The 72,089-nt window shown below is 32.2% G+C and overlaps 4 protein-coding genes and 2 long non-coding RNA genes across 9 annotated transcripts in view; 5 read left to right on the forward strand and 1 right to left on the reverse strand.

Annotated features, from left to right (window-relative positions):
• The first annotated feature begins 11,195 nt into the window (after positions 1 to 11,195).
• LOC115955516 (disease resistance protein RPM1-like) lies at positions 11,196 to 12,348 on the forward strand. The gene is made up of 2 exons (XM_031073647.1): positions 11,196 to 12,256; positions 12,312 to 12,348. Exons 1-2 carry the CDS (start codon positions 11,196 to 11,198, stop codon positions 12,346 to 12,348), a joined length of 1,098 nt encoding a protein of 365 aa, XP_030929507.1.
• Positions 12,349 to 12,447: 99 nt separating this feature from the next.
• On the forward strand, positions 12,448 to 18,771 carry LOC115958207 (disease resistance protein RPM1-like). Of its 3 annotated transcripts, none has more exons than XM_031076608.1 (3): positions 12,448 to 14,260; positions 15,056 to 15,181; positions 18,451 to 18,771. In XM_031076608.1, exon 1 carries the CDS (start codon positions 12,459 to 12,461, stop codon positions 13,473 to 13,475), a length of 1,017 nt encoding a protein of 338 aa, XP_030932468.1. In that variant the 5' UTR covers positions 12,448 to 12,458; the 3' UTR covers positions 13,476 to 14,260; positions 15,056 to 15,181; positions 18,451 to 18,771. The 3 variants fall into 3 exon arrangements, with proteins under 3 accessions (XP_030932468.1, XP_030932467.1, XP_030932466.1); XM_031076607.1 differs by having other exon boundaries at positions 12,448 to 14,240; XM_031076606.1 differs by having other exon boundaries at positions 12,448 to 15,181.
• An 8,147-nt stretch (positions 18,772 to 26,918) lies between these two features.
• LOC115958206 (disease resistance protein RPM1-like) lies at positions 26,919 to 53,418 on the forward strand. Of its 2 annotated transcripts, XM_031076604.1 has the most exons (7): positions 26,919 to 27,051; positions 30,382 to 30,458; positions 31,121 to 31,338; positions 41,429 to 41,506; positions 49,915 to 52,814; positions 52,925 to 52,972; positions 53,075 to 53,418. In XM_031076604.1, exon 5 carries the CDS (start codon positions 49,944 to 49,946, stop codon positions 52,767 to 52,769), a length of 2,826 nt encoding a protein of 941 aa, XP_030932464.1. In that variant the 5' UTR covers positions 26,919 to 27,051; positions 30,382 to 30,458; positions 31,121 to 31,338; positions 41,429 to 41,506; positions 49,915 to 49,943; the 3' UTR covers positions 52,770 to 52,814; positions 52,925 to 52,972; positions 53,075 to 53,418. The 2 variants fall into 2 exon arrangements, with proteins under 2 accessions (XP_030932464.1, XP_030932465.1); XM_031076605.1 differs by lacking the exons at positions 26,919 to 27,051; positions 30,382 to 30,458; positions 31,121 to 31,338; positions 41,429 to 41,506 and adding an exon at positions 35,063 to 35,079.
• On the reverse strand, positions 39,128 to 45,762 carry LOC115958210. The gene is made up of 3 exons (XR_004084479.1): positions 45,627 to 45,762; positions 44,566 to 44,680; positions 39,128 to 39,768 (listed from the first exon to the last, which is right to left on the reverse strand). It is a non-coding gene; the product is annotated as an uncharacterized LOC115958210 (long non-coding RNA).
• Positions 53,419 to 65,974: 12,556 nt separating the features above from the next.
• On the forward strand, positions 65,975 to 67,174 carry LOC115958208 (disease resistance protein RPM1-like). The gene is made up of 2 exons (XM_031076609.1): positions 65,975 to 66,058; positions 66,177 to 67,174. The coding sequence occupies exon 2, from the start codon at positions 66,569 to 66,571 to the stop codon at positions 67,136 to 67,138; it is 570 nt and encodes a 189-aa protein (XP_030932469.1). The 5' UTR covers positions 65,975 to 66,058; positions 66,177 to 66,568; the 3' UTR covers positions 67,139 to 67,174.
• A 2,948-nt stretch (positions 67,175 to 70,122) lies between these two features.
• LOC115958211 overlaps positions 70,123 to 72,089 on the forward strand; it is a 2,668-nt gene continuing 701 nt past the window's right edge. Inside the window, exon 1 of the long non-coding RNA XR_004084480.1 lies at positions 70,123 to 71,634. This is a non-coding gene — a long non-coding RNA (uncharacterized LOC115958211). The remainder of the gene's footprint in view (positions 71,635 to 72,089) is intronic.

A 72,089-nucleotide genomic window follows, 5' to 3' on the forward strand; every position in this document is an offset into this window, starting at 1 on the left:
TAACATGACAACAAATGCCATAGATGTGAACTTGGAAAAACACATTACAATAATAATTAACAAAGGAAGAATAAAGATTTCAACCACATGAATCCCCTTCCCCTTCTTTGCCAAAAACAAAAAAACAAAAAAACAAAAAACAAAAAAAGCTGAGCATTAACTGACAGAAGTTTTCACTCTAAAAGAGAAAAGATAAAATGAGTGTATATGTTAAATTGCTCTGCCTACTACTCTTAACCCGAGACATCGGAAAAATCCAGAAACATAGTATAAAGACAGAACACAAACAAAAAGAGAGAAGAAATATTAATTAAAAATATTTAAGTGACTAAAAATAATAAGCACATAAATCATTAACAGAACAGAGAATTACCTTGTGAAAATGGTGGCTTTTGTTTGCCTCAGCCTTGGCTGTATGTACAAAGAGCCGTCAGAAAGCCGAATTCCCAAACAAGACCGAAAATTGGGAGGTGGATTTCCTTTGTAAGATGAGAGATATCTAGGACACGCGATATTCTGGGTTTTTTTTCCCTCTCTCTGAGATTTCTCGCTAACCAAACAGAAATGAGAGAGACTGGAATGTATATATATATGATTTACAAGGGCGGTGATGACTGATGGCTATTATTTTATTTTTATTTTTTTAAGTGCTATTATTTTTAGTATTTTATCTTATAGAGCTCAGGACGAACTAGTAAATATGCTGAATTTCAAGTTGGGTTAGGCTATGGAGTGAAAATAAGGAGTAGAGCCTATCAAAAAAAAAGAAAAAAGAAAATAAGGAGTAGAGATTATTGAAAAAACTTTCTACAAGTTTGAAGATGAAAAAAATAATAATAATTTAGGAGTGAAAAATAATCTATTAGTCAAGTTTTAGAGACCAAAAAAAATAGTTACATATATAATAATTACAATAGAAAGGAGAAATTACAATCCTGAATATTTTCAACAAGACTATTAACTACCTATACTCTTTTTTAGCCAAATCAGTGTTATTATCCTGAGGTTGCAAAGGCTAAATTTTTACTTTTGTTTAGGGCAGTAAATGAGTTGAGTTTTGTCGAGTAGTGCATGTTCAAGATAGATTATTAGGAAAAGTCAAAAGCTTAAGTTTGACTCGAACTCGTGACAAGCCTAAAAATAGTATTAAAACTTGAGCTCATTGGAAAATCAAAAAACTTGAGCTTGGCTTGGCTTAGCTTGATTAATTAATCAAGTCAAGCTCAAGCTTAATATCAAATTCAAACTTGAGCTCAGGTCAAGCTTTTAAGCTTTAGATCTAAAAAAATTACATTATCAAATGCTTAAATCTCTAAAATTAAGAAAAAATAAATAAAATAATATATTCATTTTATCATATACCTAGTCCTACTTATGACTAGCCATTATTCAAATAAAAATTTTACATAATTAAATTCATTCATTCATCATTCATTGTCTACAGCTTCAACAATTGTTTAAAATATATTTTTACATTCACGTTAGATGGTGAAGAATTATAAAAATTCTTGTTTGTAACTATTATGGATAAGAAAATATTAACATGTTTCATAACTTTATTTTAGATGATTGATAGGAAAATATCATATGTGGCCCACTTAATTAATTAATTTATTTTCAAATGTAACTATAGTCTAAAGTAGTTATTGGTCTATTTAGAAGGATGAAAAAAATTAAGGTAATACGTAGTGTTCCCATATTGGCCATGTCATTATTAAATTATGTGTAATGAGTATATTTAACTAATACATATAAACTTATCAATGAGTCTATGCTTGAATTATTTTGTATCAAGCCTAATAGCTCAAGGGCTTGTTCGTGAACAAATTTTTTTGCTTGGGCTCGACTTGTTTATTAAATTAGCCTAAAACTAAGGCTCAAGCTTCGTTTATTTATAAACAAACAAACATGAACGAGCTTTTTATTGAGCCGAGTTCGAGTTATTCATGATCGGTTTGGTACATTTACAGACATTTATTTTCTCTTGACCAACTAAGGCAAATTACAACTTACCCACCTGTGGTTTGGCCAAAATTTAAGTTGTTTACTTGTGGTTAGAAATTTGACACTTCACTCACCTATGGTTTGAAATCTCATACAAAAGCTTTCCGCTGGATCATTTTTGATCTTATATTTTTATGTTTTTGTGTTTTTGAAGGAGAGAGACACAAAAGTGGAGCAAAATTACATATTTAGTCATGTTTTTAACAAAGATATGTTACGGAATTTTAATTGAACTAACCTCAGGTAGATATGGGGTTCGCACGTAAAAAGGCCCAAACAACATCATTTGTAGAGCGTGGGTTTGAAAGGCTAGGCCTTGGTCACCGGACGGTGGTTAGTCGTGGTGTTCATACAGAATTAAACCGTGTTCGCTCGAGGAGTCTTTCTCCTTGAGGTGGTCTGGGAGGCTCTAGTTCTTGGCCTTTTTTTCCCAGCCCCTTCTCCGGATTGCTTACTTCTCCTTTTATATTAGCCTGTATCCCTTATCCTACGTCCACGTGTAGGATCGACTTTCCAAGACTGATACTTGTCCCATCAGCTCATACCCAAAGTGGTTGGGGGTGGTTGTAAAAGCTGAAGAGCATGGCTCTGTCAGGTGCAGAGTATTAAATGGTAGTAATGGCAGCTTTCCCTTTGTCCTTGATCGTTAGACCATCCAGCGTCCCCTTCTCTACTGACATAGATATTTTAGATTTTTTTGTTGGATATGCCGAGGACAAAATTATCCTCGACTATGTCTCAAGACTACTTGGACTTTTATTACACATCCTCAGCTATACCCCTCCTCGGCTCGGGCCTTGGGCCCCAATGTAAAAATGGGCCAGGATCACAAAAATTCTTGGGCCCCACAATAGCCCCTCAAAATCCTGCTATCCGACCTCTTAGTTGGAGAGGAGGGTTTTGGCGATGCCTAGCCTTTATTACAGTTCGTTCAGCTCTAACCTTCATTAGTGTTGGTGTCCCTTCATCTATTTAGTAAGTGCGCTGGGTTACGAGACATTCGTCTAGATTTTCACACTAGGCGCTCCTGCCATTTCAGTGTATGAGGCGCATCTTTAATAGATTTACACTACGAGGCCGATCAAATCTGACGGTTATAGATGACATGGGGGAGCTGAACAGACGCTACCTCATTTGCAGATCTTCTTGGAAATCTGTACGGATTAAATACCACTGAATTTACCTTCCATATAAGAAGCTAGACGAGAGGGTATTCCTTTCGTGTAAAGACTCTTTAACCTTCTTAAAGCCTTAAACCTCAAGCTGTGCTCAAAGTCTTCCTTATCAGCATAACCAAAACTTATAGTGTGACACGTTTGAAGTAAAAGTGGGGATGAAAAGATCACATCCTTCTCAGAAGCGTTATGTCCCTCCGAAGCTTAAGATGGCTCGGTCAGGGCAGGGTTGGCAGAGACTCAAGATGCTTCCCATCCTCCTTCAGCCAAAATCCGAAGCAAGTGCTAGTCGCATCAAGCTTTTGGTGCGATTGAGCTGGGGTTATCCATTATCAGTATCAGCCGCTCTCTTACGAGCATAGCTAATATGGCACCAGCGTGTTAGGAGTCAGGGCTGACGCAGGGACTAAGTATCCCTGCTTCTTCCTCTGTTCCTTCATTGATGCCTCCTTTTGCCTCCCCTTCTTCTTCTTTCCCATCACCAGATCCATCCTGGTGCTTTTCCTTCTTCCTCTTCTTCTCCTCATCCATCCAAAGAGGTCCTCCTCTCAATATGGTAGCTACTAGAGCAGAATTTAGCAAGACTTCTTATTTTTGTTGCTCTTTTTTTTTTTTATTCTATTTCTTGTAATTTGTTTCCTATATAGGCTTGTTTAAGCCCTTCATTGTACGCTGTACTACTTCTTTACATTAATAAAAGTTGCCATTGTTTTATTCTATGTATTCTTTCTTTCCTGCAATGGTTATGTCGTGAATGGACGTACTACCGTATGACTTCTTTTCATTTTTATACTCTGAATGATACTTAGGGCCGAAATCCCTGTTAATAAAAAGACCTTACTCTGCGCTTATTGAAACTATCCAGCATAATAATGCCGATTTGAACAAATGATACTTAGGGCAGAAACCCTTACTAAGAAAAAAGAAAAAGATGTTATTATGAGCTTATTAGAGCTGTCTGGCATAATAATGCCGACCTGAGAAAACGACGTTTAGGGCCGAAACCCTTACTAAGAAAAAAGATGTTATTATAAACTTATTGAAGCTATCTTGCACAATAAGACCGACCTGAAAAAGGAGTGTATACCCCAAACTGAACGAGATGATGGCTGAATGCTCGGTGCTGTGTAGAAAGTATTTATCCGAGGATATGTAGCCCAAAATGAACAGCCCCTGCGGGTCACTGGGTAATAAGGCGTTTCGCCATCTTCCTAATGACCTTCATAGCCTTAGTCTTTTCTGGTATTTGGTCCGAGGACTAAGCGACTTAGAATTCTCCTTAAGTAGCTGATTTTTCCATAGGTTTGAGTCGAAGGACCATGCAATACCTTGGTTCTGTCCAAAACTTAGCTTTTTTAAGTATTTAGTTTCCCCATAGGTTTAGGTCTGAGGACCATGCAATACCTTAGTTCTGTCCAAAACTTGGTTTTTAAGCAGTTGGTTTCCCCATAGGTTTGAGTCCGAGGACCATGCAATACCTTGGTTCTGTCCAAAACTTGGTTTTTAAGCAGTTGGTTTCCCCATAGGTTTGAGTCCGAGGACCATGCAATACCTTGGGTCTGTCCAAAACTTGATTTTTTAAGTAGTTGGTTTCCCCATAAGTTTGAGTCCGAGGATCATGCAATACCTTGGTTCTGTCCAAAAGTTAATTTTTTAAGTAGTTGGTTTCCCCATAGGTTTGAGTCCGAGGACCATGCAATACCTTGGTTCTGTTCAAAACTTGAGTTTTTAAGTAGTTAGTTTCCCCATAGGTTTGAGTCTGAGGACCATGCAATACATTGGTTCTGTCCAAAACTTAATTTTTTAAGTAGTTGGTTTCTCCATAGGTTTGAGTCCGAGGACCATGCAATACCTTGGTTCTGTCCAAAACTTGATTTTTTTTAAGTAGTTGGTTTCCCCATAAGTTTGAGTCCGAGGACCATGCAATACCTTGGTTTTGTCCAAAACTTAATTTTTTTAAGTAGTTGGTTTCTCTATAGGTTTGAGTCCGAGGACCATGCAATACCTTGGTTCTGTCCAAAACTTGATTTTTTTAAATAGTTGGTTTCCCCATAAGTTTGAGTTCGAAGACCATGCAATACCTTGGTTCTGTCCAAAACTTAATTTTTTAAGTAATTGGTTTCCCCATAGATTTGAGTCTGAGGACCATGCAATACCTTGGTTCTGTCCAAAACTTGATTTTTTTAAGTAGTTGGTTTCCCCATAGGTTTGAGTCCGAGGACCATGCAATACCTTGGTTCTGTCCAAAACTTGATTTTTTTAAGTAGTTGGTTTCCCCATAGGTTTGAGTCTGAGGATCATGCAATACCTTGGTTCTGTCCAAAACTTACTTTTTTAAGTAGTTGGTTTCCCCATAGGTTTGAGTCCGAGAACCATGCAATACCTTGGTTCTGTCCAAAACTTAATTGTTTTTAAGTAGTTGGGGGAATTAACCCCTCGGCTATGGCGTGGGACATTGGTTTAGGGGGACTAGCTCCTTGGCCAAGCCTTTAGAACCATCCGCGCTACTGACGCTTCGAAGCGTAGCCCCTAGTGAAGAAACGTAGCCCCTAGTAGAACTTTATGCTAGAACACTACAACCAGCTGTTGGAAATGACGGGGGGACTGTCTCAACCCACCGCCTGTGCCAACACACAATCCTTTCCCACAGACGGTGCCAATTGTAAGGACTCAATTTGTAACGACCCAAAATGATATGAGGTTCGCACGTAAAAAGGCCCAAACAACATCATTTGTAGAGCGTGGGTTTGAAAGGCTAGGCCTTGATCACCGAACGGTGGTTAGTCGTGGTGTTCATACAGAATTAAACCGTATTCGCTCGAGGAGTCTTTCTTCTTGAGGTGGTCTGGGAGGCTCTGGTTCTTGGCCTTTTTTTCCCAGCCACTTCTCCGGATTGCTTGCTTCTCCTTTTATATTAGCCTGTATCCCTTATCCTACGTCCACGTATAGGATCGACTTTCCAAGACTGATATTTGTCCCATCAGCCCATACCCAAAGTGGTTGGGGGTGGTTGTAAAAGCTGAAGAGCATGACTCTGTCAGGTGCAGAGTATTAAATGGTAATAATGGTAGCTTTCCCTTTGTCCTTGGTCGTTATACCATCTAGCGTCACCTTCTCTACTGACATAGATATTTTAGATTTTTTTGTCGAATATGCCGAGGACAGAATTATCCTCGGCTATGTCTCAAGACTACTTGGACTTTTATTACACGTCCTCGGCTATACCCCTTCTCGGTTCGGGCCTTGGGCCCCAATGTAAAAATGGGCCAAGACCACAAATTCTTGGGCCCCACATATATATATATATATATATATATATATCATATCATATCATATCATATATTATATAAAAGTTAAGTTTAGAAGCTGTGGTTGCACTAGATGGCTTCACCAAATTGTATAAATTTTTTAGATTTTTTTAAAAAAATAGATACAATTTTTGTTCTTATCTTCTTCTCGTATAATTTTTAAGTTGATAGAAATCTTAATTTGATTACAATTCAAATTCTTCATCTAATCCTTTTATTATTAATTTATTTCATACTATTTATTTTTTCTTAAATTATATTACTACATAGTCATAAGAGAAAAAAAAAAAAAAAAAAAAAACGTTATTTGTTCATATTGCGTACCGATTTACCAATTTTTTTTTTTTTTTTGGATAAACTAACAAAAAAATATTGTAAATAACATAATACTCCTAAGTATTTGAGTTTAAAGTAAACACCTTCTCCTTAAAATTCTATATATAATGAAGGAGTTTACATATATACTTATATGTATATGACCTTTTTTTATTCCTCTTTTTTTATGGGATAGCAACAAACATATTGATTAAATTAAAAATCTTAATTTCAATGGGATTTAAGTTCTATATCAAATGGAACTCTACGTCTATATATAAGCTTACTCTAATATGTGAATGCTTAAATCCTAGGCAGCTGTATGCATTCTTTTTTTTTTTTTTTTTTTTTTTTTTCATTTTATTTAAGCTATTTTTCTTTAACTTCAAAAAATAAAAACTTCTCACACAAGTATATAAATTCATGAATTTTGCATTAGAAATTGATAATATAGATTAACCCAATTCATAATATTAAACTTTTATACTCATTTGTTATCTTCATGAATTCATTTAGAAATTAATAGATAGATTAACCCAATTCATAATATTAAACTTTTGTACTCATTTGTTATCTTCTACAACAATTGGTACAGGTTTTCGTTACATTCTCATACTTACTCACACTTTCATCTCTCAAAGTGATAGAGGAAACAAATTGGTATATTCTTTGTTCTTTTTCTACATTTATATCTTAATTTATGATTTTTGTTAGTTTCTTAAATTTAAATTATTTTGATTATATTCTTAATATTAAATTTAAATTATTGTTTATAGGTTTTTAGTTGTGTTATATTCTTCTAAAAAAATAAATAAAATAAAAGAGTTGATATCAATTTGGCAACAAAGCTAAATAGATAAGCCTAAGAAACATTTATTAATAACAATTTTATGACTTTATCGATAACTTTTTATTAACATGATTTTTAGAAAAATATTGAATATACCTTAATTTATTAAGGTGATTTAAACTCCACTAATAATTTTATTTTTTAAGGGATTGGTTTTAAAAAAAAAAAAAATCAAAGTGATTTGCTAATTATTAATTGCTATGCATGTGCTAACTTCTAACTACCAAAACCAACAATTGAAATACTAATTCATATGAAATACCACTTAGACATCCGTATGAAACAAAGGAATTGTAACAAGAATTAGCTAGATAGGGGTAAGACACCACCACCACCGACCTACATGTAAGTATTTTTTTACACTTTACATGCACTTAATTTGTCTTTCAAATAACATATATAGTTAGTTTGGTTTGGTTGTGTATATTATAGTTGTTTGCCACATATATTTTTTAGGTTAAATAGTTGAACAATGTTGAAATAACAAGACTTACAAGATTAAAAAGAAAAATGATTATGAATGAACAATGATTTTTCTATTAGGAGTGTCATTGCTTAGAGTTACAAACAATTTCATGGTATAGTTAGAATTAGAAAGACAGATCTATATCGTTCGGATTTGAAAGTAAGTATATATATAAATATATATTTTTGGCTTTTAAATAATACTATTTAAGCACTTTTAGTGAGCAATGTTTTTGGAGTGATTGTATTTATTTATTTATATAAGATTATAATTATTTATTCATTCTTTAGTCATTCAAGAACATTCCTCTCACAAAAAAAAAAAAAAAAAAAAAAAAAAAAAAAAAAAAAAAACAAGAACAACAACAACATTAGTTATATTTTTATTTTTAGACTAATGTATGTTCATTGAGTTGATGTTACACCAACTTATGTCTTTATTCCATCAAAAAAAAAAAAAAAAACTTATGTCTTTATTGGGCCATTTTGATTGAAAAATACACACATATAGCACGATTTTTACTTTTAAATATAAAATAATAATTCATTTAGCTATTTTTTTTAAATAAAATTATACATTTTATGAGTTTGTATCTAAACCCGTGCAATGCGTGGGTCTTAAACTAGTGTGTGTGTATATATATATTCAAGGCACTTGCCCATGGTAGTTAATGAGGTTGTAAGTAATAAAATATAATTTTTGCAATTTGACTGATTATAAGCAAGGGAGTCAATTCAGTACCATACCGGTCGGTACCGCCGGAATATACCATACCGGCAAGCAATCCGGTACATATAACCCCCTTGTTTTGTACCGGAAAAAATACCGGCCATACCAGCCAATTTCAGGCAATACCAGCGGTATAGAAAAAAGTTTTATTTATTTATTTATAAGTTTTGTAATTTTTGAATTTTTGTTAGAGCAGAATGGTAACTTATTTGCAATAACTTATTAGTATTATTTGTTTTCTTTGTATGCAATGGTAACTTTTAAGCTTTCTATTTTTTATATTGTGTGTTTTTTTTTTTCTTATAATTGATACTAAAGTCTAAAACTATGAATAATTAGTTCTGAATTGAGGAAATGTGTTATGGTAAACTTTTATATTTATTATAATATATACACACACACACACACATACATATATATATATATATAAAAAATAGCGGTAAACCTGAAACGGTACATCGGTATTGACCGGTATCCGAAATATATCGTACCGCTGGCCAAACCGGTATAGCCTCTGGTATGGTATTGACTCCCTTGATTATAAGACAAGACATTAAAATTATTATTAACCTTATTACCAAATATTTTTAAAAATCCAAAAAAAAAAACTTTATTGCCCAAGATAAGTCATTGCTAATGAAAGTAATAGAATTTGTTTAAGCTATGACTAAAATTTGTATACCACAAAGAATCATTCCATGTAAAACTAATGGCATTCAGCAAAAATATACAAAAGTTGTGAAATTATATACTAATCAAACATTTAATTATTATCACCTAAAACTTCATAATAAATTTCACAATCTTGATGGAGTATGTTTCTCCAATGTTGAAGATGTTTATCATACTTATTTAGTGCATTCTTAATAAAATTGTCAAAGTTTCCCCTAAAAAATATATCATATACTATATAATTAGAATTCTATTCTATTCTATTCTATATGCGTGTGTATAGATATATATGATTTTTTTTTATATGCTAATTAAAACTAATTAGAAGTCATACTTTTAACCAAAAAAAAAAAAACCAACACTACACAAATTCTGATTAAAAATTTTACTCTTCTTTAAACAGATCATTTTTTTTTTTTTTAATTCTTTGATTTGACTTTTTTTTATATTGATTTAAAAGTTTCACACACACACACATATATATATATATATATATATATATTCTCTCATTCCATACATCATACTATTTAATGACTAGTTTAACCAATATTATAAAAGAAAATAAGGCGAGTCATAGTCTATGACTCTATAATATACGCCTTTACATCTTACAATTTACATGCACAACCAACGTGGCCAAAACTTGTATAGCTAGAAAGATCTAGGGGGCAATTACCCTTAACTTAGCCAAAAAAAAAAAAAAAAAAAGATTGCAAGGCTCCAAGTAGGTTCATAACATCTAAATTAACATGAGAAAGAAGAGATTTCTTGAAAGTACCACTGTTTATAATGATATACATTTCTTTGCCCATTACAAAGAATTTGGGTTTCAGTTCAAAGCATACGAAGAGCTGGACCATTTAGCTTACTACAATCATTTGACATATATTTTCGTGTAGTGTTTGCGTTTCGTATTGACTTATTGTTATAAAAATAGTTTGCTAGCTTGAGGCAACAATTCTTTGATTCTATTGCAGCTATGGTCTTGCACGAGGTTTTTCTTTTAGTGAGCACCAAATTTGGACAGTTATTGAAAGCAAGGACCTTGACCTTCCTGCTCACAAGGTAATATTAATTGTGAAACAAAACCAATTTTCCCCCATTTACTGTTGAATATGATTTAATTTCTGTAACATTGGTAACTTATTGGTTTATATGCAATTAACTATGGGCAGTGTTTCAAGAAAGAAGGGAAAATGGCAGAAAGTGCACTAAGCTTAGCTATACAAAATTTGATTCCATTGTTAGTTGAAGAAGCGAAATTGCTTAAGGGAGTCCATGAAGAAGTTACAAGCATTAGACATTAAATGGAAATGATTCAATCTTTTCTCAAGGATGCAGATGTAAAAGCCGAGAAGGATGGCATGAGCAATGTAGCAAAGACATGGGTAAAACAGGTGAGGGAAGAAGCTTATCACATAGAAGATGTCATTGATAAAGACATACTTCTTTTTGTAAAACAAAGTCTCAGGTGAAGGGAACGATTTTATTTCCTCAAGAAGATTTTTCACATTACCACAAACCTAAAAGCTCGACATGTGATAGCTTATGAGATTCAAGGTATCAAAAAGATACTCGACGACATCAAAAAGAGTGGTGAAAGATATGGCTTTAATGCCATAGAGCAAAGCACATCCAGAAATGATGCTATAAATGACACATGGCATGATCCTCGAATGGCATCCCTTTTCATTGACGAAGTTGAAGTTGTGGGCATTAAGTCCCATAAAGACAAATTGATAAACTGGTTGATAGAAGGACCATCTAATTGCATGGTGTTTTCAGTGGTCGGCCTTGGTGGCCTTGGGAAGACCACTCTTGTCAAGAAAGTATATGACAATGATAAGGTGGCACCACACTTTGATTGTCATGCTTGGACCACTGTGTCTCAATCATACAAGATGGAGGAGCTATTAAGGGATACGATCAAGCAATTCTACAAGGCAAGGAAGGGGTTTGCTCCTAGGGAAATTGATATAATGAAAGTGCCATCACTAATTGAAGAATTGAGGACCTATTTACATGAACAAAGGTATTTAGTAATTTTTGATGATATATGGGATACAAGATTATGGGACCATCTAAAATTTGCATTTTTGGATAATGACAGAGGCAATAGAATAATAATCACAACTCGAAATGAGGATGTTGCTCCTTCTAGCAATGAATCACTTCATTATTATGTGTACAAGCTACCATCTCTACCTTCTGAAAATGCCTTGGAGCTTTTTTGCAAGAAGGCATTCCAACGTGAAGGGGGGCAATGTCCTCCAGATTTTGTTGAGTTTTCTCATGGCATAGTTGAGAGATGTGGAGGGTTACCGTTAGCAATTGTAGCTATGGGTGGTCTTTTTTCAACCAAAGCCAAGGTAGTCTCTCAGTGGAGCAAAGTTCTTGATAGTCTTAGTTCAGAGTTTGAGACTAATTTACGTCTTAGAAGTATCACTAGAATTCTATCTTTTAGTTATCATGATCTACCTTACAACCTCAAAGCGTGTTTGTTATATTTTGGAATGTTTCCAGAGGATTGCGTCATTAATTGTGCAAGACTAACTCGACTATGGATAGCTGAAGGATTTGTCAAAGAAAAGAAAGGGCTGACATTGGAAGACATTGCACAAAACTACTTGAACCAGCTTATTCACATAAGCTTGGTTCAAGTGGATGAGGAAGATTTTATTGGGAGAATTCGACGTTGTCGAGTTCATGATATGATACATGAGGTCATTCTTTCAAGGTCAGAGGAATTGAGTTTCAATCTGGTCTCAATGACAAATTACTCAAATTTTCAGAGAATTGCTCGACGCCTCTCAATTCAGAACAATTTGAATACTCGTTTGCAGAGTATTACTAATTCTCAAACTCGTTCTATTCTCATTTCTGGGGTAGATGAAGTGCCTAATTTTTTTCTTACTTCTTGTTTTGCAAACTTCAAGTTAATGAAAGTAATGGATTGTGAAGGTGCTCCAATTGATTACATTCCTAAAGAAGTGGGAAACCTTTTCCATCTAAGATATTTAAGCCTAAGAGATACAAAAGTGCAAACCCTTCCAAAGTCCATAGGTAAATTGCACAACCTAAAGACATTGGATTTGAAAGGTTCACTTGTGTCTGAGCTACCACTGGAGATCAGTCGGCTGCATAAACTACAATATCTTGCGGCATACATTGAAAACAATTATATTGTATACAATATTGCTCATCGATGTGCAGTAAAGATACCAAGTGGCATTGGGTGTTTACAATCTTTACAGAAGCTTCATAAAGTGGAAGCCAATAGTGATGCCCTTATTGCAGAATTGGGAAGGTTAAGACAATTGAGGAAGTTGCATATCTTTGACATAAAGGCAGAAAATGGGATAGCTTTGTGTACTATGCTAGAGAAAATGATCAACCTTCAATCACCGAGAATCAGTGCAAAAAGTGAAGAAAAGGTTCTTGAATTCCAATCAATGTCTTCTCCTCTGCCCCTCCTTCGAACTCTCTTCCTATATGGGAGACTAGAAAAGTTACCAGAATGGATTCCCAAACTCAATTTTATGGTTAAAATGGGTTTACTTTGGTCAAGATTAATGGATGATCCATTAAAAGTCCTTCAAACACTTCCTAATTTGATGTATCTTCGGCTTTATGATGGATATGAAGGTGAGCAATTACATATTGAGAGAGGAGGCTTCCAAAACTTGATGTTTCTAGGGCTTGAAAACTTGGGAGGATTGAATAGGTTGATAATAGACAAAGGTGCCCTACCTCTTCTTGAATCACTTCGAATTGGACCTTGCCCACAACTAAAGGAGGTGCCCAATGGTACATCATTAAAATGTCAAGAGAATTCATGCTTAGTTTGTAACCAAACAAAGGCCCCGATTTTGGGAAAGTCAAGCATATTCCCTCTGTTGAGTTTTGGAATAGGGTTCAAGGGGAAATTTTCCATGGACATGACATTGGCAATATAGATTTGTTGGAGCGTCCCTTAGTGCCATCATGAAATTACAATTACGCCCAACCCGCTTGTCTATTAGAGAATTACATTTATATTATTTCCAAAGCTTTTCATACTTGCAATTAAATATTTTTTTTAACCTTTTGATACACGTAATGAACAGTTTAGTTAAAAGAAAACAACCCATATTAGTACTGTAATATTTCTGTCCACCCTTTTTTCCTCTTTCTCATACTATTGTTCTGACATTTTGTTCTGTTAGAGAACCGTGGTTATATACTTACATTAGGTATGAGGATTTTTATTTGGCTCAATGAAATGGTGGAACATACTGATGTGGTGAATGTCGATGGATATATGTAAATGGAAATTCAAATTGATTGACATAGGCTAAAGGATTGACCTCTTAAGAAACTACTTACAAGGTGTTTGTCAAAATGTCTGACAGAAAGATTTTTGTGACATGAGGGATTTGAAAGTGTATTTCTGGGATTAAATTTGCAATATCTTTTCTGGTTTAGTTGGAGAGGCTTAAGTTTTTGTTTTTGTACCTCTTGCTAGAGTAACATTCTTCCTCTATCCTCATGCTATCTGCTTCAGAAGCCTCATGCTTTCCTGCTGCTCACACCAAAGCCTTCCATGGCCACTTCAAATTACCTTACCTACTACTCACTCCAAAAACTTCTGCCAAGCCCATCTCTATACTCTAGAGGGTCGAATTCTCTGCCACTTCATCGTTCAAGTTGCTCTTACTGCCTCTCAAGCCTAGCCCAAGGGAGTAATGACATTATGAATGTTGTCAATTATCATTAACTGAGTGAATTTTTATTCATTATAGCTATTAAATCTACTACTTCACAGTGGAATTTGAATTCAAATTATATTTGTGGATAGTCATATGAATTTGGTGATGGTGCACTTTTGCTAAGCATTTCTTTAGTGGTTGTTTTGATTTTATTTTAATGAATAGTAAAATGCATTTGGGAGAATGTAATTAGTATCCAAGACTAGGGTGCTTAAGTATGATTAAATAATTCCTCTATATGAAGCCTTTTAGAAAAGCTTCATTTTTATTTCCCCAAAAGTCTCTTAGGAGATCAGATAAGGCTTTAGTGGGTCTTTCATGTGTTTTTCATGATGCGGTTGCGGGCATTTGTTGTTCTTTCATGGTTGAACCAATGTTTTTATATATGACTCATTGTTGTGACATTGAGCTGCAATGACTTTATATTTATGATACTAAAACTGAACTTTTTTGTATTTCAATGTCCTCCCCCATTTGTGTATTACATTATGAATGACCTCTTTGTATTTCAAAGTACACTGAACGATATAAATGTTTTGTTCCATAATTTTGTCAAATACAACACTTATTCTTAACTATAAATGTATATATATTTTGAGTGAATTGTCAACCTTAAGGATATGTTCTTGATTCTTTGGAAAAAGCAGATAATACTCATTTGATTCACAATGTTACGAACTTGAAGTTTCTTTACCTTGGGGTCTTTTGCATCATCAAGTTTTACTTTATTGATATGCAAAATATAATGTCAGTATTGTGAGCTTGAACATACTTTGATGCTTTTTCAGGTCACACATACCCCGTTAGACATTGGATTCAAACAGATTGCATATAGTATGAAGAGCATCCACTCAAATGGTTCCAAAAAAAGAAGAGGATAGAATCATTGGTTGCCTGCTGCTATCAAAAGTTATGTATGTTTTTGATGTAGTGTCTCATTTGTGAAACTTGACTATAATAACTTATAAGTTTAAGATTTTTTGCTAAATAGAATGGCATGTTTATTTCCTTTTGTTTTTTGTTTTTACTATAGGAGAGCTTCACTGATCCAACCAATAAGATAATGAAAACTTCAAAAGAAAAAATTACAAATAAAATTTGTTAAAATCTATTATATGTTCATGACTAGTTAAATATTGATTTCATAGATAACACCAAAAGTATTGGTAGATAGCAGTTAAAGGATGTTATGAAAGGGGAGACTCCCATAACAAAAAACAGGGGAAAAAATTAGAAGGAAATTCTAGGTTAGGAGCCATTTAACTCAGTAAATGTATAAAGTAGTTTACCTAAAAATTAGAAGTTCTCCCTTGGCTGCTACTAATCGCATTCAGGATGAGGGAGGAAAGTTCACGTATATTGATTTCTTCTCTCTCTACCCCACAGGGTAATAGAACAATTTTGCATGAGAAATGTGAAACAACATTTGACAACACTGTATGCTAATGTGCTTAGAAAATATTTTGCTGTACCAATAAAAGAGAAAGTCTTATGTCTCTAGTGGTAGAGGCTCTTATGGATGATGTATCTGATTTCCCAATCCCAACAAAGAATTATGTAACAGTTTTCCAATTTCTTTTATATATTGTTTACAGAGGGAATATTAGTATAGGATGTATCTAGTTTACATGAGCAATAAAATGTTTACATTTTCTACTACAAAAAAGTGTAGTGGGCCCCATAAATAATAGCAAAAATAAATTGAATAATAAAATAAGTTGACTTTTTAATTTTTGTTAAACACACACATAATGTGGTTGCCCATGTTTTCCTTCATTGGGTTTCCTTATCTTCCTTGAAGCATTCAACCTATCTCATTTCACTAGTTTTGTTTATCCACTGAAACTTCGAAGTTCGATCTCTGCTTTCACTCTGATTCTCCTTCCTAAATTTTGTAGAACCATCTCTAGGATTCAACATTGACCAATTCTAAGGTAAAGTTGGCAGCTATTCAATGAAGAAAATTGAAGTTTTCTTCTTGCAAGTTGCACAAATGTCTTCTTCGAAGTTTGTGGACTAAAATCAATGACAAACTTGTTGCGATGGTGGTGTTATCCTTTTCTTGATTCATTCGTATTAGAAGCCTTTTTTTTATGCAAGTTGCACAAATGTATCCTTATCATGATTTGATTATGCATGTGGAATTATGATGTTGAATGATTATAGGTTTCACACCTAACCTAATGTAAAACATTGCTCAGTGATTTCTAGAATATATGAGTGCTTGTTTTTCCTTTATCATTAAGTGATAGACGTGGTTATTTATCTATATTTAGTCTTTTTGTTTTTACCATCTCAAATATGTCATTATTTTTTTTAATGGTAAAATATATTTTCCATTATTTTTGATGTTTTGGGAGCAAAACATTGTTACATAATTAAACAGAGGGTTAAATAATTCTAAACAACTTATTAAATATATGATTTTCTGCACGCGTGCACACAAACAAAAAAAAAAAAAAAAGAAAAAGAAAAAAAGAACAACTTTAGGAAATCTACTAATGTAACCATGTAAGATTAGTTAGAATTAATTTGGAATTAATTTATTCATTAATTTCTGTCTAATTTTTATTATTTAATTATTAATATTCATTAACTTTTCATTATCCCTTTCTATTTTTTCTTTAAAAAACGCTTATCTAATCTTAATCTAAGAGATTATTATTGTTATTCATTAATTAAGTTATAATTAATTTTTCTTATTAAAAAAATTTATAATTAACTTTCGTTAAAAAGCTTACCAATCAGCGTCTTTTTAGTAAAAGCTTTTCATTAAATCTTAATAAAATAATAAATAAAAAAACTTCATTTTTCATAAATTTATTAAAAAATTCTTCCATGACCATTTGCCCTAATCCTTTTCGGGTCGATCTGGTAGTCTTTGAGCTCCGGTTTCGTCGGGTTGTCCGAGTTCCAACGTTAGATTGAGAAGGTTTCCAGAGATGTAGAGGTGCGTGTGCTGATGGTTTGACTCGCTGAGACTCTGTAAGAGTGGTGAAAGATATGGCTTTAATGCCATAGAGCAAGGAAGGCTCAATGGTGACGCTATAAATGACACGTGGTACGATCCTCGAATGGCGTCCCTTTTCATTGAGGAATCTGAGGTTGTGGGCATTGAGTCTCATAGAGACGTAAATTGATAAATTGGTTGATAGAAGGACCATCTAATCGAATGGTGTTTTCGGTTGTTGGCATTGGTGGCCTTGCCAAGACCATTTTGAAATGCCCTCAAAAGTCTGGAATTTTATGAAATGCCGACTGATTCTCTCCAATCTGTATTTCTCTTTGTGGTTCTTCATCTTATTGCTTTTTATTTTCATTATTTTATTTTATTTTTTTGTGTAAAATATTGGAGATTTTGTGTGTGGTTGTGGCATTTTGCTTTTTGTTGTTATTTTGTTTTTTGTTATTTGGGTTTTAATGCCTGTAGTATTTAAAGACAATTGTTGTTGCCAATTTGTAATGTTATTTAATAAAGATCTAAACATTCGCAGTACTATAAATTTTTGTTTCAAAAGATAAACCAAATACTTAGATGGGTATTAGCAAATACAAACGTCGTATAGTTTAAAATGTTCTAAAATAATTATAGCACAAAAAATAATTGCAAAAAGTAGATCCGAGAATGTACAAAACAAAGGCTCAAACACCAACAACCAAAATCTTTCAATAGGCAAAAACAGTATCATAAGTTAAAACATAAAATGTTCGACATCTATATCTACATCAACATATACAATTCAGTAATATAACAAATCAAACGAATTATATCTTCAAAGACGTTCATATGCAATATGTAAATAGAGGTTTTTTTTTTTTTTTTTTTTTTTTTTTAATTAAAGCAAGAAAAGGACAGGAAGACAGAGAATAGGAAATTTCGAATCGAAACAGAAGAACAAAAAGAAATGAATTTAGGGTTTGGATAACAACTAGCTCGAAAGTAGTCTGTAATTCCATAGATATAATGTGACTATCAGGAAATAATACTGGCCAATATTGGGAGCTATTTTTAGTGAATCAATGTGCATTTTGTCCTAAGATTGCTATTGAAACATTATTGTAGGATAAACCTTAATTTTTACGATGGTATTGTTCTTGCAAGAGAGCTTAAAATTTATAAGCTTTCAGAAAATTCTTTTATTAACATTATGGTTCGCATTACTAAGTTTGTTCATTATGATAGGTAAGACATTTGACCCATAAAGCTTAGTTCCCTTGCTACAATCATCAAAGTCCACGTCTAAAAGGATTGTCAAGTGCCAGATCAAGCACTGTACTTGCTGTTTTTAGTTGATCAGCCATATCAACAGTGGTTGATTCTCTCCTGCATAGCTGCCTTCGTTACTGTAAAGCTGTAATAATGTTTTAATTTCACTGTATCAAGCATATAAACCTGTTGTAAACATGATATGTAAACGGGTGATGTTTTACTTAAATTGTATTTAATATTTAGTGTGATTAAGTATGGCATGTATTTTACTGATATATTTGCATTTAATGGTTTTGATTTTAGCTAAAAATTCTATTTTTTGACATTTGCCTATAAATTTTGAAAGAGTAAACTATATGCGTATGTTTTCTTTATTCATCCAAAGAATAAACAACCTAGGAAACTGTTCGAACTGGTTCTTTGTTCTAATTGGAGAGTTTCTCTAACTGTTTTTAAAGATTAAGATGTTGTATCTGGTGTGGTGCAGTCAAAACTATTTTATTTAGTTTTATGTGTTGCTGCAATATTGTTGCCTAGTTTGTTGCAAGTTTTGTTTTGATGTTTGGTTGGTAACTGTTGTTGTTTTGGTGGGTTGAAGCAACTTTTGCTGCTTGTTCCACCCATTTCAATTAGAGATGTTTCATCAAATTAGTTCTGGATATATTACATTTTGTATAGATAAAGATGTGAGCATATACTCTTTTCATTGATGAATGGTAAAGATTGTTCTCATTTAGTTTACTAACAGCAAATGTACTGTGCTGTTTGTTTGGTTGCCTGATTACAAGAATGTTGCATTCTCAGTTAATGTGAAGGTGTTCATGGCATGGGTGAGGATTTTACTAGTAGTATCAGGCTATCGGCATCTGAGAAAGTAGAAAGCATAAAGTAATAGTGGAAGGGAAAATATGAAATTGATCTTTTGGTTGGGGTTTGAGATGTTGCTTCGATAATGTTTACCTATTGCTTGACAGTTTGGAACCAAGGGGTTTCTGTTTTCTAGCATATCACTAACCCTTCTCCAATTTTAAATGCTAAAATCTTCATTGGAGTATCTGACGTTGAATCTTAGGCTTATAGATAGTAATTCAATAATTTAAATAGGAACATCAAAAGAGGTATTTTGGTGTTTCGATAGACATCTAAACAAACTAGTTTTTTTTTTTTTCCCCATATGCATCGTTCATAATGATAAAAATGTTAGTCCACTGCTAAACAACAATTTAAACACTGGTTCAATTAGTAATAAACATTTATTTACTGATGAGAGTCTCTCCTAAAATACCTTGATATCTTACACTCCCGCTGACTGATAGATCATATCTTCCTTACTAATTTCTCAAAACTTGTCAATGGATGAGTTTATAAATTAACTTGTTATTGCCTCTTGTTCTTACATGAAATTTATCTTTTTTCCACGCTGTGCATGTGAAATGCAGAGTGGCCTTTTCCGGAGATGTAAAATGTGAGTAATTATTGAGTACTCTAGTACTCCAAGGGTAGAACGGCATGATAATCTCTCCTCTCACATAATAATGGATCTCACTAATTAAGTTCAAGGTGGGATCTATCATTTATGTGAGAGAATGGAGTATCACATCATTTTATTCTTAGAATACCTAATAATTTTCAATAAAATGTAAATTAGTTGGGCAAAAATTTTCTTATTGTAATGAAAATCTTGACAACTGACAGTTCCTAAAGAATTTTCTAATTGAACTTGTCATTTTTTCTTTAATTTATAAGTATTTACCAAATGATCAAATTTTGGATTTTTTTTTCTTTGTTCTTTCGGCCATAAAGTGTTAATGATAACTGAAGGCTGCATTTAATCATGCTGCATTTGGTGGCCAAGAAAGCCCAATCAAAACATAATATCAGTATTTAGAACTTCTGTTTTTGTATTTGGCGTACCAAACATAAGTCTATGTTTGTTTATCTTTTTCATTCCAATTTCTTAGCAACCAAACAAGGAATGGGTGATTATTTTATTTTTTTTCTTGTTCTAAACATGGCAATTGGACTGAACCTCAAGAGAAGTTTGGTGCACAATAGAAGACGAAATTACGAAAATTTTAAGTTGTAGTAAGTGATTCTTAATTTAGATATTATTTATGTCATATGTACTTTTTTCAAAATTTGTTCAGAAAAAAGTTTTTATTGCAAGTTTGTTTTGTTTATTTGTACAATCATGTATGGATACTAATGAAAGGTGGGTGTGATCTAGGAACCATGAGTCTCTCACTCTCTCTATGTTTTCATTTTTACCTGGCTTATTTTATCCCCCCTTTGGTTTTGTCTTGTTTATGAGTTTTGAGTTTTTTCTTTTTATTTGTGGTTTATGCTTGTAATATTTTGTTAACAAATGCGGTGCATACTGCACATATAAGTTTACCAAGAAGATAGCACCCAATCAATCATTGTATAAAATTCCATTTGTAAATTTTTCTTGTGATATTTTTTTATCACCATTCAAAATGCTAATCAAAATCTTACTCTTGGAAATCAATCCTGTGATGGAATGACCTATTACTGAAACGTCTACACTGACAGACTGGAATAGAAGAAACACTTCTATTTCTAATTTGATTCCTGGTTGACTATTGACCTTATCTGCTAACACTTTGTTATGTGTACCATCTTTCGAGACCTATAACTCATTTCCAAAACTTCTCTAATACTGAACAAAATCTCGTCTGTTTTACTTGAATTGACTGGAATTCATTTTTTGTTTTTCGAATTTGATAATGTATTGATTTTTTTGTTATTTAAATTTTTTTAAGGATATGACATTGAAATACTAAAAATATACTTTTAAATTTATAATATTAATCTGAATAATTATTTTTTATGAAAAATATTAACCAGATTTATCTCACCCAAATTCACTTTTAAATTTGAAATGGTTTCCATTTCCAATTAATAAACTTATTTGGGTGAGATAAGGTTATTGGGCCATAAAAAAAAAAAGGTTGGCATTGGTCTTTATTTAGCAAACCCAGAAACCTTGCCTCCATTGCCAAGTAGTGCTGGAGACTACCTAAATGCATTAATGACCTTCGGGACTTTGTTTTTATTTTATTTTTTTTTATAAGATGGGCCTTGGTTATTAGAGACAAGAACAAGATACCTTCTGAAGTCTTAATGGGTCGCACTCATGGACAAACCTTAAACGATGACAGCCCCTTTTAAAAAATAAGGAATATTTAGGATACGTTTGGTACACTGAATGTGAATTACAACATGAATGGTAATCTTTATTACCAGGAATAAAATATGTTGTAATGGAATAACTAAACCTATTCATTAGTTTGGTTGTGAGTTGTAATATTAGAATAAAACTTATGATCTATTTTAGGAAATATCTCATTCATATAATTATATTTCCTAGAAAATAATATATTTTAAATTGTAGAGAGATGAGTTATTTTTTAATGATTTTTTATTTCCATAATTGTTAGGTGGATATGGAAAGTTTATTTATTTGGAAATATATTAGTGTTGGAAATTATTACATCTACCAAGGAATAGCTATTACATCCCTTTTAGAGAGGAATGATTATTCTTCATTTCAAAGAATAGCTATTCATAAGGAATAACTATTCCCTGTAATAAAAACATAACCAAACTATTGAATAGCTAAATCATAGGAATAACTATTACATTACAGTGCCTATTACAGTCTACCAAACGTGCCCTTAATGGTCAATGAGGAATGGCTCTTTGCTAAACTTTTGGGCTGACTTTTTGGGCTTTGGACCAGCCGAAGAGAGTGCCTTTTGCGTTTCCACTAAACATTGGCACATTGTTGAATATTCCTTTTTTTTTTCTTTTTTTTTTTTTAAGTCCATTGTTGAATATTCTAGTATTATTGAAAGATGAAAGATTCCACTCACTTTCTCAAGAATAAACAATTGGAAGGCAGAGGAGAAAAGAAAATGAATAGTGACTTTAATTAGTGGGTAAATTTAAAAAGTAGAAAAGATCAGTAGGTCTGGACCAATTTAGATCATTGTTTATAAATTGCTATTGACGGAACAATTTAAGTGTGATCGTTCCGAGAGAGAGAGAGAGAGAGAGAGATGCTTAAAAATAGGAATGTCTCATGTTAATGAGAAGACGAGTTTGAGGTGATTTGATTGTATTTAGAAGAAAACAATCAATACATTGAAAAGAGAGAGTTGATTTAAGTTAATGGAACAAAAAATGGTAGAAGAAGACCAAAAATAACATCAATAGAAGCAATTAAAAAAGACATGTTATTTAAGAAAACAACAAAAACTATAACTTTGGATAGAATAGAATGGAAGAGCAAAATTGAAAATACATGTTTTCTTGACTAATTTGTCGAGAATTCAACTAACTTCAAAAATATTTAGGACTAAGATTTTATTGTTGTTGTTGGAAGGTGTTTTAGTTTAACTATACAAAATGAAGGATTAGGGGCCTTCTAGTAAGGGAAGAAAAAAAAGAAGGAAAGAGCATCAAGATCAAAATTTGATCATGAAATCTACGAATTTAAGATTGGTTTTGATTAAATTTAATTTGGCAGCTGGAGAACATAGTGTTAAAAGTCTACAACAGGTTTAAAGTCATTGGCAGAATTCATATTAGTGCCTTCAACCACAATGTGAAAGAGCTCCCACTAACATTAAAATATACTATATATTCTACTATGAGTCTATGACAGAAAAGGTTTCACACTTTCTCAAGAAAAAAAAAAAAAAAAAAGAATAATGGAAAAAATTAACAAATACTCTAAGAATATTGGTTTATGAAATATTTTTATAAACTTTTTTATGGGAAAAGAAAAAAGTAATTGATTTTTTTATAGTTTTTTTATACTTACAATAAAAATGGTATCAAAACATTTCTAAAATGATTTTTAACAAATGTCCTAAGAGCACCCGTAAATAGAATACAAAATAATAATAATAAAAAAAATCAAAAATTAAAAAAAAAAAAACCTAAAGTCTTAGGGGCAAGGAGACTTGTATCATTAGTCTTTTGTTGGCATGGGAATTTAATGAGGTTCACATTAATTATTGCTATTTGGCCCAAAGATCAATTTATTTTAATTTGGACCCTGTCATCTTTCTATTTTTAATGTTTAAACTACTCTAATCATGAATCATGATAACATTATTAATTTAAGATCCTTTTAAAACTATCTCAATTTCTACAATATTGTAGCGACCTTTTTGTTTTTTCTTATTTGTCCCTTTTCCTTTGAGTAGTTAGCACCGGGGCAGGTAGAGGTGCTTGAGCAACTTGCATGAAGGAATATTGTAATCAATTTATCTAAGATAATGACCACCCAACAAACTTAAAAAATTCCCTTTCATACTCGTCCAGCTCAATGCTTTGTCAAGCAGATCATCATCCCATTGCTCACATCCAATCGTAGCCTACCGATCCCAATAGGAAATAGCTGACTTTGTCTGTTGTATTTGTTTTCTTAATCTCAGACAAGGTTCCTAAACTGGACAAGTGCATTGGTCATGTTTGCAAACTATAGAATAATAGAACTGGTTCAATTCTAACATAAGCTAAACCAATTGAACTGATTTCATTTTATCTATTTTGTCAAGAATCAAGTCAGAACCGGTTCTAATTAACATGCATTTCAGGAAAACGCCAAATCTAAAACAAGGATTGGTGTTTGGTGGAACTATCAATGCCTAACCACTAAAATTTGAAATTCTGATTTTGGAAGGATTGTATTTGAAAAAAAAATTAAAATTACAACTATTTTGATTTGTGAATATATCTATTCCTATTTTGAACATTTTTTTTTTTGGGAACTACATAGTTTCCAAACTAGAAACAATTAAGACCAATTATTTTGTTCTTAGCTGACCAGCTTTGTGGTTTGCCAGGCACCCTTTTAGATTTTGGCCCGGGATGGAGGAACTTCTCCCCAAAACAGTATCTTCAAAACTTGATAGCTAAATTGAAAAAATTTTCCCTCTTAACAAGATGAAGTACGAGGAGCACTTCGAGAGAAGGGGAAAAAAAAACAAAGAATAAGAAGAACAGAAAAGAAAAGGTCATATTTGCTTGTTTACTTGAATTGATAAAATTATCACTATGTTGGTATTTTTTTTATTTTTTTTTTCATTTACATATATAGTTGAAAATTTGAAATATAACATTTCTATTGACCAAAAAATAGTAAATAAATAAAATAAAATTCCCACACCTCTCTTCTCTTTACAGTAAATTCATGTTTTAACAGAACAAATAAGATTAATGATTCTAAATCCTTTCTTTGACAACAAATTGCCTTATTATTATTATTTTGAGAAAGAGAGTGTGTGTCATATAGGAGAGAAGAGAGAGAATTAAAAAGATTAAACTTACACCATGCTTACTTTAATGTAGCAAGTCGTAAAAAATTATGCAAAATGCCGAACTACATTTGAGGTGTTTTATTGGTCAAAATTGGGTTTTACCCATTTTAGCAAAACTTTCTAGCAAAATGCCCCATGTCTAAAACTATTTACAGAAATACCCCCGTTTTGAAACTTGATTTTTAGAAAATTGAGTTTCAAATGTAAAACTCGAGTTTTTGGACAATCGAGTTATAACGAAGTTGTACTTAGAAAAAAAAAAATTATGGAACTCAAGTTCCATTCAAAGAACTCGAGTTCCACTTGAATTTATTTATTTATTTATTTTTAATTTTCAGTTCCCTATAATTCGATTGTCCAAAAATCAAGTTTTAAAACATGAGCATTCTCCTAAATAGTTTTAGACATGGGGCATCTACTATATATTCTACTATGAGTCTATGACAAATAAAAGGTTTCACACTTTCTCAAGAGAAAAAAAAAAAAAAAAAAACAATAATTTAGAAGAAGAGTAGTAAAAAGCTGTAGGTCCATTTTTTCTCCCCACTACAGAGATAAGGAAGAAAGAGGCCATCTTTTTCAACCATTAAAGCCAGAGGAATTAGTATTTAAAAGAGCAATTGACTGAGAAAACGGACTGCTGTTCATTTTCCCCAAGGCAATGTTTCAGTCTGGAATCTAGATCTTATCCTTTTTTTTTTTTTTCTTTTTTTTCTCCCTTCATCATCTTTATCCATAGACGTGATCTCTTCTAAAGCAAATTACATTCTATTTCTAGTCTGATCATTCAAGAAAACTCCATTAAGTGAATTTAATTTTGAAATTAAGTAATTATCATAAATATATATATATATATATATATATATATATATCATAAATATTCATTCAAATGAGCTATTGCATACAGAAAATAAAGAGGTTAGAATTAATTAATATAAATTTTTTATAAAAAATTAAAAATAGACAATTTACATTTTTTATCTAATAATATTCTTACAAGACTTTTTAAAAAGTTAAAAAATATATAATAATGACTATTAATAATATTGAAATTAAATATGTAAGTAGGGTCCTGCTAATTTATGTCCTAAGGACATACATTAATAATCTATTTTAGGAAACTTTTTATGGAAAATTCAAAAAGCTATCAAATCAGTTAGTTACTTTTTCATTTTTTTCATAAAAAGTTTCTTAATAGTATACTAACATATGCTCTTAGGACATACAGTAGTAAAATCTATGTAAGAATTATTATGCATCTTAATGACTTAATGTATATCTTTTGAATATATCCATGCATATACTTGGGGTTACAAGCTAGTAAATATAAAATGATCACTAACTGATAAGGTAAAGGAAGTTTATAAAATCTACTCATGTATTCACTAACTGATAAGGTAAAGGAAGTTTATAAAATCTACTCATGTATGATTGGTTTTAATTAAATTTAATTGGACAAGTGGAGAACCTAGTTTTAAGCAAAGTTGACACTTATTTGGCAAAAAATGCTATATCCACTATATTTTTTTAACAAATCCTAATTAGCATATTATTATTGGTAGAATTCGTACTAGTATTAATATTTGTATTTGTATCTACCCTATTAGTACGTTCACTCACAGCTGCTTATTGGTTTTGTCCATATATGCCAACAATGTGAAAGCGTTACATTCCACTATGGCCGATTAGATAAACCGTTTCAATAAAAAATTTGAAAGGAAGACTATAAAAAAGCAGGTCAATTTTTTTGTCTCCCACTATAGTAGAAAGGAAAAAAAAAATATTCATCCACTAAGCCAGAGGGAATTCTTAACATCATTATTTGTAGTCTTTTTAAAACTAGAGAACTCAATAGGGCAATCTACGGAGAAATTACAGATTGCTATTTCTTTTCCCCAAAGCAATGGCACAATCTTTCTCTTAGCTTTTTTTTCATTTTCTCCTTTCATCATCTTTAGCCATAAAAGTGATTTCTTGTCAAGCAAAATACATCTATGGGACTCTGTTTCTGAGCTTCGAGCATACAAAAAAAAACTTCATTAAGTGAAAATTGTAATGTAAGATGTCATGCAATTTTGCAAGATTAGCTTAGACATGTACTTCTACTTTATGTGGGGAATAACTATCATACATTTATGTTCAGGTTGAAGTTGCTGCTTTGTCTATTTAAGAAGAAAAAGAGGTGCAATTTAAAGAAGTAGAGGTGCAATTTAAAGATCAGGTACTCATGTTTCTGATGCCTTTTATTGAAACTACCTGAAATGAGTTTATTCTGTTTTATTTGTTCTTTAGCATGGGAATTAAGCCCATTTTGTTACTAATTTTCTTGAATTGTTAGTAAAGAACTTAAGTTGGAATTGCATAATTTCTTATAATAATCTAAATTAAAAATGATCAAAAACACCATGACAATGGATTTTTCTTCTTTTACATCGTTTGGCTTATTTTATCATATTATGATAGCATCACTTGTAATGGGAAAGGCTAGATACTGAATTCACATAATTCTAAGATCCAAAAATAAAACCAACCACACAATTAACCCAATACATAAGCTCACCATCAATAACCCATTTTAAAATAAATAAACAACAAATTTAGAGTCGTACAGCCTTACTTTTTTATTACAAAACGTCTTGATACATTACCAAACAAACAACAAAACATAAACAATAAAAAAAAAGATGAAAATATTCCAGCACAAAGAACAAAACCTCAAGTTTGAAATGTCTTGGTCATACTCTAAGAAAACACTAAGAAAAAAGATAGAAATATATGCAGAACTTCAAGTAGTCCAAAGGCTGTAATCAAATCCAGCAGAGTAGTGAATTTCCATGCTCAGCTTGACAATAACAATAACATATTCAAACCCCGCTCCAGCTCAATTGAAGCCTACAAACAATTTCAAACTTGAGCTTGTCGAAAATTTTAAAAGCTTGAGCTCGATTTGATTCATTAGTCAAGTCGAGTTTGAACTCAATATCTAGCTCAAACTCAAGCTCAATATCAAGCTCTTGAGCATGACCTCCAACACAAGCACATAATCAAATGTTCTAATCTCATAAAAATAAAAATAAATCAATCAATGGATAATTACAAAAATGATGGATTTCCTTTAGCGAGCCACGGAAAATATCACAATTTTTCAATGTTAACAGAAATATCTTGGCTAATAAACATATCACAAATGAATGATGCTAGGGACACGTTTTTCACAACCGCTTTGTGATTGGAGCAACTTCACTTTCATGTAGGTCTACCACTAATACCACTTTTGTGCACTAGTCACAACAGACCATATTAGTAATTAAGAATAAAGTTGTGAAAAATGTTGTCACTATACTTATCATATCACAAATTGGGAAGCAAGGGATGGACATAACAAGAATAGAACAATAAAGTAATTATGTAATTTTGACTAGTTTCATTTTCCTTCTCCTTCTCATTAGGATTAACAAGTGTGGTTCATCTTTATTTTATTTTTTGCCAAATCGGTATACATTCATTAAGAAAAACCAAACGATACACAAACAACAAAAGTTTGGACAAAAAAAAGACACAGGGAAACGGTCCCAACAACACAAAATACACACCAAAACAAAACTATACAACTAACTCTAGCTGTACATAGCAAAGGACCAGGGAGCTAATTACATGACCAGCATAGAGACAGCAGAACAGTTAAAACCAAGACACATATCAGGCATATTACAAGTTTCGAACAACAAAATTTTGACATTGCACAGAGCTTAGTTGAGGCTTAATTGAGGATTGCTGCAGCATTTATTCTCCATTTGTAACAGAGAAGCTTAGTGAAGTTACTGTCAATAAAATAATGGCCTAGAAGATTCAATATTTTCAATTAAAAGTTTTCTTTTAATAGCTTTAGCACGTGTTGTCCTCTGTTTTGTTCAACAAACTGGTATCACGCTTCCGCTAATTCAACAGGATACCCATATTCTTCTAGCAAAAGGGCAGACAAAGAATAGGTGGTCTTTGCTCTCAATACAGCCCCTACAGCTACAGAATACACACAAAGTATCACCAGTATATCCCCATTTATCTAGCCTGTCTCTAATTGTTAATTTGTTTTTTATTGCCAACCATCCTATGAAATTATGTCTAGGAATAGCTAGCAGAAACCAAAGATTCTTCCACCAATCCACCTCCAACTCTTTTTACTCTAATTTCATTATAGGTGGCAGCACAACAGTAGCAGCCAGAGCTTGTTGTCAAAATACAACTATTTGATACACTACTACATAGATGCTTGTGCAACGTGCGCCAATTTATCAAAACGATGAATTTAAAATTTTCCTTTGAGAATCCTAAAGAACTGTCTTTTGTCTTGTACCGTATTTTAGAAGCACTACCTCAAGTGCATGTTGTTCTTCACGCATAAAGAGATTCAATAAAATACCAACTTTTTTAGGTAATAAAATAATTTTTTTTTTGAGGAAAAGGCAATAAAATACCAATTAATACACATTAATCAAGATGATAACCTAAAAATATAATTCAATTAAATAATTATTAAGACACGTTACGTTTATCAGAAAAATAAAAAACGTATAACATGTACCCACTCTTGCATGTTTGCAAGTGGGCATGTGGCATGATCTTCTTTCAAGGTGCCGATAGCATGAAATGTGAATGTGAATGTGGAAAAAATTTCATATGCGTTGGCGCATGAGATAACGTCTCTGTAAATGTGTCCCATTGTAATTTTTTTTTTTCTTTTTTGTTTAGCGCACATTGTTCAATGATTTCAATTCAAGCCACATTAAACAAGGAAGAAAAGTTTATAAATGACTTAAAGGTATTGGTTTTGAATATATATATATTTTAATTTTTTATAAGAAAATAAATAATTGATTTTTTTAACAACATTTTATATTTTTTATAAAAGTAGTATCAAAATTTTTCTAAAATAGCATATTAACTAATATCTTAAAGTTTCTCAAATAAAAACTAATATCTTAAAGACACCCATTATCCAAACCTATAAAAAAATGAAAAATGTTAATAGATATAGTTTGTTTACCAAGTAAAAAACCAATGGCCTGGCCAAAGGAAGAAAACTCCTAAGATTTACCTCCGACCAATAATTTAATTACATGACCACGTGTAATTCAATTTTGATTGGACTCTTCTATTATAAATTTTGATAACATAAACTTTCTGCTAGCAACTTTAAGAACCACCTCAAAAATTTCATAGTTGTGTTGATATTATGGCTTTAACTTGATTGCCAATCTTAGCAATACCAGTTTCATATTCAATACCAAGTGCCATTCCTTTACCCTAAAGCAATTGGCACAATCTGGCCTTTATATTTTTTTCCTTTTCTCCCTCAAACATCCTTAGCCATAGATGTGATCTCTTGCAAAGCAAAATAAATCTTTGGGACTCTATTTCTAAGCCCTGAGCATACAGGAAAACTCCATTTTAAGTGAATTTTGTAATGTAAGATGTCATGCTCTTTTGCAAGATTAGCTTTAGACATGCATGTACTTTATGTGGGGAATAACTATCATTCATTTATGGTCAGGTTGAAATTGCTACTTTGTCTACTTAAGGAGAAACAGAAGTGCCATTTAAAGAGCAGAACTGCAATTTAAAGAGCAGGTACTTACATATTTCTAATGCTTTTTACTGGGACTACCTCAAAATGTTTATTTTGTTTTATTTGTTCTTAGCATGGTAATCGAGCCCATTTCATTACTAATTTTCTTGAATTGTTAGTAAAGAACTTCAGCTGAAATTGCAAAATTTCTTAGAATAATCTGATTTAAAAATGATCAAAAACACCGTGACAGTGGATATTTCTTCTTTTGCATCTTTTGGCTTATTGCATCATTAATTGTTACGTTTGAAATTCTTCCTTACTCAATTTAGTGGGCACCTTAGGATAGAATCACTTTAACGGGCAAGGTTAGATAGTTCAAATAATTATAATTCTATCTTTCTTGCTATTTAAAAAAATTTGTCAAATTATTGATTCTCCTAAAAGCTTAAGCTAATAGAAAACGATGAATTTATTCATTTATTCTAACAATTTTAATGGATAAATATATAAAATGTATATTCCTAGTAAACAACTAATGTATCAAACTCAGGTTACTAATCAATAACACACTTCTCTACATATTTTCACCACCAAAATGAATTCCCAGATTTTTTTCTCATGGTCTATAGTTTTTCTTGTTTCTTTGTTTGTCACAACCTTGGTTTTCGTGGAGCTTCCTGTGTCTTTATGTACTGATCTGATGATGGCACTCAAGTTGTAGTACCAATAAGTTCAACTGCGGGGAGATCACAGATGTGGGTTATCCATTCTAGGGAGCTGGCCAAGCTGGTGCTTGTGGCAATCCTCTGATCTCACCTGTGCGAAAAATATTAATGAAGCTCATAGCCAGATCCCTTAATTTTAGGTGCACACCATTGGGACTTTAACAGTCCATAGACACCTGCCTTTCAGCAGGTTGGAATCCTTCTCTCTTGGAAGGTAAACGTTTTCTCAGTATACTTTAATGCCCCCTTTACTAGTGCTTTGGCATGACAAAAAAGTCATGGTTGAATACGTCTATAATTAGATTGTAATTATAATAATTTTGGCAAGCTTTCTCTAAAGTCTCAATAATCTTTTTTGGCAAGATTCCATAGATGTGTACATGACAATTGACATGACACATTACATTAATAATTAAATTGTTATGTTCTCAACATTATCACTGAAATAGATATTACCTTCTACCCTTCCAAAAACCCATGAACCTAGTACACAGTGATAGAGAGAGATCAAAGAAAATATTTATAAAAATAAAAATAAAATTAAAAAACAAAAACCTTCATGGAATTAACATAATAACCCCGTAAAGCATTTAACAAAACAAAGAAATTTACCTTCTTTAAAAGCATCGCTTTTGTTAGCCCCAACCGTGGCTCTGTGCATTGAGAGCCCTAAGAACCAGGAATTGGTTGGAACTTAAAACTCACCTCAACAAGAAAACAAACTCTAATACTTGAAAGGATGAGAAAAATGTAAGAAACGAATTTTTGGGTTCGTTTTTCTCGTTAACCAAACTGAGAATGAGAGGATGATATTTTATTTTTTAATACTTTTATCTTATTGGGATATTGACCTTGTAAAGGCTGAGTTTCAAGCTGGGTTGAGTCCTTTTTTCCCCCTTTTTGTTTGAGAAAGCTTAAGCTCAATTAAGTCTAGACTTTTTTTCCAAGATTTTTTAAAATTATTTTTTAATTTTAGATGAGAAAAACTTATATCTTTATACCTATTGAATTTGTAATTCATAATAGTGTTACATTTTTTAATTAATTAGCTTGATTACAATAGTTATATACCTTTTTATTATAATTTATATTTAAGTAAGTTTCTTGAAAGTTGAACAATTAACTTACTCCAAGTTGGTATCTTATTTGTACTCTTATATGCCTATTATTTTTCATATACAAACAGTTTGTTCAAGGGCTTAATTTTAATCTCTTACATAAACTACGTACTTATCAGTTATCAATATATATATATTACATAAACTACATTATTATTTATCTACTTTTGTTACATTAAAGATAAATATGCTTAGAACTAAATTGACATATATATATAAATATATATATATATATATAAAAACATATATATATATATATATATATAAACATATCATGTATAACGTAACCTGATTGCAAAAAGAAGATGCAGTGGCATAATCCTAAAGATAGCTATATAAGCTCTACCGTTGAAAGTATCAAAGAGATTGTGTTCAGAAAATTTCCAAACTAACGGATTAGTAACTGATTCTAAGACAACTCTTAAGTGAGTCTAAAATTGAAAAATTCAAGCAAATAATAATCCCTAGAAGCTTTGAAACTTTGGTTCACCTCAAAAGGGCTGTAAGGGGCATTATCTTTATGCAAAAGCTCAAAGTATCATTGATGCATGTTAGAAAATTAATATAAAGATAACTAAGAGTATTCTAAGAGCATTAATATTGATATAAAATAAAATAAAATAAGAACATTTATATTGGTAGTGCAAAAAAGTCATATTGATATTTGTAGCACTATCAATACTATAAAACATGCTGCAATGGTGGAGGGAAAGCCAAAAAATTTGGCTGTTGAGCTATAGTGCACAACCAAATTTGGTTGTGCACGGTAGCTAAGAAGGTAAAAAGAAAAAAACAATATTTTATTAAAAGTTATATTATTTTATTGTGTGGTGGTGATGGTTGTTATTTGTTATAGTAGATATATTGTTTTATTATATTATTTTTATTATTTTATTGTGTTGAAAGCTAAAATAAAATCACTAATATTGGGTGTTTAGTAAAATCAAATAATAAAATAGATAAAATAGTTTTTGTGGTGTCAAATTGCTAAGTTTATGCCCCAATTTGTAGATTTTACGTTGAACACATACTTGATACTAATCTACCATAGTATGAGACAAAAGACGTGGGACACCAAGCCCTAGCGGTCCAGCTTCCGTAATCTTAAGTGACCTTCTATCTAAGAAAAATCTAACTAGTATTTCCTAGTCATTTGTTAATTATATCATCCTAGGTTTTTGTCATGTGCCACCTTATACAGTACTAATCCCATCAAGTTTTGGATTAAGAAGGATACCATTTCCTAGTTGAGAACTAATCATCTTAGAACAGAGTGAATAATACAGAACTACAGCGTTTCATTGCTCTTGTAGCAAAAGAGTTGTTGATGGAAGTTCTCAAGTCCCTAAAGTTAAAAGCACCTAGCCAAGGGTCTTCATTCCTAATCGAAAGAAGAAAAGCACTGCCAATGAGTTCGAACCCAATGGTGCGCCTGTAAATTTACCAATCAAAGAGCAGGAAGAAATGAAAAACATCATTACTCAATTGTCATAAAACCATTGCCTTCCAATATTCAAACATTAAAAATTCTCAACTTTTGCACATTCCATATTCAACTTAAAAAAAAAATCCTTGTAGTTGTGTGGAAAGTACAGCAAGCAATAAAAATCATTTCCTGACAAAAAACCAAAATAAAATTTAAGAAATGACAAAAAAACAAATAAAATTTATCGAGTAAAATAACTTTTTAAGGTAATAAATTTTTTTTTTTTTAGGAAAAGGCAATAAAATACTAATTAATACACATTAATCAAGATGATAACCTAAAAATATAATTCAATTAAATAACTATTAAGACACGTTACGTTTGTCAGAAAAATAAAAAATGTATAACATGTACCCACTCTTGCAAGTTGGCAAGTGGGCATCATGTGGCGTGATCTTCTTTCAAGGTGCCGATAGTGTGAAATGTGAATGTGGGAAAAATTTCATATGCGCTGGCGCATGAGATAACGCCTCTGTAAATGTGTCCCCCTATATATATATATATATATATATATATATTTTTAGCACACATTGTTCAATGATTTCAATTCAAGCCACAATAAACAAAGAAGAAAAGTTTATAAATGACTTAATAAGGGTATTGGTTTAGAATATATATTTTTTTTAATTTTTTATAAGAAAAAAAATTGATTTTTTTAACAACTTTTTATATTTTTCATAAAAGTAGTATTAAATTTTTTTTTTAAATAGCATAGTAACTAATATCTTAAAAACACCCATTATCCAAACTTATAAAAAAAAAAAATGAAAAATGTTAGTAGATATGGCCTGGCCAAAGGAAGAAAACTCCTAAGATTTACCTCCGACCAATAATTTAATTACATGACCACGTGCAATTTAAATCTGATTGCACTCTTCTATTATAAATTTTGCTAACATAAACTTTCTGCTAGCAACTTTAGAACCACCTCAAAAAATTCATAGTTGTGTTGATATTATGGCTTTAACTTTATTACCAATCTTAGCAATACCAGTTTCATATTCAACACCAATTGCCATTCCTTTACCCTAAAGCAATGGCACAATCTGGCCTTTATAATTTTTTCCTTTTCTCCCTCAAACATCCTTAGCCATAGATGTGATCTCTTGCAAAGCAAAACAAATCTTTGGGACTCTATTTCTAAGCCCTGAGCATACAACAAAACTCCATTTTAAGTGAATTTTGTAATGTAAGATGTCATGCTCTTTTGCAAGATTAGCTTTAGACATGTATGTACTTTATGTGGGGAATAACTGTCATTCATTTATGGTCAGGTTGAAATTGCTGCTTTGTCTACTTAAGGAGAAACAGAAGTGCCATTTAAATAGCAGAATTGCAATTTAAAGAGCAGGTATTTACATATTTCTGATGCTTTTTATTGGGACTACCTCGAAATGTTTATTCTGTTTTATTTATTCTTAGCATGGTAATCGAGCCTATTTCATTACTAATTTTCTTGAATTGTTAGTAAAGAACTTGAGCCGAAATTGCAAAATTTCTTAGAATAATCTAATTTAAAATGATCAAAAACACCGTGGCAATGAATATTTTTTCTTTTGCATCTTTTGGCTTATTGCGTCATTAATTGTTACATTTGAAACTCTTCCTTACTCAATTCAGTGGGCACCTTAGGATAGAATCACTTCAACGGGCAAGGTTAGATAGTTCAAATAATTATAATTCTATCTTTCTTCCACTGCTGCAATTTTAAAAAATTTGTCAAATTATTGATTCTCCTAAGAGCTTAAGCTAATAGTAGACAGTGAATTTATTCATTTAATCTAATAATATTAATGGATAAATATATAAAATGTATATTCCTAGTAAACAACCAATGTATCAAACTCAGGTTACTAATCAATAACACACTTCTCTACATATTTTCACCACCAAAGTGAATTCCCAGATTTTTTCTCATGGTCTATAGTTTTTCTTGTTTCTTTGTTTGTCACAACCTTGGTTTTCGTGGAGCTTCCTGTGTCTTTATGTACTGATCCGATGATCGGTACTCAAGTTGTAGTACCAAAATACGTTCAGCTGCGGGGAGATCACAGATGTGGGCTATCCATTCTGGGGAACTGGCCAAGCTGGTGCTTGTGGCAATCCTCAGATCTCACCTGTGCGAAAAATATTTTACCACCATAGACATTATGAACATGAAGTACAGGGATTTCTAGAAATGATTGACAACATTAATGGAATTTGTTCACCCAACTTTGTGAATAGCAAACTCTATTCCAAGTTTTTCCACAGCGTCACACTCTTACAAATTCTTACCATAAAAATTGATGTGGCAAGCTTCCAAATCCAAACATTGTCCCTCAAAACAGACTACTTTTGCTTCAGGCTTGCTGGCTGCATAAATCACTCTATATCCAAATTCTAATGAAAGGGTACCAATAGGATGCCAATAGTCATGCCATAGAATATGGTCTTCCCATACTTCAAATATTAATGAAGCTCATAGCCAGATCCCTTAATTTTAGGTGCACACCATTGGGACTTTAACAGTCCGTAGACACCGGCCTTTCGGCAGGTTGGAATCCTTCTCTCTCGGAAGGTAAACGTTTTCCCAGGATACTTTAATGCCCCCTTTACTAGTGCTTTGGCATGACAAAAAAGAAATGGTTGAATACGTCTGTAATTAAATTGTAATTATAATAATTTTGGCAAGCTTTCTCTAAAGTCTTAATAATCTTTTTTGGCAAGATTCCATAGATGTGTACATGACAATTGACATGACACATTACCTTAATAATTAATTTGTTATGTTCTCAACATTATCACTGAAATACTTATTATTTTCTACCCTTGACCCTTAAGTAAGCCACTCCAAAAACCTAGGAATCTAGTACACAGTGATAGAGAGAGATCGAAGAAAATATTTATAAAAAAAACCTTCATGGAATTAACATAATAACCCCATAAAGCATTTGACAGAACAGAGAAATTTACCTTCTTTAAAAGCATCACTTTTGTTAGCCTCAGCTGTGGCTCTGTGCATTGAGTGCCCTAAGAACCAAGAATTGGTTGGAACTTAAAACTTACCTCAACAAAAAAACAAACTCTAATACTTGAAAGGATGAGAAAAATGTAAGAATTTTTGGGTTCGTTTTTCTCGTTAACCAAACTGAGAATGAGAGGATGATATTTTATTTTTTAATACTTTTATCTTATTGGGATATTGACCTTGTAAGGGCTAAGTTTCAAGTTGGGTTGAGTCCTTTTTTTTCCCCTTTTTGTTTGAGAAAGCTTGAGCTCAATTAAGTCTAGACTTTTTTTCCAAGATTTTATTTATTTATTTATTTATTTATTTTATTTTATTTTATTTTAGATGAGAAAAAATTATATCTTTATACCTATTGCATTTGTAATTCATATTAGTGTTACATTTTTTAATTAATTAGCTTGATTATAATAGTTATATACCTTTTATTATAATTTATATTTAAGTAAGTTTCTTGAAAGTTGAACAATTAACTTACTCCAAGTTGGCATCTTATTTCTACTCTTTTATATGCCTATTATTTTTCATATACAAATAGTTTGTTCAAGGGCTTAATGTTAATCTCATACATAAACTGTATAACGTAACCTGATTGCAAAAAGAAGATGCAGAAGCATAATCCTAAAGTCGCATATAAGTTCTACCGTTGAAAGTATCTAAGAGATTGCGTTCAGAAAATTTCCAAACCAGCGGATTATAGTAACTGATTCTAAGACAACTCTTAAGTGAGACTAAAATTGAAAAATTCAAGCAAATAATAATCCCTAGAAGCTTTGAAACTTTGGTTCACCTCAAAAGGGCTGTAAGGGGCATCATTTCATGCAAAAGCTCAAAGTATCACTGATGCATGTTAGAAAATGCCAAATCATGATATAAAGGTAACTATTTTCACATTCTAAGAGCATTAATATTGGTTTAATGGTGCTAAAAAGTTGTGTTGTTATTTTTAACACCATCAATACTAAAAAACATGCTGCAATGGTGGAGGGAAAGCCAAAAAATTTGACTGTTGAGCTACAATGTACAACCAAACATGGCTGTTCACTGTAGCTAAGAAGGTAAAAGGAACAAACAATATTTTATTAAAAATTATATTATTTTATTGTGTTAGTGGTGATGGTTGTTGTTTATTGTAGCAGATATATTATTTTATTATATTGTTTATATTATTTTATTACGTTGAAAGCTAAAATAAAACCATTGATGTTGGGTGTTTTATAAAATAAAGTGGTAAAATAGATAAAATAGTTTTTTGTGGGAGTCAAATTGCTAAATTTATGCCCCAATTTGTAGATTTTACGTTGAACACACATGATAGTTGATACTAATCTACCATAGTACGAGACAAAAGACGTGGATGACAGGTAATTGGAGATATGAAAGAAAACTTGCCAAAGCCGAATGACTTGTATCAGAAGTAGATTGCGTTTTGCTAGAATGCAAGATACGTCTTCTTTTATTAATAGTAAAAAATTGGCCACCAAGCCCTACCGGTCCAGCTTCCGCAATCTTAAGTGACCTTCTATCTAAGAGAAATCTAACTAGTATTTCCTAGCCGTTTGTTAATTATATAATCCTAGGTTTTTGTCCTGTGCCCTTATACAGTACTAATCCCATCAAGTTTTGGATTAAACCGTAAAGGTGTATGTCAAAGATAATGTTACAATAAAAACTCAAATTAAGAAGGATACCCATTTCCTAGTTGAGAACTAATCATCTTAGAACAGAGTGAATAATACAGAACTATAGTGTTTCACTGCTCTTGTAGCTAAAGAGTTGTTCATGGAAGTTCTCAAGTCCCTAAAGTTAAAAAGCACCTAGCCAAGGGTCTTCATTCCTAATCGAAAGAAGAAAAGCACTGCCAATGAGTTCTAACCCAATGGTGCGCCTGTAAATTTACCAATCAAAGAGAGGGAATAAATGAAAAACATCATTACTCAATTGTCATAAAACCATTGCCTTCCAATAGTCAAACATTAAAAATTCTCAACTTTTGCACATTCCATATTCAACTTAAAAAAAAAAAATCCTTGTAGTTGTGTGGAAAGTACAGCAAGCAATAAAAATCATTTCCTGACAAAAAACCAAAATAAAATTTAAGAAATGACAACAAAACAAATAAAATTTATCGAGTAAATTAAGAGTTACAATATTGATGAAATTAGCAATGGGAAAAAGAAACATAAAAGACATTATGATAAATCTTAAATTAGGTATCATGTAGATTTGCATCTAGAATCAGATTATCCAAAAAAGTAGACTTATATTTCAAAATGTTATACAATAAATAGACAAAAGAAAATTACATTCCCTACCATTTCTTGTGATATGAAAAAAAAAAATAACTATTATAAAATTCATATATAATAGAATTAAAAGAATTCCCAAAAAATAAAAAGAGAGGGAAGCAAAGGTCATTCAGTAGAAAGAGTCATATATAAAGAGGAACAGTTTTTGTCCTGCACCCTCACGCATGCTAATCCATCAAGCTTTGGACTAAATTGTAAAGGTGTGTACTTCAAATATAATGTTACAATAAAAACTCAAATTAAGAAGAATACCCATTTTCTTGTTGAGAACTAATCATCTTAAAACAGAGTGAACTGCTATTGTTGCAAAAGAGTTGTTCATAAAGGTTCTCAAGTCCCTAAAGTAAATATCACCTACCCAAGGGTCTTCAACACTGCCAATGAGTTCTAACCCAAGAAGAACCATTGCTTTCCAATAGTAAACACTCTGAAAGCTCTCAACTCTTGCATCGTCCATATTCAACAAAAAAACCCATGTTGTTATGTGAAAAGCACAGCAAGCAATATTACTGAATTCCTGAAGGTGTCACGAGAGCTGTAAATTAGTCCAATTTTTTTTGCCTCCAAGTTTGTATGAATTTTCCTATGTTCGAACTGCCTAGTGCCAATGTACCAAACATTACACTCATATCTCTGTGTTTCCAAAAGATCACTCAGAACATTTCAATTGAAAAGGTTGTCTTTTTACTTCAACGCTATAATATGAGAAACCCCTTGCAATTTTCTGAGATAATTATTGAATAAAATAAAAAAAAAAATTTCTCTGAGACCCAAAAATAAAAACCAATCACACAATTAAACAACAAATTCAGAGTCCTACAAACAGCTTTACTTTTTTATTACAAAACACCCTGATACATTAATTACCAGACAAATAACAAAACATAAACAATAAATAAAGATCAAAATCTTCAAGCACAAAGAACAAAATTTTCAAATTCAAAACGTTTTGATAATGCTGCTTTTGAAGACTATACGTAGAACTATGAAATGAATGGAACTTCAAACTTGGAGGTCTCGAATTGGAACTTGGAAGGTCGGTTTTGTTTTATTTAACTGACCTAGTAAGTGTGCTGTTTGGGTTGGGCTATGGAGTGAGAGTAAAATAACCCCCTTCAAAAAAAAAAAAAAAAAAAAAAAAAAAGAGAGAGAGAGAGAGAGTAAAATAACTCATCTCGAGCCCAATTATGTCCCGACCTTAAATGGATTTATTGTTGGATTCTCTAGGTTTTTATTTCTTATTAATATTTTTTTATGAATAACAAAAATAGTAGGAAAGGACGACAAGAGTGACTTTTACTTACTTTGGTGTTACCATGGTAGCATCTTACCCGCTAGAATTCGGGAAAAACCATAGCTATTATCTCAACTCCATAGGGGCTGAAGTATAAGATAAAAAAATAAAATAAAAATCTAAATAGTTATCCATCTAATATTAACAAACTATCAACCAAGATAAAAACACAAAATCATTGTTTCTTAATATATTAAGATGTAATCAATTACCAACAACGATAATAAAAAAAAAATAAATAAATAAAAAAACACAAAATAATATTTTTTCTTAAGAGCATCAACTATTGCAAAAACAAATTTATTTGCACAAACCAAAAATTACTTTTGCTACTTTAATATAACATTTGAAATATCTTGTACAATAGTGTTTTTGGTATTTGGTCTTTTAAATACTAAATATTTAGAATTTAGAACACCTGATGCTAGTACTCTACTACTAGGCTGACTAGGATTTTTTATTTTTTATTTTAAAGTTTTGTTTTTGTTAAATATTTTAGTTGAGTAATTGCTAGTTGGGTTAGGCGGGTCTAAGTTTTTGGAAGAGGGAAGGTCCAACTCTAGAAATAAAAAAATATAACCAATAAATTTTTTTTTTTCTTTGGGCCAAGGGGCCAAATTTTTTTTTTTTTTTTTTTTAAATCAATCTCTGTTTTCACTACGATTCTCCTTCCTAATAACTTTTGCAAGATTATTTTTTAATCAAGAGCAGGTGGAATCATTATTCCAAAAGGAAGACTTGTATTATTATTATTATTATTATTTTGATAGGAAAGACTCCTATTATTGACTTTGTTGGATGTTGACATTTAGGCATTTCTTTGATAGTGAAGAGAGTAAAGTACTTTTCTATTCCTTAAAAAAATTCTCTTATCCTCTTTTTCCTTTTATACTTTCATCATCTTTAGCCATAGAAGTGATTTCTTGTAAAGCAAAATACATCTATGGAACTCTGTTTCTAAGCTTTGAGCATACAATAAAACTTTATTTAGTGAACATTGTAATGTAAGATGTCATGTGCTTTTGCAAGATTAGCTTAGACATGTACTTCTATTTTATGTGGGGAATAACTATCATACATTTATGCTCAGGTTGAAGTTGCTACTTTGTCTATTTAAGAAGAAAAAGAGGTGCAATTTCAAGAAGTAGAAGTGCAATTTAAAGAGCAGGTACTCATATGTTTCTTATGCCTTGTGTTGGAACTACCTGAAATGAGTTTATTCTGTTTTATTTGTTCTTAGCATGGGAATCGAGCCCATTTTGTTACCAATTTTCTTGAATTATTAGTAAAGAATTTGAGCAGGAATTGCAAAATTTCATATAATAATCATATTTAAAAAGTATAAAAACACCATGACAAGGGATTTTTCTTCTCTCACATTTTTTGGCTTATTGTATCATTAATTGTTACCTTCGAAATTCTTCCTTACTCAATTTAGTGGTCACCTTAGGATAGAATCACTTGTGATGGGCAAGGTTAGATACTGAGTTCAAATAATTCTAATTCTAACTTTCTCCCACTTTGCTGATATTTTAATGAATATATATATATATATATATATATTCCCTGTAAACAAGTAAGCAACCAAAGTACCAAACTCAGATCCCTAACAACACACTTCTCTACGCATATTCACCACCATAATGAACTCCCAAATTTTTTCTCATGGTACACTGCTTTTCTTGTTTCTTTGTTTGTCACAACCTTGTTTTCGGAGCTTCCTGTGTTTTTATGCACAGATGATCGATACTCAAGTTGTAGTACCAATACGTATATGTTCAACTGCGGGGAGATCACAAGTGTGGGTTATCCATTCTAGGGAGCTGGCTAAGCCAGTGCTTGTGGCAATCCTTATAACTCACCTGTGAGAAAAACATTACCCCCATAGATACTATGAAAATGAAGTACAGGTTTTTGGAAATGATTCTAAAACCAAGAGAGTCCTTATAAAATGAAGTACAGGGTTTTGGAAATGGATTCCAAAACCAAGAGAGTCCTTATTGCAAAGGAGGACGACATCGATGGAATTTGTTTGCCCAACTTTGTGAATAGCAAACTCGATTCCAAGCTTTTCCAATGTCACACTCTTACAAAATCCTACCATGTCACACTCTTACAAAATCTTACCATAATCTATGGTTGTAAGAATTGACCTCCTATAATGTATGATTACAAGTTCTACTATGAAAATTTCACTTGCCCTATACATGGCCATGGGCTTTTAGTAGTAGAATATGACAGCCCTGAGTTGTGTCTTATTTATCAAAAACCAAACTATCTCAAGTGATCTATTATTTTTTTATCAATAGTAGTCACCCATATCTTTAAGCAAATTGCTCCTTTTGAATCTCATGATTTTATATATTTTCACTTACCCATCTTAGTATTCACATTTCAACTACACTCATTTTATGAATACTTGGCCTCTTAATAGCCCAACATTTAGTATCATGGAACATAATTGGTTCTATAGCAATCTTATAAAATTTTCCCTTTAACTTAATAGGCATTCTACAATCACACAATACACTTGATTCACTTCTCTACTTCGTCCACCATTCTCTTATCCTATGATTCACATCCTTTTCAATCTCTCCATTTTCAGGAATTATTAATTCAAAATATTGAAAGCTCTCTCTTTAACATCTCTTGACCATCATGTCTTACAGCACATTCATCTTTGTTCAACTTTTATTATACATGCATTCTACTTAATTGAAATCCTTTAGATTATAGAGCGTCTCACAAAATTTAACTTGGCATCCACTTCGTGTCTATTTTATTTACTAAAACTATGCCATCTGCAAAAGGCATACATCAAGGGACTTCCTCTTGAATTGATTTAGTGAGGTCGTCCATCACTGGTGCAAAGAGATATAGACTTAAGTGGTGTTCCTTGATGCAAACCTATAGCAATAGGAAATTCAAACTAGTTACAAAACAGTCATACATATCCTTAAACAAGTTTAAATACTTTAAAGAAACATATTTCTTTCCAAGACCCGCCACATAACCTCTCCAAAGACCTTAACATATGCTTTCTCCGTGTCAATACATTACCTCTCCAAGGACCCTAACATATGCTTTCTCTACATCAATAAAATCATATGAAGACCTCCCTATATTTTTCATTTTAGACGTCTAAGAAAGAAAATAGCTTCCATGGTAAATGCACATGTACATATAGTACAAACTGGAATTCTTTCTTTAAAAAAATTGAAAGAAAAAGATGACATTAATGAAACATAAATATTCTCTCTCTCTCACTCTAATCTTCACTTCATAATTATAACAAATAATGCAGGAGTCAAAAGCAAGAAATTCCTAAAAAGTGGTAATCAAGTAAAGCACCTCCTATAGTTGGGGTTAGACTAATAAAAAAAAAGGGGGGGGGGGGGGATTCAACTTAATTTGGTCCAAATGAGAACTTGGATACTTAACTATGGGTTGTACCTGCTGCTATTTATGGGAAAAATCTAACTCATATCCTAGCCATTTATTTTATCCTCTAACTTAGGTTGAGATATATATATATATATATATATATATATTGCACCTTTTGCAACCAAATAACACATTTGTACTCAACAGCTAGATTACATGAAGGTAGTCATCAAATATACCTAGTGGTAATTGAGGTGAGGTGGCAATGCTAATGCAGTTAACATCATATTTATTTCAATATTTTAGTATACCATTTATACGTACATTTGTAATTCTTTTTATAAATTTTATATGGTAAACTATACTCACATCTCTGTCTAATCACTCAAAACATTACAGGTCACCTTTTATTCCAATGCAATAATATGAGAAACCCCTTGCTCTTATTTGAGATAACCATCGAATCAAAACAATCTCTAAGACCCCAATACAACAAACAGATCATACAAACCCAATACATAAGTTCAACATTGATAATTCCTTTCAATAATAAAAGAAACAAAGAATTCCAAGCCAAACAATTTTACTTTTTGATTGCAGGACATCCTAATACAATGCCAAACAAATAATAACCTAAGATGTAAATCTTCAAGCACAAAGCGCACAACTTTAACTTCAAAACGTCTTGATCATGCATTCTATTTATGTTTGATTTGTTTGTATTTGTTTCTAGTATAATCTGTTCATCATCATGAACATGATGTACTTTTTTTTAAAGAAAATATCCATTACCTATCAAAAAAAAGGTTCTTGAGAAAACATAGGAAAAAAAGAGAAACATACGTAGGACTTCAACTAGGAGGGCTGTCATCAACTCAAGCCAAGTATAGAATGGTTGAGGAGCTCAGTTTGATAATAAAGATAGCATGTTCAAACTCCGCTTGAACTTGACCCACACCTACAAACAATTTTTGAACTTGAACTTGTCAAAGATTCTAAAAGCTTGAAGTCGAGGTTAGCTTGCTTCATTAGTCAAGTCAAGTTCGTGCTCAATATCAAGCACTTGAGCTTGAACACAAGCACATAATCAAATGTTTTAAATCTCAAGAAAAAAAAAATCAATGGATAATAAAATAAAACTATGGATTTCCTCTTTTGAGCCACAACAAAATATCAGAATTTCTGAACAGTAACAGGAATCTAATGGATAATAAACATATCACAAATGAGTAATGCCTAGGGACACAAAATTTTTCCTAACTATTGACATGATCTATTGTAATTGAAGCAACATCACTTTCACTTGTGTCTAACATTGATACGACTTTTATTATGCAACAGTCACAACAAATCATATCATCAGTTGTGAAAAGTGTTGCGTCACTAGACTTGTTGTATCACAAATTGGGAAGCAATGAATAAACATGACAAGAACAGAAAAATAAAGTAATGATGCATTATTAACTAGTTTCTTTGTCCTTCTCATTAGAATTAGCAGTGGGTTTTCTTGTTCACAGTAAGGACAGAATTAACATGACAACAAAATCCATAGATGTGAACTTGGAAAGACATTAGAATAATAATTAACCAAGGAAGAACAAAGATTTCAACCACATGAATCCCCTTCCCCTTCTTTGCCACAAAAAAAAAAGCTGAGCATTAACTGACAGAGGTTTTCACTCTAAAAGAGAAAAGATAAAATGAGTGTATATATTAAATTGCTCTGTTCTCAACATTATCCATAAAGGGTACTACCTACTATTCTTAACCCAAGACACCGGAAAAATCCAGAAACATAGTAAACAGACAGAACACAGACATAAAGAGAGAAGAAATATTAATTTAAAATATTTAAGAGACAACAAATAACAAGTACATAAATCATTAATAGAACAGAGAATTACCTTGTGAAAAAGGGTGGCTTTTGTACAGAGAGCCGTAAGAAAGCCGAATTCTCGAACAAGACCGAAATTTGGGAGGTGGGTTTCTTTTTAGGATGAGAGAAATCTAAGACACGATATTCTGGTTTTTTTTTTTTTTTTTTTTTTTTTTTTTTTTTTTTTTTTTTTTTTTTTTTTTTTCTCTCAGATTCTCGCTAACCAAACAGGGAATGCGAGAGAACGTAATAATATAATTGGATTTACAGGGGCGGTGAGTGATGAATGATGACTATTATTTTATTTTTATTTATTTGGGTACTATTATTTTTAGTATTTTTTTTAGGTCAAAATGTAAAACTCAATTTCTAAATTTTACAATTTTTTATTTCAAGTTCTCTAAATTTACATTTTGTCATTTTAACCCTCTAAATTTCAGTCATCCTCAATTGAGTCATCTGCTAACAATCCGTCCAATTTTGCCATTAACGTTTTGCACTTTATTTAATATTTTATTTGGGAAAATTACATTTTACCCATATGTGATTTGCTCGAAAAATATTTTGTGTACTTATGGTTGAATAATTGACATTTTATCCACCTGATATTAGTTTAATTTATCTCCCGTTACCCACTTCTGTTATGAATAAGAGTAAATTTTTTATTTTTGTTACCCCTTTTATATCTCTCTCTTTTCAAAACATAAAAAACTAAAATATCAAGGGAAAAGAAGATCTAAAAGTTTGGTATTATAAAAATTAAAACCTAACTTTTACATTTTTTTTTCATGTATCTTTTTTCCATTCTCTTGTTTAGGTGAGGAAACGCATAATTTCAATTTTTAATGTGTTAAAAAAGAAGATCTAAAAGTTTGTACATGAAAAGGAGATGTAAAAGATAGATTTTAATTCTTACAAAACAAGCGTAGTTCCCAGGGGCACATCCCCCAAGGACCCCCTAGTTACATGCCTTTGTTCACTACTTGCTTTCACTGAACCTAGCTTTTAGATCTTCTTTTCCCTTAATTTTTTAGCTTTTTATGTTTTGAGAAGAGAGACATAAAAGAGTAACAAAAATACAAATTTACTCTTGTTTTTAACAGAAATGGGTAACGGGAGACAAACAGAACGAGTCTCAGGTGGGTAAAGTGCCAATTTTTAAACCACAGGTAGGCAAAGTGTTTTTCAAGCAAACCACAGGTGGACAAAGTGTAATTTCCCTTATTTATTTTTATTTATTTCTTAATTTTTAAAAAATAAGTTAACAAAAATTAAATAAATAAAAAAAACCAGAAATTTAATTAGGGGAACAACGTCACTCACTCCCCACATCTGAAGAACCAAAATTCTAACCCCACCCACTTGATAACTGAGAGATTGAGTGTCCATTTGGGATCTGTTTATTCTACTGAAACTAAAAACTTTTTATTGAAAATACTGTAGATAAAAGTAAAAGTTAGCTAAAATAGTACAGTGGCGCCCATGAATAGTGTCAAAAAGCGCAGTAAGACCCATGAATAGTAGCAAAAATAAGCTAAATAGTAAAATAAATTGGCAAAAATAATTTTTGCCAAATGCACACAAAGAGGGAGAAAGAGGGGGAAGAGAAAGAAAGAGAGATCAAGGTGGAGAAAGAGAGAGAAATTGAGTGAGAGATCGAGACAATGTAAGTATGGTTTTTTGGAGTTGAAATATTATTTGGGTTTGTTTTGAATGTCCAAAACATTTACTGATTTTGGTTTTTTTGGCCTAATTTGTGATTGTGTTTGTGTAATTTTTGTTCTAATGCTTGATTTGACTAGTTTTGCCATCTAGGTATTTTGTTTTTATGGTCCTTTGTTTATAAAGATTAAAACTTTCTTTAATGGGGCTTTGAATTTTGTTGGTGGTGTTGTGTGACAGAGATGGCTGTTGGTGTTTTGCATTTATCAGTGCTTTTTTTATAGATCATGTGATTCATTCGTAAAAGTTGTGGATTTAGGTGGGTGAGGTTAGAATTTGGGTTCTTCAAATGTGAGGAGCCTAATTAAATTTCTAGGTTTTTTTTAATTAACGTTTTTTAATTTTTTATTTTTGAGTTAAGAAATAAATATTAAATAAAGTGCAAAATGCCTCGGTGAATTAACAACAATATTGGATAGATTGTTAATAGAAGACAAATTGAGGATTATTGAAACTTAGAGAACTGAAATGACAAAATGCAAACTTAAAGGATTGAAATAAAAGTGATGAAACTTAGATGGTGAGTTTTGTATTCTGGCCTTGATTTTATCTTATTGAGCTTAGGACCTAGAAATTGGGCAAAATTTCAAGTTGAGTTAGGCATTAGAGTGAGATTATATCGTCATAGTTACACCCAATTAAGTCTAGACCTCTATTAAAATTTTTTTATAATTACAATAGAGAGAGGAGATTACAATCTCGATATTTTCAATAAGACTCTTGACAACCTATACTCTATTTTACTTGTAAAGTTGTGTTATTAACTTATTATTTGGAGGTTGCTAAGGCCAAATTTTATTTTTTCTTTTGACCAACTTAAGTTTTCTTCTTAACCATATTTTTCAATGCTATTGCTCCCAAGTATCAAATACAGGAAAATTCGAAAAACACTCTTTAAAAAAAATAAATAAATAAAAATCACCCAAACAAACATAGTAGTAAATTAGGAACCCCAAATTTCTATGGAATGTATTTGTCCAAACAAACATCTTTGGCTTCTATAAGTTCAGAGCAAATGAGAGAGAAATTTCATGTCTCCTTTTGCCTTGAATAGCATTATGTGGCTCTTCTTTATCCCTAATAAATAAAGAACCATTAATTGAATCACCTGCAGCCATATCTATGATCATGTGTAAAGTAGAAGTATAAATAAACACTTAGAAAAGAAAAGGAAAAAGCAAAATAACACTCTCTCTCCCGCTATATATATATATATATATATATATATGTGTGTGTATGTATGTGTGTATGTATGTGTGTGTACACTAAATGCCATTGGCCAATTTCCCATAGTAGGTAATGAAGTTATAAGTAATAAAATATAAATTGTATATCACAAATAGAATACTAGTGGCTATATTTTACTCACACCAAGTGAAAATCTTTAATTATATATATATATATATATATATTTTTTTAGGTACCTTTAATTAATTTTTTTTAGAATATTAAGTATTTTAACATACACACACGGGAAAATGAGAGAAAGTCTTAAAGAAACTTACAGTGATATATATCCAAAAAGCCTAACTCTTAAATACTTGGGTGAACTAAATAACTCTGCTAAAATTTGGGGAGGTTTCAAATTAAAACCAAATTATAAATAGGTTAATCTAAAATCATATTTGAATCATTTTGGCGGCAATCATGAGTCATTGTTAATGAAAGTAATTGAATTTGTATAAGCTATGACTAAAATGTGTATGCCACAAAGAGTCATTCCATGTAAAACTAATGACATTTAGTATATTATACAAAATTTGTGAAATTATATACTAATCAAACATTTAATTATTATCACCTAAACATTCATGATAATTTTCGCAGTCCTAACGGTGTATGTTCCTCCAATGTTGAAGATATTTATCATGTTGATTTAGTAAATTCTTAATAAAACTTTCGAAGTTTCCCCTAAAAAAGATATCATATACTATATAATTAGAATCCTATTATACAAGTTTGTGTTTGCACTAATTGGACACTTCTTCTTCTTTTTTGCATTTTTTTCTCCTTATATAATGTGGCACACTATAAATCTGTGAAATAACTAACGACTCTAATTAAAAAACTATTTTAGAAATTTCAAAAAGTTTAAGAACTATTGCTCCTATAAACATTATACTACCAAAAATTCTAGAAATTTAAAAGAAGTTTTATTATTTATTTTATATTATTTTTATAACTTATCATGATTTTTTTAATAATAAAGTTTTTTTTTTCTTACAATATATGGTTTTTTGTTATCTGCTAAGTAAAACTAATTAGAAATTATAGTTTTAACCAAAAATAGAAAAACATACCAACACTACCCAAATTCTGATTAAATTTTACTCTTCTCTAAACAAATTAATGTTTTTTTTTTTAATAAATTCTTTGATTTGAATTTTTTTTATTGATTTAAAATTATCTTATATATATTCTCTCATACATCATACGAATTAATGACTAATTTAACCAATATTGTAAAAGAAAATAAGGTAAGTCATAGTCTATGCTCACAAGGTAGTATTGTGAATATGATTTTACCTTTTACATCTGAAACTGGTTTTATTTTTGTTACATCTGGCACTGAGTTGGTTCATTTGTAATTTTAGGTGGCCAATGATTTAATAAGGGAAGAGAAATGGCAGAAAGTGCAATCAACCTAGCTAAAGACTATTTGGCCCCGTTGTTAGTCCAAGAAGCAAGATTGCTGTTAGGAATCCACAACAAAGTTGAGAGCATCCAAAGTGAATTGGAGTTCATCCAGTCTTTCCTCAAGGATGCAGATTTAAAAGCGGAGAAGGGAGACACTAGCAGTGTTACACAAACATGGGTCAAAAAGGTAAGGGAAACAGCTTATCACATAGAAGATGTAATTGATGAATACCTACTTCATTTTGCAAAATATCCTCAAACGCAAAGACGAATTTATCGTATACCCTTGAAGATTTTTCAATGTACTTCCAACTTGAAACCAAGACATGTGATTACCTCTAAGATTCAAGATATCAACGACAAGCTCAAGGCACTCAGAGAGAGAGGTGAAAGATTTGGCTTCAATAATTTGGAGCAAGGAGGATTGAGCAATGATGCTAGACAGCCCAGATGTGATTTATGGAATGACCCTCGAGAGGCATCCCTTTTCATTTCAGACGATGAGCTTGTGGGCATTGAGGCTCCCAGAGACAAATTGATAAAGTTGTTGGTAAACGGACCATCTAATCTCATGGTGATTTCAGTGGTTGGCATTGGCGGGCTTGGTAAGACCACTCTTGTCAAGAAAGTGTATGAAAACGAGCAAGTGACGCTGCCCTTTCATTGTAGTGCTTGGATCACTGTGTCTCAATCATACAAGATGGAGGAGATATTGAGGAAAATGATAAAGGATTTCTACAAGGCAAGGAAGGGGATTCCCCCTAGGGAGATTGACACAATGGAAAGAACAATGTTAATTCAAGAATTGAGGCAATTTTTACTTGAACTGAGGTATGTAGTAGTTTTTGATGATGTATGGGATATGAGCTTTTGGCGTATTGTACAACTTGCTTTACCGGATAAGAACAAAGGTAGTAGAATAGTAATAACAACTCGAGATGAGAGTGTTGTTCCCTCTGACAAACAATCTCCATTTTATCATGTGTACAAATTGTCACATCTATCATTAGAAAAAGCTCGAGAGCTTTTTTGCAAGAAGGTCTTCCAATGTGAAGGGGGGATTTGTCCCCATGAATTAAATGAATCGTCAAATAGCATAATTAAGAGATGCGGTGGGCTTCCACTTGCAGTTGTGACTATAGGCGGTCTTTTGTCAACAAAACAAAAGGTTGAGTCTGAGTGGATCAAATTTCTTGATGGCCTAACTTCAGACTTAGAAAGTAATCCCCATCTCCAAGATATCACCAAAATCCTATCTCTTAGCTATATTGACCTACCTTACAACCTCAAAGCTTGTTTCTTATATTTTGGCATGTTTCCAGAGGATTACTTCATTAAGAGTGCAAAACTAACTCGACTTTGGATAGCTGAGGGTTTTGTAAAAGAAATGCCAGGAAAAACATTGGAAGACATTGCTCAAGACTATTTGAACCAACTTATTCATAGAAGCTTGGTTCAAGTGGCAAGGATTGATTTTATTGGCAGAACCAGAAGTTGTCGAGTCCATGACATGTTGCATGGGTTCATTCTTACAAAGTCAAAGGAGTTGAGTTTTTATTGGGTCTCAATACAGAATTGCTTAAGGGTAGAGAGAATTGCTCGACGCCTCTCAATTCAAACCAATGTAAATACCCCTTTGCAAAGTATTACTAGTTCCCAAACTCGTTCTATTCTCATTTTGGGGTTAGATGAAGTGCCCAATTCTTTTCTAATGACTTGTTTTTCAAATTTCAAGCTTATGAAAGTAATGGATTTTGAAGGTGCTCCTATTGATTGTATTCCTAAAGAAGTGGGAAGCCTATTCCATCTAAGATATTTAAGCCTAAGAAAAACAAAAGTGCAAATGCTTCCAAAGTCCATAGGAAAATTGCTCAACCTAGAAACGTTGGATTTGAAACGTTCCCTTGTGTCTGAGCTTCCAGCGGATATTAGTGGGCTTCTTAAGCTACGATATCTTGTGGCCTACAATTATAACGGAGATACTAAATACAACATAGATTCTCGACGTGGGATAAAGATACCAAATGGCATTAGGCATTTAGAGTCCTTACAGAAGCTTTTTAATATTGAGGCCAGTAGCGCTACCCTTATAACAGAATTGGGAAGTTTGACACAGTTGAGGAAGTTGGCGATAACTAAATTGAAGAAAGAGAATGGGATGGATTTGTGCACTGCGATACAGAAAATGAGCCACCTTCGGTCATTGGAAATTTCAGCAACAAGTGAGGAAGAAGTCCTTAATTTGCAATCACTGCCTTCTCCTCCTCCCCTCCTACAAACTCTTTTCCTACATGGGCGACTAGAAAAGTTGCCAGAATGGATTCCCAAACTCAAGAGTATAGTTCGAATTGTTTTATACTGGTCAAAATTAATGGAAGATCCATTAAAGCTCTTTCAATCTCTGCCTAATTTGATGAGTCTTTCGCTTTGCGATGGATACAGAGGTGAGCAATTACATATTGAGGGAGGAGGCTTCCAGAAACTCAAGAATCTAGAGCTTCAAAATTTGGGAGGATTGAATAAGTTGATAATAGATGAAGGTGCCTTGCCTCTTCTTGAAAAGCTTGTAATTGAAGATTGCCCACAGCTGAAGGAGGTGCCCTCTGGCATCCACAATCTGAAAAGCCTCAAAAATCTGTATTTTACAGAAATGCCGACCGAATTCGTTCTTAGTTTGCAACCGGATGAAGGCCCTAATTTTGGGGAAATCAAGCATATTCCCTGTGTTAAATTCTGGTATAGGACTCAAGGGGAACACTATGATGGGTACGACCTTGGAGACTCAGAATTGTTGGAGCGTCTAAAACATTAATTCGTGGACGACCAACGTGCCCTCACTGCATTGAGGAAATTACAGGTACGTCCCCACCCATTTATCTGACTATTACACTTACCGTAACCATTTTTTATAAGCCTGAATTTCCTAAAACGAATCTTTTACTAATCAAGTTTGTTTATTGTGGACAGGAAAGATGATCTAGTGCTTAAGTTTTAGTTGCCTATGAATTATAGTTGGTAAGCCTGAATTTCCTCCTTTCGCACATTATAGACCTTTTTCTTTTTTGCATTTTTATTACATTTAACTTTTTATTTATATTGCTCTTGTTAATACTGTAGGCTTAGCTTCAAATGCCAATGTTTCCAGGATTTTCATGATCCAGATCAAACAAGATACTGCTCTTTTCTCAACCAGCCAAAACATAAGTAGTTGTTTCTCCCATTCATTGTTGCATTTGTCATTATATTGTTGTAATGTGTTATTGTTTCTGTATCAAGATTGTTATAATTTGTAATCTTTTCTGTATCAAACTTATGCTACGCAAAAGAGTGATGTTTTAGTTGAATTGTATTTGTTGTCTTTAGAATGGTTTAAGTGTTTCATTGGTATGACCGCATGTAATGGCTTTGATATAATAGCTAAAAATTCTATATAATGACATTTGCGTATAATTTGTGAAAGAGCAACTAGATGTATATGTTTTCTTTCTTTATTCATCGAAAAAGTAAATAGAAACTGTATTGAACAGGCTTCTTGTTCTGATTATGGAGTGTCCTCAACTATTTCTAAAGACAAAGATGTTGTGTATGGTGTGGTGCTGCCATTTTGGCTTTGAGTAATTTTCTGTGCTGCTGTAGTGTTGTTGCCTAGTTTGTTGCAGATTTTGTTTTGATGTATGTTAGGTGTTATTAATTTGATGTATAAATTCAGCTTTTGTTGCTTATTTTTGAACTTCTTGTATGGTTTTTCTTGTTTCAAGAAATTTTACTCATTCATCTGAGGAAAAAAAAACTAAATATTTTTTTACCATATACAACATTCATTCATATTGATAAAAATGAAGTCACTTCTAAACAACAAAATTGAAAAAGGTTCAATTAGTATTAAACATTATGAATTTAGTTACTGACGAGTGTCTCCCACCAAAGATTTTGACATCTTAAATCCTGATTTTTGGTAGGAATCCTAACTTGGAGGTTAGACTATATTTCCCCTAAAAGACTTTGTTGTTCCAGAATTTTCTGAACGAAACCTCTTGTACTGACACTGTGATCTTGTTTCAGTAAATTTAACTCATTCATAAATAATAATAATTGAACTAGAATTTTTTTTGCCATATTCACAGTGTGATCTTGTTATGATGTTAGAATTATGAGCCTCTTCTTTTTTTCATTTTTCTTTTTGGGGGAGGCCGGGGGGGGGGGGGGACCATATAAAATGAAGCATTGGGCGCACTTTAGAAAGGAAGAAAAAAGAAGAGAGCATTTAGGTCATAACTTGATTATTTTAATTAATAGATAACAGGATCACCATTTGATATCAATAAAGGAACTTTATGAAATCTAATAATGTAAGATTAGTTTTGATTAATTTAGCTGATAAAGAACTTAGTTTAAAAAGTCTATAGTTAGTTTAAAAAGTCTACAGCAAGTTGAAACTCATTGGCAGAAGTTTATTAGTACATTCACTCCTAGTAACCAATCGGTTTTGTCCATAGCTACCAACAATGTGTAAGCAGCCCTGATGGGCTTGTAGGAGATCAATGGGGAGTAGTTCCAAGCTTCCAACTTCAGGTTTTTCTGTTAGTGAACATCAAATTTGTAAAGTTATTAAGGATAATCACAATTACAGAAAAGACATTTGCTTATAATTTGTGAAAGAGTAAATCATATGTATATGCTTTCTATATCATCCAAAGAAGAAATTAGAAAACTATTATGAACAGGATTATTTTTGTGGATTGCGAAATGTCCTCAACTATCTTTAAAGACCAAAATGGCATACCAATGTGGTGTTGTCTTTTCTGTTTTGAGTAGTTTTCTCTGTTGCTACCTAGTTTGTTGCAGGTTTAGCTTTGATGTTTGGTAGGTATTGTTAGTTTGCTCTGTTGATTCAGCTTGTGCTGCTTATTTTGAACCTCTTGTACTGTGAGTTGTTTCAAAAAAATTATCTCATTCATCTCAAAAAACAAACAAGAAATTTTTTACCATATATTCCATTCATAATGATAAAAACGTTAGTCCACTTCAAACTAATAAACTCAACATAAATTCAATTAGTATAAATCACTATGGATTCAGTTAATGATGAGTGTCTCCATAAAAGAGCTTTAAAATCTGACAACCTGACTTTTTCGCAAGGAAATCCTAACCTTACATTGGCGAGGTTTATAAACTATATCTTCTTTGTTTCTTTCTCAAAAATTGTCAATGTGTGAGTTCATAAATTAACTTGTCATTGCCTCTAAAGGGTATTACATGAAATTTCTCTGTTGTCCTTACCAAATATGTGAAACGTAAAGTAGTTCTGCTAAAAATTTACTTATCGCAGTGAACATCTTAACGGCTGACAGTTTCTATGCAAGTATTTACCAAATGATTTTGGATGTTTTCCTTTGTTCTCTTAGCCATGAAAGTGTAAATGCTACTGGATTGCAGGGTATCATAGAATATATATTGCATTATTATAGTATTAAGACACAATGTGATTTTCTTACAAAGTCAATTCAACATTAACAGTAATGTAAGAAATTCGCATGTGAGTATATTCTTATAGTAAAAATTAGGAGAATTATGAATATAAAATCACTGTGCAATTGGTTTTATCTCCATTTTAAATAGAGAGCTACTGAGCTTGGAGTGAGTCACTAATGGGTCCCGATTTGGCAGCCAATGCAGAGAGGTTGGAACCAATGGTACCTCCTTGGGGCAGGCTAGGATTCCTTTGGTGTAAACACTGGAAGGATTCCGGATGTGTTGTCAGCGTGCAAAGACAGTTCTTCCACCTTGCACTTTGTTTGCCCGAGCTCCCTTGTGAAGTTGGTGACACAAGTAAATGAGAGAGCTTCAAATCTTCCAAACTAAATTCTGCTATCTTTATCTTCCGATCCATCTGCTTTATGTTGATCTTTGGAGGCTTTTGCTCAACATTTTCATCCATATTATGTATATTGTAACCTTGAGAAAAATATAAGACATTACAAATCAAACGAACAATCACAAAAGCTTTTGAATATGAATTTCTATATTATATTTATATGGCATGTCACAAGATGCAGTTTTCAATAGTATCACTTTTTTTTAATGGCAAGACTATGTTACTAATTTGACTTTTTATTTTTATTTTTTATTATTATTGATTTGGTGAAAGGGTAGTTCAAATTAGATTTTTATATAAGTTATCTGTAAATTTTATTGTCATAATTTTGAATCTTCATCATTCAGAAACACTGATCAAAATCCACCACTTGGAAATCTATCCTGTTGAGGAAAAACCTATTACTCAAAGGTCTACACTAGCAAAGTGGAATTGAAAAACATTTTTGTTTCTGGTTTGATTCAGTTGCTTATTGGCTTTATCTATGAACACTTTTATTGAATAATTTACTCAAATGCACTCTCTAAATTGAAATTGGGAACTATCTTATTGAATGAGAGTGAATAAGTACATTTACATAGAGGTTCAATTCAACTCAGCTATTTATAGTGCAAAATAAAAATTTAGAGAAAGGAAATTGTATATCAATAACTAACTCAGATAGCCATTACATAGTGATAACTAAAAATATAATGAACTCCACTATTTCTAATTCCTAACCAATCACTGTGCAACATGTGTCAAACTGATTGTTTTTAATTTCACGTGATACACACGTGAAACCCTTTATGTCCTGCGACACCGTTTCATAAACACATGTACTCCCTAAAGAGGAGATGACACCGTTTCCAACCAAAAAAAAAAAAAAAACATTTTACTTCATGCCTCTATAAAAAATAAAAATTAAAAAAGTTGTATGGTCTCGGGAAAATTCGAAATCAAAGATTTTTTAATCTAAATGTGAAAAGGAGAATTTCAAGTGAAATTGAGAGAATTCATTTTTATTTTATGAATTTTATAATGTATCAAGTGCTATGTTATTTTGAATTTGTATAGTCTTGAATAGATTTTTAGATTTATAATATTTAATTTGGAAAATTATACAATACTCCGATAGTACGATAAAAATTGTATAATTACTCATTAAATTTGAAACATAAAATTAATCTATTTCAAATTAATGGACTTACTTGGGTAGGATAAGGTTAATAGACCAATAAGAAGAAGGTGGGGCATTGGTCTTTACTCATTTTACTTGGCTAAACCCAGAAACCTTGCTTGCATATGGACATTGAAAATTTCCTGTCCACAAACAATGATCCATACTATTAACTTTTAAGTTTGGGCTTCTTTGGAGGGTCCTATTTCCGATGGCTGTGTGGTCTATTTGGTTGAATCGCATTGTATATAGATCGGACTCTATTAATAGTCTTGTGCATGAACAACCTCGTCCAGTCTTGTGAAAGACAATTTTCTATCAAACACAATTGCCTATAAATTGTGAAAGCAAAATTATATTTTCTATCTCCACATGGGTTGAATTACTATTAAACTCAGTGGATATAATAAATGAAGAGTGACAGACCTGTTTTGAATTTTTTTTTTTTATTTAATTTTTTTGAGATAGTTACGATATGCTGCTAACCCGCAGTTTAATAATATAATCAGGTATAAAGATTTGGATCCTATTACTCCTTATAAAAGAAAACAAGATATATACTAAGCTACAAGTCTCTTGGCAATGAACAAATTATTTGAATTTATCTTTATTTTGTACTTTTTAGAATATTATTCGTTGTCAATATGCAAACTTTGATGGAGTTAAGGAAAAAACAATGGAGAGATACTTTGGAAGTTTTGCATAAAGTTGCATCACTTTGACTTTGATGGGTTGCACGCACAAACAGACAACAAATAAATTAAAGATAGGAATAGGACACCAAAATAAACAAAAAAGAAGCGTAATGGAACATACTCAATATTATTTGTTGGAAAAAGAAGTTAAGAAGACTCACATTAATTATTTCCATTTGATTAGAAGATGATTTTATTTAGGGGGAAAATTGATGAGAATATCAATTGATTAGAAGATGAAAGAAATTCACATGTGAGTACATTCTCATAGTAAAAAATAGGAGAATTATGAATATAAAACAACTGTGCCATTGGTTTAATCCCCGTCTGAAATAGAGAGCAACTGAGCTTGGAGTGAGTCACTGATGCAGAGAGGTTGGTACCAATGGTACCTCCACGGGGCAGGCTAGAATTCTGATGGTGTTGACAACGGAAGGACCTCACATGTGTTGTCGGCAAGCAAAGACAGTTCTTCCACCTTACACTTTGCCTTAGCTCCCTTGTGAATTTTGTGACACAAGTAAATGAGAGTGCTTTAATTTTAAATCAACCAAACTAAATTCTGCTCTCTTTATCATCCAATCCATCTGCTTTAGGTTGATCTTTGGAGGCCTTTTCTCCACATTTTCATTCATATATTGTCTGTTGCAACCTTGAGAAAAATATAAGACAAAACAAATGAACAATTGCAAAATCTGTTGAATATGAATTCCTATATTACATTTATATGGCATGTCACAAGCCACAATTTTCAATAGTATCACAGATAGAACTTATCCCAATGACAGAAATAGGCAAAAAAATAAATAATAAATAAAAGAAATTCTAGTTTAGGAGCATTGAACATAGCAAATGTTTAGAGTAACTAGCTTAGCTGAAAATTAAAAGTTCCGAGGAAGGAAACAGACTCCTATAATGATTTCTTCTCCCACAAAAGAAAAATGGAAAATTCCTCATTAGAAATATGGAACAAAATTTGCCGACATTGTATGCTAAGGTTCTTAGATACTATAGCTTGAAAAGAGAGTCTTATGTCTCTGGTAGTAGAGGCTTTTGTGGATGATGTATCTGGTTTCCAGATCTGAACAAAAACAATTCAGGACATTCCCCAATCCGTACAAAGAACGATGTTAGTACCAGTTATCTAATTTGTTATATATATACATATATATATATATATATATATATATAAATCGATCATTCTTTCATTTTCTCCTCTTGTAACTATAAGGCATCTCACTTTCCTTATCCTTAAAGAATTAATTAATCCACTTGACCAGTTACCTCCACCACAACCATGACCATGACCATGACCATCACCACTGGGTGGTAATCCAAAGTCCCACCATCATTGAGTTGTGGCCAAATCCTTCCCTGAAATTTCAGTTTAACCATTATATGCCATTTGAAATATCGAATCTCACAGAATTTCAGAAAGAAAGCGTAAGTGAACATGCATTTATATGTATCAACAAGTGAAAATGTATGTAACCACCCCTTACCATAAACCCATAAAAAGGATTACACAAAAAAGGAAATACAATGCTTTGATTAAGCAATTGGCGACAGACGTTGGTTGCCAAGGACAGGCCAAATTATGACTTGGTTCCTAAAACTAATCCAACTTCAAAAAGAACTCAGCTGGCATTTATTAAACTGAACAGAGCAATACAACTACCATTTGATGAATCCCACAAAGGATCCTTTAAGCAACATTTATACCAAGGAGCCAAGAAAAATACCTATTACGAGTACCAAGACTCCATTTTAGCAAATAAAAAAGCAGAAAAGGAGACAACTTTGAAATTTCAACAGTATGAATTCAGAGCAACCAATGATACAGGGTATTGCTATGCCACTGCAGACAAGCTACTCACACCCACCAATGATAAGGCAGGCAGTTCTGGGTCTGGCTAGCCAAAGCGATTCCTTTAATATTAAATGTAATTTGACTAATGATTGATACACGGAAATAGCTATTACTGGGAATGTAAGTAATTGTTGGAGCCATGCGTGTAGAAGTTTGAGTTTGCTCAGCAGCGCATCTTGCATTCTGCAGAAGAAACCAGAGAGGCAGAGACGAAGGTTTTAACCCAAAAAAAGAGCAATATCAAGAATCCACAGAATCCCTTGTTTCCTAACCTCAATTTGCAAGCATCGATGAAGAAAACAAATACAAACTGAATTGACTTAATGTGTTTGTAGATGCATGTTCCATAACTTCATTTATAATCTGAATACATTCATCAGGATTTTCTAATTGTTATTCTTTGCTTTTCATCAGAGGGTGATGCATAACAAAACCTGATTGCCAAAAAAAAAAAAAAAAAAAAAAAAGATGATTCAGTAGCATAATCCTAAAGTCACAGAAGCTCTACCATTGACTGTATCAAGACACTGTGCTCAGAAAACTTCCAAACCAGCTGTTTAGTAACTGATTCTAAGACAACTCTTAAGTGAGACTGAAATTTAAAATTTCAAGCACATGAAAATCCCTAAAAAACTCTTAAACTTTGGCTAACCTTAAAAGGGCTGTAAGGGTCATTACCTTCATGCAAAAGGTCAAAGTATTACTGATGCATGTTAGAAAATGCCAAATCATGACATAGAGGTAGCAAGAAATTAAAGATAATATTTACTGCTCACTATTTTCACATTCTAACAAGTGTAAAATCTGTAGAATTTACGTTGAACACATAATTTATATTAGACGAGATAAATCTACAACATGAGACACGAAAGACATAGATAACAAGTAATTGGGGATATGAAAGAATTAACTTACCAAGCGAAATGACATATATCAGAAGCAGACTGCATATGGCTAGAATGCAAGATACGTCTTCTATTATTAATAGTAAAAAATTGGGCACCAATACCTAGCCATCCAGGTTCAGCAATCTTAAGTGACCTCCTTTTTCCATTGAAGTACTGAAATGACATGAAAAGTTTCACAAGATTAGATCTAGTATGCATATTCTGCCCCATGCATTGATCCTCTATTTTCACTGCATACACAAAACAGTTAAGTAGCATTGTTAAAATCAAGAACTAAAAGCTCTCTTCAAAATATCCAATAAAATGGAACTCCAAAGAATGCACTTGTACATATAGTACGATATGAAGGAAGTTCTTTCTTCAAAAAAAAATTGAAAGATAATAAATATTTCCTGTCCAAATAGTGACACCAAAAGTAATGATGAAATAAATTAAACATAAATATTTTGTCTCTCCCTCTATCTCTCACACTCAAATCTTTATCTTCATAATATATGGGGGGCCAAAAGTTTGAATTCCCTAAAAGTGATAATCAAGTAAACCACCACATTTAGTTGGGATTGAACTTGGATCAAACTAATCTAGGGGATGTACCAGCTTATCTAAGAAAAATTTAACTCATATTTCTTAATCATTTGTTATATAATTTTTGGTTTAAAAAAAAAAAAAAAAAAAAAAAACCTCTATTTTGCACCTTTAGCAACCAAAGAACACATGCTAAATCATTGTACTCAAACATCTAGATTACATGAAGAAAGTCATCATGTATACGTAGTGGTAACTGAGGCAAGGTGGCAACAGTATTTGTAGTCAACATCGGCATCTAGATTGTTGTGGAACAACAACCTGCAAAAATAGCAGTATGCTAGAGTAGAATTCATGCAATGACAAGAAACATATAAAATTTATCAAGTAAATTAAGAGTTAAAATACTGAAGAAATTAACAGTAGGAAAAAGAAACATAAAAGACATTATGATAAATATAAAATTGGCTATCCAGTGTATTTATCTTGAACCAGATGATCCAAAATAGTAAAATTTTATTCCAAATGTTATACACCAAACAGACACACAAACACAATTTTATATTAATTAACTAAGGTTGCTTGTTATATGAAAAAAATTATCAGTATTATTAAATTCATATAAATTAGAATTAAAAGCATACCAAAAATAAGGGAACAGTTTTTTTCCTGCACCATTATACATTAATTACATCAAGCTTTGGATTAAATCGTGGGTTAAAGACCCAATGATGCGTGTGTAATCTTTCGAATCAAAAAGAGAGAGGACAAATGAATAACATCATTACTCATCATCATAAAACCATGGCATTCTTATAGTCAAACACTTTGAAAGCTCTCAACTTTTGCACATTCCACATTCAATCAAAAATCCATGTGATAATGTGAAAATCACAGCAAGCAATAAAATTCAATTCCTAAGACATCATGAAAGCTGTAAATCATACAAATCAACTGAAAAATATCACATCCTAGCTAAATTAGTCCACTTTTTTTTCCCCAAAGTTCATATGAATGCTCCTGAGTACAAACTGCCTGGTGCCAATCCACCTAACATAACACTCATAAGGGATTTTTTTTTTTTTTTTTGAGAATCACTCGTAAGGGATTTAATGGTTGAATAAAAGTAGGGCCGGCCTAAGAAAATTTGGGGCTTTTGGTGAAAATTTTATATGGGGCCTTTTTTTATGTACACATTAATTAAATAAAATTATATAATACTAATTGAATTAAGACTAATTTGATGTAAATACAAAAATTAATGAATAATACTAATTAAACTAAGGTTAATTTCATATAGAGAATTGAATATCATAGATGAACCATAAATTTAAACAAAAGAACTAAAAAAATATATATATTTTTTAAAAGAAACTTATCTTCTAGGTGTCCGTCACGTGCATTTTTCTATTATTATTAAAAATTAAATTAATATTAAAGTACTCTTATGGTTGCTAAAATAATCGTGTAAATTAAAACATACTCGTTATAGGCCAAGGCCAATTAGCCTTATGCCTAAAGTCTCCAATTTAAAATGGACCTAAAATTATACAATTATAATTGGTTTTTCAAATAATAATAACAATAATATGGGTAAAATATAATTTATGTCCCTTAATTAACTTTCATAAAAGCTTGTTTTTCAACTCTAAATTTTGCAAAATGTTCTACTTTTCATCTTTATGTCTATGTCCGTTTGTTTATGTCCTATGTGGCCCAACGAGTGCTAACATGGTATTAAATTTAGACTAAACCATTTTATTTCTTAAAAAAATGAAAATGTGGCTCACAATGATTCACACACATGGATTAAATATTTGAATAAGAGTGCGTTTGGGAAGCGCGTTTTGCGCTTCCCAAACGCGTTTGCGTTTCTGGAAATTTTTTTTTTTTTTTTTTTTTTTTCCAGCGAATGAACAGTAAAACTACTGTTCATGTACTGTGCGGGAGACAAATTTTACTGTTCATACACTGTTCACGCACTGTTCATGGGACCCGCAATCACTTTATTCAGAAAAAAATATTAAAAATGGGTCCCACGGTACTATTTACACATTTAAAAATTATTTTGCTACAGTGTTTTTCAATTTTCAGTTTCAGTTTTCAGTTTTCAGCTGTATCCAAACGGACCCTAAGACAAATTTATTCCTAATACCCACACAACCTAATTGGAATCTCAGCCCTAGTCTTGCGTTAATCCAGATAAAGTAAATCCCCAAACCTGCCAATCAGTGGCCAAAAATATTGTACAAACGGTAAAAGTTAATACTAATTAAAAAATATTGATTAAAAAAATAATTAAGTAAAGATGCTTACATAAAAATTTTGACACTTTGAGATGCAAGTGAGTCATTATAATTAAATATAAATGTTATTATGTCGGTATGTTATAATTATTATTTTTTATTTCTCACCTAACTTCACCTTAATTGTTATTTGAACAAGTAAAAGTTATGTCTTAGTCTAACCGGATATAGCATTTCTCTCCAATCTTTAATTAGTGTTCCTCAAATAAAATTATTACTAAGAGCTTTTAGAAATTTAAAACTTTCCATTATCTATAAAATATTTTTACTATTTTATTTGTTATTAAATTTAATTATATTATCAAAAAATATATATTTTTAAAATTTTATATATAATTACTAAGTTGTGCATCGCACAGGCATAAAACTAATTTTATATAAGTTTATCTAATTCAAATTATCATTAACTATATAATTATTATTATTTTCCATCTATTTGGTTGAGCCAAGTGGACACCCTATCATTTTTTTTTCCCCTCTCTTATGTCATATAGAACATTATATGTAATGAACAATTGACATAGTTTCTCTAAGAAAAAATTCATTTCCAAGTTTCAAAAAGTTTAAAAATTACTACTCCTATTAAAACTCTACTACCAAGAAATATTATAGAAGTTTCCAATAATAATTTTTATTATTAGTTTATATATTTTTTAATAATCTACCATGAGTTTTTGATTAATAATAAATATATATTTTTAATAATCTGCCATACTTGCACTTTGTTACCCCATGTGTGACTTATTCTAGATTTTAAAACTATAGTTAAGTGATTAAATTCACCATTTTCTAATAGTTTAAGCTTTTTGGACAATCATTAATTTAATATAGTATTAGAGTATAAGATCATGAATTCAATCTCTATCTTCATTCTATTTAACAATTGTTAGAATTGTATGGTTAAATGATTCAAATTTACCATATTTTAACAATTTAAACTTTTGAGAAAATCAGTAATTTAACAATAGACACATTAAATTATTTACATGATTTACTTTTACATGAAACTCCATCACCAAAGATTTAATGTTTCATTATTTACTTTAATTTTTTTTGCAATTAATTATCATTTTCATTTCTTTTAATTAAAACTCGGACTTACATATGTCACTTTTGTAATGTATCTCAAAGCAATTTTTGTTCTTTTATTTTTACTATTATTTTTTTATTAAATTTTAATTATATTATAAAAATATTTTCTTAGTTTACATGCGATTATAAATTAAGTTTTGCATCTTACCACGTAATAGTATTTATAATTGAAGTAGCTATATATATTTATAAACACAACCTTCCTTATGCAGGATTGAAAGATTATAAATATGATATTTGATAAATCTCTTTTATTTTATTTGAGCCTCTTCCTTGCTTGTGTCAAATTAATTTGCTTGATAATTATTAATTAGAAATAACAGTTTTAACCCCCCCCCCCCCCCCAAAAAAACCAACATTAAACAAAATCTGATTAAATTTTAGTCTCCTTTAAAGTTAATGTTTCATTTTTTAATAAATATTTTATTTGACCTTTTTATTATTGATATATATTTATAAACATACACACGGATGACGGATTAATGACCAATTGTACAAGAAAATTGCGAAGGAAATGAACCCAAAACAAAACAAAGAAATTCCTAGTTTTGTGTATAGGAACTTCACGTGAGTGCTCTTTAGTTCTTATAACTGGACACCTTTCACAGGTGTCTCTTGGACAAACCTGATGCAATAATTTTTTTTTATATAAATAAAATTCCCTTCTTACCAAAAAAAAAAGAAGAAGAAATTCTTGGAGAAACTTCTAGAGAGATTTCTGTAATTGAATTTCTATCTTGGATAATCATTAATGAAAGATACAATGCTTATAGAGATAATACCAAAGTTTTTGCGCCTAATCTAACAAACTATTAATCTCTTATAAAAAAAAAAAAAAAAAAAAAAACTATTAATCCAACCAATACAGTGATGACACGTGTAGTGCTTATAACAGAATTTGGCACTAATCACTTATCCTAAACTACACATAGTTTAGCAGCTTTAGATCTTTTCCCTTCTGTACATTATGTCGTTTTGGTCATGCTTGTATTTGCATCAGCTTGTGTGAGCTTTAACAGATAAGGTAATTCATTGTCTATATGCTATATTGGCCTTTACACCTTACAATTTAGTAATTTACACGTACAACCACCATGGACAAAAACTGTACAGCTAGTATAGTAAGATCTATCATCTAGGGGCAATTGCCCTAACTTCTTAAAAATGGAAAAAATAAATAAAAGGCTCGAAGCCGCTAGTATTTATTTTTATTTTTATTTTATAGAGAACTAAGGCGCTAGGTTCATTCCCAATCCCGCTAATTAACCTCTAAATTAATATCAGAAATAGGAGATTTCATGAAAAGTGCTACAATTAGTAACGATATTTTTATTTTTATTTTAGAGAATTAAGACACTAGGCTCATTCCCAATCCCGCTAATTAACCTCTAAATTAATACCAGAAAGCGGAGATTTCTTGAAATAACTACAATTAGTAACGATATATATTTCTTTGCCCAATACAAAGAATTTGGGTTTCAGTTCAAAGCATATATAGAGTGGGCCATTTAGATGACTATAATTATGTAACATATATTTTCATATGTATTGTTTGTGTAATTCGTATTGACTTATTGTTATAAAAATAGGTTGCTAGCTTGAGGAAACAATTCTTTGATTCTACTGCACCTGGTGGGCTTGCCGAACCTTGACGACCTTCCTGCTCACAACGTAATATTGCAAACCATAGTCGACTATTATTATTTTTTGCCATTTTACAGCTGAATGTGGATTTATTTTTGTTACATCTAACACTTAAGTTGATTTATTTGCACTTCACTTTGACCAGTGATCTAAGAAGGAAGGAGAAATGGCAGAAGGTGCATTCAGCCTAGTTATACAAAATTTGGTCCCGTTGTTAGCCCAAGAAGCGAAATTGCTTAAGGGTATCCATGAAGAAGTTAAAAATATCATACGTGAAATGGATATGATTCAATCTTTCCTTAAGGATGCTGATATAAGGGCCGAGAAGGATCACATGGACAATGTAGCAAAGACATGGGTGAAACAAGTGAGGGAAGAAGCTTATCACATAGAAGATGTCATTGATGAATACATACTCATTTTCCAAAACAACCTCAAGGGCAAAGGCAATGCTTCTATTTTCTCCGTAAGGTTTTTCACATTATCATAAACCTAAATGCACAACATGTGATAGCCTCTGAGATTCAAGGTATCAACATGATGCTCGAGAACATCAAAAAGAGTGGTGAAAGATATGGCTCCAATGTCATAGAGCAAAGAAGATCCAATAGTGATGCTATAAGTGATACATGGCATGATCCTCGAATGGCCTCCCTACTCATTGAGGAAGCAGAGGTCGTGGGCATTGAGTCTCGTAGAGAAAAATTGATAAATTGGTTGGTAGAAGGTCCATCTAATCGCATGGTGATTTCAACGGTTGGTATTGGTGGGCTTGGTAAGACCACTCTTGTAAAAAAAGTGTATGAAAATGATAAAGTGACAGCACACTTTGATTGTCGTGCTTGGATCACAGTGTCTAAATCATACAAGATGGAGGAGCTATTAAGGAACATGATAAAGCAACTCTACAAGGCAAAGAAGCAATCTATTCCTGTGGAAATTGACACAATGGAACAAACAACACTAATGGAGCAAATAAGGCTATATTTACATGAGCATAGGTATGTAGTAGTTTTTGATGATGTGTGGAAAAAAGAATTTTGGGATTACATAGAACTAGCTTTACCTAAAAATGAAAAAGGCAATAGAATATTAATCACATCTTGAAATGAGGATGTTGCTCCTTCTAATTATTTGTATAAACTACCAATAATTCTACCTTTAGAAAAAGCTTTGGGTGCTTTTTTGCAAGAAGGTGTTCCAACGTGAAGGGGGGCTTTGCCCCCCTGAGTTAGTTAAGTTATCATGTGCTGTTGTTGAGAGATGTGAAGGATTGCCACTAGCAATTGTTGCTATAGGGGGTCTTTTGTCAACCAAAGACAAGGTTATTGATGAATGGCTCAAATTTCATAATAGTCTTAGTTCAGAGTTAAAAAATAATCCTGATCTACAAGATATTTCCAAAATTCTATCCCTTAGTTATCATGATCTATCTTACAACCTCAAAGTTTGCTTATTATATTTTGGAATGTTTCCTGAGGACTGCTACATTAATTGTGCAAGACTAATTCGACTTTGGATTGTAGAAGGTTTTGTAAAAGAAATGCAAGGGATAACATTGGAAGAGGTTGCACAAGGCTATTTAAACCAACTTATTCATAGAAGCTTGGTTCAAGTGAATGTAGTCGTTTCTATTGGCAGGACTAGAAGTTGTCGTATTCATGATATGATGCTTGAGGTCATTCTTTCTAGGTCAGTGGAGTTGGGTTTTCATTTGGGCTGTGTTTGGTTGCCGTAAAACGTTTTCCGGAAAATACATATTTTCCGGAAATGCTAATTTTCGGAAAAGGAAAATATTTTTGTGTGTTTGGTTGCATTTCAAAAAATTTTCCAGAAAATATTTTCTGGTGTTTGGAAAAGAAGAAGGAAAACACAAATCCAGAAAAACACAAGCCACAACCCAGAAAACACGAATCCAGAAAACACAAATCTAGAAAACACGATCGCGATCCGAGATCGCGATCTCGCCGGCGCGATCTCGCGAAGGCGAGATCGCGATCAACGTCGCGATCTCGCGTTCGCGAGATCGCGATCGACGCTTCGCGAGATCGTGCCGTCGATCGCGATCTCGATCCGGCGTGATCTCGCGAAGGCGAGATTGCAATCGACGCTTCACGAGATCGCGATCGACGGCGTGATCTCGCGAAGCGTCGATCGCGGTCGTCGGACTGGTCTTCTCCTCTCGCGCGCGCGGACTGGAGCTCGGACTGGAGATCGGCGCGGACTGGAGCTCGGACTGGTCTTCTCCTCTCGCGCGCGCGCGCTCTCTCTCTCTCTCTCTCTCTTTTTCCGGAAATCCTTTGAAGTGAAAATGAAGGGAGAAATTCATTTCTGGGTCAAAGGGGAAATTTGTGGTCAACCGGAAATCATTTTCCGGAAAATAATGTTTTCCGTGACAGCCAAACGCATACATTTTCCGGAAAATCATTTCCGGAATCACTTTGAAGTCGATTCAAACGCAGCCTTGGTCTCAATGCAGAACTACACAAATTTTAATAGAATTTTTCGACGTCTCTCAATTTAGAACAATGTAAAAACTCTTTCATAGAGTGCTACTACTTCCCAAACTCGTTCTATTCTCATTTTGGGGTTAGATGAAGTACCCAATTCTTTTCTAATGACTTGTTTTGCAAATTTCAAGCTCATGAAAGTAATGGATTTTGAAGGTGCTCCTATTGATTGTATTCCTAAAGAAGTGGGTAGCTTGTTCCATCTAAGATATTTAAGCCTAAAAGATACAAAAGTGCAAATCCTTCCAGAGTCCATAGGTAAATTGTACAAGCTAGAGACGTTGAATTTGAAAAATTCCCTTGTGTATGAGCTTCCAACGGAGATTAGTGGACTTTGTAAGCTACGATATCTTGCAGCCTACAATTTTAATAGAGATAATGAATACAATATAAATTCTTTCCGTGGGATAAAGATACCAAATGGCATTGGGCGTTTAGAGTCCTTACAGAAGCTTTTTAAAATTGAAGCCACTAGTGCTACACTTATAACAGAATTTGGGAAGTTTGGCACCATTTAGGAAATTGTCGATCTCTAAATTGAAGAAAGAGAATGGGTTGGATTTGTGCATTGCGATACAAAAAATGAGCCACCTACAGTCGTTGGAAATTAAAGCAACAAGTGAGGAGAAGTTCTTAATTTGCAATCAATGCCTTCTCCTCCTCCCCTCCTACAAAGTCTTGGCCTACATGGGCGACTAGAAAAGTGGCCAGAATGGTTTCCCAAACTCAAGAGTATAGCTTCAATTTCTTTAAAGAGGTCAAAATTAATGGAATATCCATTAAAGGTCCTTCAAGCTCTACCTAATTTGATGAGTCTTACACTTCATGATGGATACAGAGGGATCAATTACATATTGAGGGAGGAGGTGCCCTGCCTCTTCTTCAAAAGCTTGAAATTGGACATTGCCCACAGCTGAAGGAGGTGCCCTCTGGCATCCACCATCTAAAAGCCTCAAAAATTTGCAATTTAATGAAATGCCAACTAAATTCGTTCTTAATCTGCAACTAGATGAAGGCCCAGATTTTGAGAAAGTGAAGCATATTCCCTCTGTCACATTCTGGTATAGGAATTATGGACTCTAATACAAAAGCTACAAGCTTGGTGATTCAGAATTGTTAAAGCGTCTGCAAAGTTGATTCAAGGAGGACCAAAGTGCCCACACCACTTTCAAATTACAAGTACGACTCCACCCACTTATACATTATTAGACTATTACATTTACCATTAATTATCAAAGTCTTTCACACATACAATTACAGGCCATATGATATCATTGTGAGTAGCATGAAGCAATAATTGGACAACAAGCATTGTTCAAATTCTAATTTGTAGACAACTCTTTTACTAATGTTAGTATTCACATTACCAAGTTTGTTTATTGTGGACAAGAAAGATGTTTGAGCGCTTAAGTTTTACTTGCCCATGAATTATAGTTGGTAAGCCTGAATTTCCCCCTTTCACACATTATAGACCTTTTTCTTTTTGCATTTTTTATTAAATTTAACTTTTTATTTATATTGCTCTTGTTAATATTATTAGGCTTAGCTTCAAATGCCAATGTTTCAAGGATTTTCGAGTGCCTGATCAAACAAGACACTGTTCTTTTCAGTTTTCTCAACTAACTGGAACATAAGTAGTTGTTTCTTCCATTCATTGTTGCCTTTGTCATTGTATTGTTGTAATGTGTAATCGTTTCAGTATTAAGATTGTTATAATGTGTAATATTTTCTGTATCAAGCATATGAACCTCCTAAACTTATGCTACACAAAAGAGTGAAGTTTTAGTTGAATTGTATTTGTTGCCTTTAGACTTTAGAGTGGTTTAAGTATGTCAAGAGGTTTGTAAAGGCTTCGATATAATAAGATAAAAATTCTATATAATGACATTTGCGTATAATTTGTGAAAGGGTAACTATATTTATATGTTTTCTTTATTCATTGAGAGGGGAAAAATAAATCTGTATTGAACAGGCTTCTTCTTCTGATTATGGTGTATCCTCGACTATTTTTAAAGACTAAGATGTTGATTTTGGGAAAGTCAAGCCTCTGTCACTTACTGACATGGGGCTTGTGGAGAATACTACGAAAGATACATGCTTGGTAATTCTTGGCCATGAAAGTGTAAATGTTAATGGATGGCAATGTGTCAAAGAATATAGGCACAACGTGATTTTCTTACAAGAGACACATCAACATTAATCGAAAAAAATTTGTAGGTGAGTACATAGTCATAGTAAAAAATAGGAGAATGAATATAAAACCACTATGCCACTGTTTTAATCCCCATGTTAAATAGAGGACTGCTGAGCTTGGAGTGAGTCATTGATATAGACCTCCTTGAACTTTGTTTTCCTGAGGCCTTGTGTGATGTTTGTGCTCCATGTTTTCATCCATATTTTGTCTATCGCAACCTTGAGAAAAATATTAAGACACTACTAGACTGTGGTCGAGATTTGCTGACATCTTGGTGAGAGACTGCATGTGGTGGAGGTCCATCAAAGGGGTCCAGCTTTCATCAGAGAGTGGTCTGACATGGTAGACTGTGGTCGGAGGTTGCTGACGTTTTGTTCTGTTAAAGAACTGTGGTTATATACTTACATTAGGTATGAGGATTTTTATTTGGCTCAATGAAATGCTGGAACATACTGGTGTGGTGAATGTCGATGGATATATGTAAATGGAAATTCAAATTGATTGACACAGGCTAAAGGATTGGCCTCTTAAGAAACTGCTTACAAGGTGTTTGTCAAAATGCCTGATAGAAAGATTTTTGTGACATGAGGGATTTGAAAGTGTATTTCTGGGATTAAATTTGCAATATCTTTTCTGGTTTAGTTGGAGAGGCTTAAGTTTTTGTTTTTGTACCTCTTGCTAGAGTAACATTCTTCCTCTATCCTCATGCTATCTGCTTCAGAAGCCTCATGCTTTCCTGCTGCTCACACCAACGCCTTCCATGGCCACTTCAAATTACCTTACCTACTACTCACTCCACAAACTTCTGCCAAGCCCATCTCTATATTCAAGAGGGTCGAATTCTCTGCCACTTCATCGTTCAAGCTGCTCTTATTGCCTCTCAAGCCCAGCCCAAGGGAGTAATGACATTATGAATGTTGTCAATTATCATTAACTGAGTGAATTTTTATTCATTATAGCTATTAAATCTACTACTTCACAGTGGAATTTGAATTCAAATTATATTTGTGGATAGTCATATGAATTTGGTGATGGTGCACTTTTGCTAAGCATTTCTTTAGTGGTTGTTTTGATTTTATTTTAATGAATAGTAAAATGCATTTTGGAGAATGTAATTAGTATCCAAGACTAGGGTGCTTAAGTATGATTAAATAATTCCTCTATATGAAGCCTTTTAGAAAAGCTTCATTTTTATTTCCCCAGAAGTTTCTTAGGAGATCAGATAAGGCTTTAGTGGGTCTTTCATGTGTTTTTCATGATGCGGTTGTGGGCATTTGTTGTTCGTTCATGGTTGAACCAATGTTTTTATATATGAATCATTATTGTGACATTGAGCTGCAATGACTTTATATTT

The sequence above is a fragment of the Quercus lobata genome, chromosome 8 (genome assembly GCF_001633185.2).
Source record: "Quercus lobata isolate SW786 chromosome 8, ValleyOak3.0 Primary Assembly, whole genome shotgun sequence".
NCBI classification, from domain to species: Eukaryota; Viridiplantae; Streptophyta; class Magnoliopsida; order Fagales; family Fagaceae; genus Quercus; species Quercus lobata.

What these genes read in the sequence shown, in the direction of transcription:
- LOC115958207 (XM_031076606.1), top strand. Translation starts at nt 12,459, where the DNA reads ATGAAAGTAATGGATTGTGAAGGTGCTCCAATTGATTACATTCCTAAA.
- LOC115958208 (XM_031076609.1), top strand. Translation starts at nt 66,569, where the DNA reads ATGATGCTCGAGAACATCAAAAAGAGTGGTGAAAGATATGGCTCCAAT.
- LOC115958206 (XM_031076604.1), top strand. Translation starts at nt 49,944, where the DNA reads ATGGCAGAAAGTGCAATCAACCTAGCTAAAGACTATTTGGCCCCGTTG.
- LOC115955516 (XM_031073647.1), top strand. Translation starts at nt 11,196, where the DNA reads ATGGCATCCCTTTTCATTGACGAAGTTGAAGTTGTGGGCATTAAGTCC. An exon ending in CATGAGGTCATTCTTTCAAG is followed by an intron (nt 12,257 to 12,311) that starts GTCAGAGGAATT and finishes TCAAATTTTCAG; the next exon opens with AGAATTGCTCGACGCCTCTC.